This window comes from Neovison vison, chromosome 8 (genome assembly GCF_020171115.1).
Source record: "Neovison vison isolate M4711 chromosome 8, ASM_NN_V1, whole genome shotgun sequence".
Classification (NCBI taxonomy): Eukaryota; Metazoa; Chordata; class Mammalia; order Carnivora; family Mustelidae; genus Neogale; species Neogale vison.
The window spans coordinates 84397078-84465066 of record NC_058098.1 but is presented as its reverse complement, the minus strand read 5'-3'; the positions used below and the strand labels follow the sequence as shown (position 1 = coordinate 84465066).

Below are 67989 nucleotides of genomic sequence, written 5' to 3'. Positions count from 1 at the left end.
TCAAATGTTTTTCCATTTATCAGCTCGGTCAGGTTAGTTAACGGATCTTTAATTTATTCATCTTTAAAATAGGTGCTCAAAGGGCTTTTGTAAGAATTACATGAGATAAACATCATGATAAGCATTCATAAATGGTATATATTCTTATTACAATTTAATATTCTAAATTTCCTGAGCAAATGAACTTCTGCTAATTCTTTCAACTCACTTTGTTGCTTTATAGGACCATAAGCTTTACCCTCAGCCTTCATTAGGCTTTGATTACCTTCCTGTAAACTGATAAAAGACTTGGTGATATTGTATAATAGGAGCTATAACAGGTTTGAGTACCCTAAACACTGGGCACAGGCATAAAGCTTGCCTTTCCTATGGGGGGCCAGGTTCGTTTAGGAGATCAAGTTATAGTTGCAGAGGTTGCTTGGAAAGCCTCAAAAGAAAGGAAATTAGATATTGTTACGAGGATGTAACAAAAAAAAACATTTTTTATTTAAAAAAAATGTTTATTTAAAACATTTTTTATTTTTATTTAGAACACATACAACAAGGCAACAAGGATGTTTTAAACAAGCAAATATATATCTATTAGGAACATTCCACTAGAATAGGTCACATTCCAGCTTTTGGTTGTTGTTTTTCTTTCCCTTTCTCATGAGGCAGTGATGATCTCAAAATTGTAAAAGTCTTTAGGAGTCATTGTTGATGTAGGGAGGGGAGATTAAATCCATTGTCTCAGGAGGACAGCTAATTTCTTTGGTGTTCTCAGTGTGGGCTTAGCAGTTGTATTCTGGGCTTTTCTGTCCAGAAATTCAATTTTAACTAAGAGACTCAGAAGGAGTGACCACACAACTAAACTTATAGAAGACTGATGTATAAACCAGGGTCTATCACTTTATAAGGCAAACTACCACTGCCAGTATATTTCCTTCCTGTAAGAAATCTATTTAAAAAGCCAAATTATAATCAAAGTTGCTTATTAATCACAAAATGGAAGAAATGGATGTTCATATCATCTAACTATGCTAATTTGAGGTACTCACCTCTACTCTAGAGATGTGTCTGCCTAGAAACTAGCTGCTTGAATACATGCTGATCAGGGCTGCACCCCTCCCCTTCCATAGGACTGAGTGTTGGCATAAGCAAAGATATCATGGTGTGTGTAGAGAATTACAAGCAGTGTGTGTAATGCTCAATGTATGGGGAGAGAAGAGAGATACAGATGAGGCTGAAGAGGTAAACAAGACCAGATCATGGGATGTAAAGACTAGTAACAAGGAGTGGCCAGGACCACAAGGATTTAATAAGTGGCTCTGAGAGCTGGGCTGGGCTATGTGCAGCAATTCCAACCTATGTAACTGCATCATTTTCTATAGCTATCTGGGTAATCTTGGACAGAGGTAGATGGTTACACTGATCCAGAGTTAGACATATATAAGGTAAATGCAGTGGGAAAACAACAACACAGAGATTTCCAGGGGTTGCTGAGGGTGGTACAAGGAATGAACCATGGCATCTCTACTAGACAGAAGGGTAAGTGGAATCATGAGGGATAATCAGCAGACAAGGGTAGGGCAGAGTTTTGATGAGTACCTGTCTCAAAAAGCATCTTGGGACAAGAATCAGGTCTTTTTCACGGTATCCCCAAGGTGGGAAACCATGCTTGGCACATTGTAGGCTTTGAATAACACTGACAGAACACACAAATAAATGAATAAACCAAGCATGGTAGAACTCAGAGCTTCTGCCTCCTGGTCTTTATACACAGTAATTTCTTTAATCGGTAAACTCCCTACAAGTTAGAAATGCCACATTTACTCATACTTATTTTGGAGGCATGAAAAATAATTCTAATTTTAAAACCAACAACCACTCTCACACTAAGAATAAACTTGCAAATTTGGCTGGACTCCCAAAACTAATACAAGTAACAGCCATCATTTAATTGAAGGCCTGCTATGTATCAGATGCTATGCGCTAGGGCTTTATCATAATCTCATTTGATTCTCCTCACAACTCCATAAAGCAGGAATTATTCCCATTTTATAGAAGCTGAAAATGGGACTTGGGAGAGGTTAAGGAACTTGTCCCAACTCACACAACAAGCAAACAGAATAAAGGATTTAAACCTAAGCCTGTTGGGCTCTAAAGACCATGCTTTTTCACTAAGCAATTCTTCCTCTCTCCAAACACATGCTCAGAAGATGTATTTCAGTTGATTTAGGCCTGACCAATCTAGAAGCCAAAAACAATGACACTATTTCTTAGCCTTGTACCCCTAGACCTCTAGGGGTCAAGGAAAGTAGTTTAAAAAAAGGTGGGGTCCACAAATTGTCATTTTTTTAAATCGAGTAACATGTTTACCTATAGAAAGGTTGATTGAGCAGGCCAACTAATAATCTGGGTTTTAAAATGTTACTTAGAGGGGCGCCTGGGTGGCTCAGTGGGTTAAGCCGCTGCCTTCGGCTCAGGTCATGATCCCAGGGTCCTGGGATCGAGTCCCGCATCGGGCTCTCCGCTGAGCGGAGAGCCTGCTTTCCTCTTTCTCTCTCTCTCTCTCTCTCTCTCTCTGCCTGCCTCTCTGCCTACTTGTGATCTCTCTCTGTCAAATAAATAAATAAAATCTTTAAAAAAAAAATAAATAAAATGTTACTTAGAATTGCTCTCAGAGTACAGCCTTGATCATTTCAGGACAAAGTTGACTACAGTTACAGAGATGTGTATTTTATTAATTTTTTAAAAATGAGGAACACTTTTCGGTAGATGAATTAAAAGGACTGTCATTTTCTGAAGTAGATCCTTGTGAAAGCACTTTTCATGTGCTATCTTTTTTTTTAAGATTTTATTTTTTTATTTGATAGAGATCACAAGTAGGCAGAGAAGCAGGCAGAAAGAGAAGGGAGAAAGCAGGCTCCCTGCTGAGCAGAGAGCCCGATTTGGGGCTCCATCCCTGGACCCTGAGATCCTGACTTGAGCTGAAGGCAGAGGCTTAACCCACTGAGCCACCCAGGTGCCCCTCATGTGCTCTCTTGTTTACCCCTCTAAGGGATTATAAGAACTGCATTATTGTAGGAGTGTCCTACTCTAATCACTCTCTGAGTCCTGGGATCGAATCCCACATCAGGCTCCTAGCTCTGCAGGGAGTCTGCTTTTCCCTCTCACCTCCCCTTTCATGCTCACTCTCATTCTCAATCTCTCCCTCAAAATAAATAAATAAAATTTTAAAAAAAGAACTACATTATTGTATTGTTACATTATATAGTAATAATACCATTTTCCAAATAAGAAAAATGGAGTATCAGAGAGGTCTCATAAGTGAACCAAGATCACATAGCCTGTAATTAGCACAACTGGGATTCAAATCACGGGACATTTGATTCCAAAGCTTTCTCACACGGTTCTGCAGATCCACTGTGGTCCTGTTGTTGGGCAAGGCACGGAGGGCTCTGAACAGTTAGACACTGTTCAGGATACTTAATGGTCTAGTACTAGCTTTCAACACTTGGAGTGCAGGAAAGTAATCAAGAGGTGCTTGGTGGGGAAAACTCTGGGCCCCACTGGAGTGGATTCTACCCCATTTCAAAGAGCCAAGGGGGTCCAGAGCATGAACCCACTGTTGGAGCCAGAAAGCAGCAGGGCTTTTAAAGCAGCTGATCATGAACATTTGCTTCCTTTTCTCTCTTCCTAGAATAAACCTGAAAGCTACATTTTATAAAGCAAAATTCCTACCAATGCAAATTAATGAAATACAAACTGAGAGCTCACACAGATGCTGACAAAGAAGAAAAATGGTCATATGGGGTCGTCAGAAATGGATTTTGAAAGAGGCAATCTGAATCATTGGTGGTTCTGTGCCAGTCAAGGGACCCACGTACTTTTCTGTTTCTCTGAGTAATGGGTTGATTATTTAAAATTAACTTGAGTCCTACGAATTTATTACTCATAGTGTTTTTAAATTATAATCTTAAAAATATGAGGAGTTGCCAGATCTTACTCAGTGTTTCTACCACAGCATTTATGAGTTTGTTTTTTAAATATCAGAGTTAAATATTTTCTGACAATTTTTGGTCCTACAGAAACAAAAAAGAACTCACCAGTCTTAGATTCCATAGATGTAAACACCATGGAGCTCAAATGCACAAGCTTATCTGAAAACATTTTGAGGGAGAGTTTCTGTTTTGCTTTGATTTTTAAGCTTAAAAAAAAAAATAGAGTTAAGGGTAAGGCATATGTGCACTTGGGGTGTTATCGTGTGGCTCCATATCAAACACGATCCCAATAGCACTTACATCTTGCCCAATTTCTAGTCTTCCAGGTGATAAAACCAGTTCTCAGCAAGCTGCTGCCTTTACTGCATGAAATGGAATGAGCCAAATATTTCTTCCCGTTGCAGACAAGCCCAAATCAGCACACGAATTGAGGAGTGACAAAGACAGAACACAAGTAGAAGAATAATCAAGCCCCTCACAAAAATGCCCACTGCAACTGCAGGGCACAGGCAATCACAAGCCAACTTGAACCTCACTGAAGACAAAAACAATCTGCTCACAGCACAGGCAGCTGCAGTTAATAATGTGACCAATATGAAGAGCAGATCTGAACGCACACATGCTGGTGAAGAGATTTTCATGATTTTGGGAGAGAAAACCCCACCTTCTACCCCATTAGGGCCAAGAGCAAAGTCAGGCAGATGGAAAATATGCTGGAACCTGTGTTGGGGCTCTCCAACAAAAACAGTTCCTCCCTTTGCGTTTTAACTGTTTGAGAGCGCTGTGCTTTGGAGCTAGAAGAAGCGGAAGCCAAGTCACACTGTCCCTGGGGCAAACCCACGCTGGGAGTGTCCTACTCTAATCGCTCTCTGAGATGCTGGCCTGCTCCAGGATACATTTATCGTTTCCAAGCCTCCGGAGGAAGGGTGATATATGCTGCCAACCTCCAATCACCTGGTAAAGGTGTCTGTGAAAGCACACAGTTTAATTCCTGCCTTAGCAGTAGAAGCCTCTGTATTGCTGACTAACAGATAGCCAAATATCCCAATAAGGTGGCCCAGCTCTGTGTGTGTGTGTGGGTGGGTGGGTGGGTGCGCACGCGCGCGTGCATGCGCGCATGCATTGTTCTTAAGTTTGGATCCTAAGCAGAGAAATTGTGTTAAGGTTGGGGAAAGTCTTTAATTTTACTAAAAAAAAAAAAAAAAGGAACAACAAAACAGAGGAACTGTCAGCAAACAGGAACTCAGTGTAAACCTTGTAAATCCTACCTCTTACAGGTTAGGGACTTTGTTTCTTTTGATTTCCCCAGACTCAGGATTCGACTCCTGAACTCCCTAGTCTAAACCGCAAAAGGAATCTAGCGGTTAGGAGAACTGCATAATCAGGTCCCGTGTATTTGAATAGCAGTCATGAAACGGCAGGCAGATCTCCTCTTTGCCAAGTAGGTTTTAGGATCACTCTAAATATCATAAGCTTTTTAATTCTTCTTCATAAGGTTCATTCGTTATTAAAAAAAAAAAATTGCCCATATGTTGATTGTTTGAATAGCCTATTCCTCCTTCATGGAAAATTCAACAAGGTCAGTACCTGGGCCATGGTTTTTATTCTCGGTTCAGCCTCTTTCTCTGACAACCATCTTAATAAATATGCGTAGCTTTGCATTTGGGTCACACGTTTCTAGAGTAGCTATCTGTGTTAAAACGATCATCTTGGTCACTTAACAGGGCATCGCAGAATTGGGACAAGGAAATGACATAGTCAGGTCAAGTTCATGTGAGCCCAAAACTTGAATCTAGGTCTGACAGCTGGTCCTACAATGCCACACTCCCCCCACCTCCCCCACATACCCACACACCTCCTCTTTCCTAAGTACTGTCATCTGGAGTTACAGCCTGGAAATGAACTGAATGCCATCACCTGCATCTTAACGATGTTCCAGTCTCTATTTCAAAGTGAACTCAGGGTGAGATCTTTGCAAGTTGGATTGGTTTACCTTGGTGTTTTGATTCCTACATCAGCTTCCTTACCCATTAAAACACAATCTCACCCACTCATCTATTTTACAGGCATTTTCACGGTCTGTAAATGGCTTGGAGAAAGGTTAGGTTCATTAGTAATATGGGGGACAAGAGTCCCCCAGACATCCATGTCCTAATCCCTGGAACCTGTGAGTAGGTTAGGTTACCTGGCAAAAGAAAATTCAGCTTGCAAATGGAATTAAGGTTGCTAGTTGGCCAAGAAAAAGGTTGCTAGTCAGTTGATTTTAAAAGAGGGAGATTATCCTGGATTATACAGGTAGATCCAAAGTAATCACAAGGGTCCTTAAATGTGGAAGAGGGGAGCAGAAGACTGTCAGAGGAGTGTTGTGAGAAACACTCAACTGGCCCCTCCCGACTTTGAGGATAGAAGAGTGTATAAACCAAGATATATGTGCAGCCTCTAGAAGATGGAAAAAGAATTCTCAGATTCTTTCCCAGAGCCTCCAAAAAAGAACACAACCCTGTCCATACCTTAATCTCAGTCCGGAGAGATCCATTTGTGTTGTTTAAGCCACTAAGTTTATGGTATTGTTATGTATTCACAGGAAACTAATGCAGTTACCAAAATGAGTGAACTTCTAAGAACTGAAACAAATTCTAGATGGATTAAGAGAGCTGAATGAAATACAGTGAGTTGCTGGCACAGTGTCTGCCTTGTAGGTCACCAAAACAAATCTCATAAGAGAGCCAGCAAGACAACAGGGCTAGTGGGAGCATACAGCCAGCCGGGGAGTGTCAGGGGCAGACGGTAGCTGCCTTGAGATGCCCAGAGAGGGGGGCGGGGTGGGATGTGCTAAAAGTGACAAGAGGATAAATAAATAAATAAATAAATAAAACAAATATTTTTAAAAAATAAAGTAAAAATCAGAAGAGATGACAAACCATCTCAACTGTTAAGTTAGAGACCCTGGCTGACACCAAGGCAGGCAGATGATCTTCTCCTTGTCCCCACACCCCATCCCCCAGGCTGCACCCATTTTGTCTCTTTTGGGTCCCCTCCCAGGGCTGCTCTCAACTCACATCCCTGAAGCAGGAGTTGGAGCATGGTTTGTGATCCACCCTAGAGCCAAATCCCTGGGAATACCTCTAGGGGTCAGTTTCCAGATTCAGGCACAGGGCAGAATCACAGAGCAACTTTATCCTTATTCTGTTCTTGCTGGAAGATCATTCTGGTTTCACAGACATCTTATCGGGGGCCTCCAGGGACAGAGGCAGAGCAAATGCCAGATTTTAAAATTATTTCCCTCCAGCTGTGCATTAATATTTTATTTCAATCTTGCCCCAAAGCCTGCTCAAGATGAAAAGCTTGAGGGGCTTCTGAAGGTGGATCAGAGCCAAACTGATTTTTGCCCATGTCTCCAGGCCCCAGCTCTCCCCCACCTACAGCAGCCGTATCATTAAAATGAAAATCCTGCCCTGGAGAGTCCTCTATGCCTGCAGATTTGCACACACCTAGCACCCTAGCCAGGCCTTAGAGCTCCTTCCTGGTCAACTCAGCTGCCACGTGAACATCCATTCTGACCCATGTTCCTGGAACAATTTCTTTTGCAAATCAGCAGGTCTTAAGCAAACAAGGGCACATTCAGGACACTGAACTACACAATTAGCTGAGGGTAAATTTGGCAAAGCATCTGGTCTGCTCACCAAAATGAAAATGCAAAGAAAAGTTCAGCTTTTAAAATTAAACATTAACTGTGTAAGGTTAATTCTGCACAAGTCTGCGTGGGGTGGCACAGAGAGACACAGGCTCTGTACGAGGGGTGGAGGGACTGGGATTCCTGGGGCCGCTGGGGAGAATCATCATCTGATCGGGACAGATGCTGAACACGGAGACAAATATAAGTTAGCAGTGCCAGAAAATGAGAACAAATAGCCAGTCATCTTTTGTTGGCATCTCCTAAAGTCAGCTTTCGGCAGGGTTTAGCATTTTACTAACTGTGAGCATTAGAACTGTGGAAAGGATACACTGGAGTAATCAAATGAAAAATATACTCCCTGATCTTTGGGACCTTAGAACACATATCTTATGTAAAATCCTGTACCCCTCTTACATAACACAAGGTCAGAAACACAGGTCAATGAAACAATGAGAGGGCCACAGAGAGTAGCAAGTGGTGGTGGCAATGTATTCACCATTGGGTCCTTCAAGCCATTTCCAGCACATGAGCATTTGTGTTGAAGTTCTGTAATCTCCCCCTACCCACCCCCTACAACCCCCTCCTCTGGAGAATGAGAAAGATCAGTGTGACAGAATATTTCCAATCACTGGAATAAAATAATAGATATAAATATCAGGAAGATCAGTCAAACTGGTTTTCAGGGAAACAAGAAGTCAATATTATCTTTTCCCCACTTTTGTAGCAATAGGCATCCCCTATAATAGAAATAGTAAGTCAGTTAGGAAAGTCAGGACTACTCTTCTACCTCATTGTGCTCATTGGAGGAATTCTTACATAATTCTCCCCCAGATGACTTTGCAGTATGGACATCCTTTTTGGTCAGACTATTCTGAACAATAGGAGAAAAAGCGGTAGAAAAAAAAGATTTCAGTGGTGATAAATATGAACTTGGAGATATGAAAAAAATATAAAAGTACTCAAACAGAAGCTGGAAACTACACAGAGGTCACCGAGACTAAAATGTCATGGTACACCACAAAATGAGCAAAAGTTAGCAGGCATTTAAAGGACAAGGATAATACTTAGGAGGCCAGAAACAAGATTAGACACATATGTGCTATATACAATTGGGGGAGTTAGCTCCATATGACTATATAAACTAATGAAACAGGGGCGCCTGGGTGGTTCAGTGGGTTAAGCCACTGCCTTCGGCTCAGGTCATGATCTCAGAGTCCTGGGATCGAGCCCCACATCGGGCTCTCTGCTCAGCAGGGAGCCTGTTTCCTCCTCTCTCTCTGCCTGCCTCTCTGCCTACTTGTGATCTCGATCAAATAAATAAATAAAATCTTTAAAAAAAAAAAAGTAATGAAACATAAATGAAATGTCAAATTCAGTTCCTGAGTCACACTAGCCACATTTTAAGTACTCAATGGCCACATGTGGTCAGTGACTACTGTACTGGACAGCAGATAGAGCATGTTTCCATCATTGCAGAAAGTTCTACTGGAAAGCTTGCTACTCCAGAAAAAGAGGAGCCCTGGAAATAATCTGGACAACAGGGTCAATGGAATCACTGAGAGACACAACGAAGACTAAATTAAATTTTTGTTTGTTTTTAAAGATTTTATTTATTTGACAGGGAGAGACACAGCGAGAGAGGGAACACAGGCAGTGGGAGTGAGAGAGGGAGAAGAAGACTTTCCGTGAGCAGGGAGCTGATGTGGGGCTTGATACCAGGACACTGGGAATCAAGTCCTGCATTGGGCTCCCTGCTCGGCGGGGGAGGGGGGGGCCTGCTTCTCCCTCTGAGTTTCCCCCCTCATGCTCACTCTCTCTTATTCTCTCTCTTAAGTAAATAAATAAAACCTTAAAAAATAAAGCTATTATAACTGTTGAGCAAAGACCAGATGTTTTCCACTTGTTTGAAGAGTCAAAGCAGGAAGCTTTTGGATTAATCACAAACCTCTAATTGTGAGGTGACTGGACAATGGAAGAGAATAGGAAGGAACACTCAAATTTGTATCCCGGGAAAGATATAAAAATAGAGTAGTGACCTGGCATCCCAGATTTTGTATTAGGGGATTGACTAGAGTGAACTTTGTCTTGGTCATCAGTTTGCTTTGATCAGTTCCAGTCCAGCACATAGAGTAATCGAATAACCACCACAGATAAGAGCTGCTGCATGAATCCTCAGAAGATTTTGTTTAGGTCTCTCATACCATTGGGGGCTGTAATCCCGAATCACAGCCTTCAATCTTGACCTCAAAGTCTGGCCACTTTTTCTTCCCCCTACAGTCTCCTTGGTTTCCAAAGGGAATTAGAAAAGCTCACCCCGGCCTTTCCTTTGAGCAGCCCCTCCATCTTCTTTGAGAAGCTACAGAGGCAGAGCCTGTGGTAACCTCAGATGCACTGACTAAATTGGCATGGCTATGGTATGACCCAGTGAGTAAGAGCTCAGGCTTTGGAATCCAGCAGCCCCAGATTTGAGTTCCAACACTTCCTCTTACTGGCTGGGCAACCTTGGGTCAGTCATTTAACCTTTTTTTAGACATTCTCTCTTGGTTGCAGGTAACATTTTCTTTTAAAAAATTGAAAATGTATTGGTTTACGTACCTGAGAAATCCAAGGCTCTGCTCCCCCCATATAAGGAACCTACATTTTGGGCACCTGGGTAGCTCAGTCTATTGGGCATTGGCCTTCAGCTCAGGCCACAATCCCAGAGTCCCAGGATTGAGTCCCACAACGGCTCCTTGCTCAGTAGGAAGTCTGCTTCTCCCTCTGACCTTCCCCCCTCTCATGCTTTCTCTCTCTCAAATAAATAAATAAAATCTTTTAAAAATAAAAAGGAGCCTACATTTTAGGATCTCTCACTTAAAATACTCCTATTACCAGTCTTGTTTATTAGTCTCTTTTGGTGGCAACTGGCAAAACTCCAACCCAAACTAGGTAACATAAATAGGGAACTTAGAGGCTCATGTAACCTGGGTAGTTCAAGAGTACAGCCAACTTCAGACACAGTGGAACCTAGAGGTCCAAATGATATCTTTCCATCCTCAGATAAGTATGTTCTATATGAAAAGATGAATACTAGAAGCCAAGACCTATATTTAACTTAAACAGCCCCTTAGGGACAAAGAGCATACCTTTCCTGGTTGACAAGTCCCAGGAAAGTTTATGATTAGCCCAGCCTGGGTCAATGCCCATTTATGGACACTGTGACCAAGAGGATAGAGTGCTCTGATTGGGCAGGTCAGGTCACATAGCTGTTCCATGGCCTAAAAATAGACTGAATAATCAGTACCCAACTGTAAGGAAAGAGTTCCTCATAGGAAAGAGGCATCTTGAGTACTCTCTTATGTTCCATAAGAATATGCTCACTCTTAGTCTTGGTTTCTCCATCTGCAAAACGGGAATAAGCGCTTTTCTCATAGGACTATTAAGAGATTAAATGCAGTAATTCCTGTAAAGCATCTGGGACATTGCTCAAAAGATAGTAGCTTATATTTTTGCCAAACAATAATTTACTATTACTTTGTTTAGGACACTGGGTGGCTTTATAGTCTGTCAACCTGGCTGGGCTGAACTACATTTCCCAGAATTCCCTTTCCTATATGTTTCTGCTTAGACTGAGCTGCAAGAGAGATTCTTCTGTGAGATGTGGAGAGTGAAAGTGAAGCAACAGCCATATTGTAGTTCACACATGTCACTTATCTGCTAGCTCACCTTGTCGGTGTGAGACAGCAGTCTAGCTCGTAATAGTTCCACTTTCCCCTGGAACCTTCCTCCTCTCCTGGGCCAGGTGTGTTTAGTTCTGCTGTGGAGGGCGCCATCTTCTCCTGTAGCATGCTCACACCACCAGTCAGAGGAAGTGTGAACTAGCTTGGGATTCAGCCCTTCTTGAGTCCCACCTCTTGCTTGTGGCTTCCAGCGTGTTTGTTCTCCTCTACTTTATATCCACCTGCCCTTCCCAACTATTTTCCCTGGGGACTTCAAACTTGAGCATTAGACACAAAGACAACAACTTTACAGAGTTTCCTTAACTAGCTCCCATAATTGCATAAGGCCACATCCCTATCACATACACTCCCCTCTAAAGGCTTCTGCCTTCTTCCTTGGACCCTGACTGATGAAACCAGAACTTTTTTTTCTGAACTCCCCCAGTCTCCCTTTTGGGCTTAAAGGAAAGAAGGCTTTGGAAATGGCTTCTTGAGGAACACAAATTAGGCTAAAACTGGAGCTGACAATTAAGATGAACTTCAAAATAATAATTAAAGAAAAAAAAAGAAAGTTGGGGTGGGGTGGGGGGACAACACCATAGCACCAACCGCATTCTAACTTCCACCCCTGAGGCACAGTAGATGAAATAAATAGGATGAGCAGCCTTTATTATTGATATTGGTTATTAGCTCATACTCACACAGGATGAAGCACAAAACCCATGCAAGAGGCAATGAGATGCTTGGGCCAAGGAGAGGAGTTCAGTTACTTAAATCAAGCAGTAATCCTTTTCTGTCTACTTACATATAAGCTTAAGGCCAGTGAGTGAGGGTGTCCATCACAACCATGTATATGCACCATGAGAATTTCTCACCATGTACCTTTCTGCGCTTAAAGACTTGGCTGGGTTCCCAGCGGCAGCTGCCCAGGACGGGGGTTCTCTGGACTTCCTCACTCCCTCCCTTTCTACAGGAAACAACAAAGCAGTACATTCCGCTCCCTTCTCTGCTCTGGAGGGAACTCATAACAGACAATGCTGGCTAAGAAAGGAAGTATTCCCATCCCGTCACATGAACGGAGGTGAGTTTAGGAAAATGTGAGTTCACTTTGGGACTACATCAAGGCACCCTTCAAGTTAGGGAAGCTCAGTGGCTTCTTGACTCCCCACCCCCGCCCTCCCAATTCTGTCCACAAATTTCTCCTCCTTGGCTATCCCTACCTAAAATTTACCACTAGACTAATTTATATTGTGGACTCGAGGCACAAGCATGTAAGATAGCTTGATCATCTTTTTTCCTCATAAAAGTAAGTAGAGATGCTTCCAGCAAAGAGTGGGAAGATTAGTGTGAGGTTTGGGGGGAGGGTGATAGAGAATAGGAGCCAGGCAGTAGGGCAGGGGGACTCTGAAGAGAGGGGACAATGAATGGTAGCTCCATGAGCCACCACTACATGAGTGCCGAGGATTGCTCAGTGGTGTGCATGACTAGAGGTCAGGGGACCCCTCAAGGTAGGAGAGGGCACATAAAGGAATGGAGAAAGGCCCTGAGCTTCCCTCTGCCACAGCTGCAACTAGGCCTACATATCTTTCCTCCACATATCCTTCCTGTCTTCCAATATCTCCATTGTTTCAAGGGTCATATCAGGGGCTTGGCCTATGTTCTCTGTGATAGGTCAGATGCCTCTGGCTTCCCGCCCCCCACACTCGACTTCATCTGATTCTCACCACAGTTCTGCCAGGCTCACCTTCATAGCCGCTTGTCTCCAGAGCTGCCCATGTCCTTTTCTTCCTCTATCTGGGGATTTCTAGGATGCTGTAGACACTAGTGGGAGCCCACTTATGTCTCCCATGTGCACAGCCCTGACATTAGGGGAGTGAATGCCTCTTCTGGCTGATCTTCAGGTAGACAATCCTGACAGATTAGGTTTACACACTCCTCAAATGTCCTGGGTAGGATTAAGCTCCACCTGCAGAGTGATAACCTTGATAACACACCCATACAGGCTTTTCTTCCTTCCTTTTTCTCAGTCCCTCAATTCTACTCCCTAGGATCGCCTCCCAAATAAACTACCTGCACACAATCTCTTATCTCAGGCTCAGCTTTCTAGAGGGGGTACCCAGGATAGCAAAAATAACTTCTCTGTGTAATCCCAATAAATCCCAGGGCCCCATGAGGCCCAGTCTTGGCAGGATTGCTGGCAGTCCAGCAAACAATAGTGGCATCACGAAAAGGAATTTCAATCTTTAGCATGTATAAAGATGCATCAAAGAGAATCTAACATTTTCTACATTCTCCTTATCTGGGCCCCAAACCATTTCACAGCTTCTCCAGACCCTTTGCTTGCCATTATTGCCCTTATTCTTTTCCATCTCTTTTATGGTATGAATGTTTTTAGCTTCCCTAGCTTAAAACAGTCATACACACACACACCCTCTCCATCTCTCTACAGAAGCTATTCCAATTCAGCTCCCCAGAAAAGCAAGCAGCAATCTTCTTTGCTGGTGGTGGTGGAGGAATTAGAGACTCCTACTCGCCTCCCAGTCCTCTCCCCCTTTACTTCTGAGATAAAAGTTAGACTGCAGGCTTCCAGGGCACAAACAAAGGTATAAACACTGGTCTACATTGTGCCTGGATAGAAGCCCACAGCAAACCTGCAGGGAGACAACCTTTCTCCTGTCATGAAACACACGTAAGTGTGCATTCTTATACCATATACTCAGCTAAATGGATAAGACTGCCATCCCAAAGGACAACAGGCTCCCTATTTTGCTTGGCACAGTGTCCCCCATTTGCAGTATGTCAGACCCCCTAGTTGGGGAAAGCTGTGGGGTGTGCAGGCAGTAACCAGGGCCCTCCACACTGTGGTAGGTCCTGAGAACACATGCAGAGCTGGCTGGCTCTCTCTCTCAGCTTCGATCGAACACAAGCACTTGCTTAACATTTTCCTGTACGTTCTTAAATTTTCCAACAGCCTCCCTGCCCCCACATCCACACATTCCACAACAGGGCAATTAATTGTTCTCTGCTGTTCACAGCATTGGTGTGCACAGCCATGACTGTAGGCTTGCTTTGTTCCCAGTTTAATCAGCGGCTGTCCCTGGCCATCCCTCAAAAAACAGACCGAACTAGCCAGCTGCAGACCCAGCTTTCTGCGAGCACCGACACTGGCATTCAAGTGGCCGCAAGAGAGCCCACACAGTGCCCAAAGAGAGCTCATTCTTCTCCTCTCCCCTCCTCACAACTGACAGGCTCTGAGGAAGGAAACCATGAGCTCTGGGCTTGGCAGCGGGGCAGGAGGCTCTTGTTAACAGCTTGCCTTCCTGTTTATATGGGGTCTGGCAAAACTGTTAATTTCTCTCACAGAGGTGACAAATGGGAAAACCAGAAACGCCAAGGAGTAGCAGCTTGGAAAACTGCCTCAGAGAGACTTCTTGAAGCAAGGCAGGGGCTGCAAGTGTGTGCATTTGTGAGGTGGGGGAGGGGCATCTTGGGATCCAGTCCCAAGAAGAAGACATCCCTCCAGAAAGATGCACTGAGACTCACTGTACAGGCCTGCCTCACCTGCTATTCTGCTTTCCACCAAAGCGTCCCTGCAGAGTAAGCATCTGGAATAGGACCTGTAGGGTCTCATGCATCATCCACGAGTGACTCTGATCTGGCCCTGAAGTAGAAACCACTCCCAGAAATACACCAGGATTCATGGCCCTCTTCCTGCTGCCTCTCCCTTAAACCCTGTCATCTTAAACCCTGGACTATTTCTCTGCCTTGCTTGTACATTGAAAGCACTTGGGGGACAGTATGATTCAACTGTCCTGGGGAGGGAGCTGGGCCTTAATCTGTTATAAAAGCTACTCTAGTGATTCTAATGAGCCAGCCTGTGTTGAAAATGTTGGGAAGGAAAAATTTTTCCTCTACTCTCTTAGGTTCAGTAACTGAGGGACTGCAAATTTAACTGTCAAAAGATTAACAGGAGAAAGGCAATACAAGTTTATTCATATTTTACATGCACGGCAACTCACATAAAAGAAGTTAAACTCAAAGAAGCAGTTAGACTCAGAGCTTATATGCCCTTCTTAATAAAGAAAAGAGGGTTTGGGCTTTAAGGGACAATCAGTTATGGGGAAGTGACTAGGAAAGACAGGGGGGAAATGAATGTAAAACGAGTAGTTTTAGTAAGGCTTGTTAATGCAGACTCATCTTAGTGCTGATTCCAGGGATAAGAGTTGTTTTTCTTTCCTGGTATGGGAGAGGAGTACATCTTCAAAAGGGAAATCTATGCCACCTTCACAAAAATAAATTTATGTCCTGCTTTTAGGTGGATAAAATGAGGGCCAAGAATTCTTCCTGCAGCTATTGCTTCTCAGTTGCTTTTAGCTCAAAATAATCCTTATTCCAAAATGGCATATTTTGGGGTGGCATATCCTAACTCCTAATCTACCATGAAGGATAGATTATTATTGTGTTGTTCCATTATTGTAAATTAAATACTATCTCATTTCAGAAAGCTGTTTATCGGGGTAGGGCTGGAGGCAAGGAGTGAAATGAGGAGCAAACTTCCAATATTCCAATAGGCACAGCCCTCTGCTAGAGTGACCACCATCCTGATTTGATGGGTACTGGGGGCACAGGTTTAGGGAAGTGTTCCTTGGATGTGGATCTTTGGGAGCTAAAACTCCCAAAGTCAGTGACCCTACTAGACCCCAGGGGATCCTGGACTTCTTTTAATTATGGGGTTCCTGAGCCTCTTGAAGGTGGGCATGGAGTATTATTCCTGTTTTCATTCATTAGGACCTGCCATTTAGTAGGTACTCATTATCTAGTTCTCAAGTTTGCTGCCTCCTATTTAATACAACAAAGGTCCTTGGCTTTGAGAGTTTATGTGGGAATGTTACCGTGCTTCCCTAGCCAGGAGAAAGACATGGTGTTATTTGTTCTCGAGAGAGAAGCAGCTTCCGAGTGGGTGGGAGAGCAGGTTGTAGGCTGGCTTTGGGAGAGTATTTGCAAGCCTGTGGACACAGAATGCTGTGGCTGCAAACACTGCAGAGAAATGGAGCTATTCTCAGCATTGATATAGAACTCATTTAAATATTCCTATGCACACAATTCCCATCAAAGGGACCGGATTACAAAAATTAACTATTTTGGAACTTTTTGTCTCTTATAGAAGGAAACCCAAGATATAGTCTCCCCCTCTCTCTCTCCTCCAGTATTACATGAAGAGGGTAAAATGAGTATTGGTAGCTTTGTGGAGAACACTGTCGCTTTCTTCTCAGGCATTCTGAGGACTGTCAAAGCCTGATAGGCAGACCTTCCAGAAACTAATAGTGAGGGCCTGCCCATCCCACCACACCGCCCCCTCCAAGCCTTGGTACAGCCACTTTGGCTTCCTGCACAGCCCTGGAGACCTGCCAGGATCCTGCTCATCACCTGTTTAGGAGGCTCCTACCCAGGCCCTCTTACTTCTACTCCTGCAATGGTTGGCTCATGCCTATGCAACTCTGGGAAGTCCTATCTCCTCCTCTCTCTTTTGCACATTTCTAATGCAGACAGTCCATACCACAATGTCCGGCATCCCTCTGTGTTCCCTTCTGGAAGTAACCAGGTAATTTATTCTGCCAACATCTCCCTTGCTGATTTATATGCTCTGCCCCCATACTTCAGTCTTGTACTCCTGGGACTATGTAGAAGGAAACCTGGGTGGCTGTGGTCTGCCCACCTGCTCACCGTGGTGTCTAAGCAATAGGAAAATAGTTGGGGTGATGGGGGGAGCACAGTGTTGGCTCTGCTGCCAGGAGGCCTTGGGTGTGAGTTTTCTCACATGGTCACCTTCCCTGTTTCTGTGTTGTGGGCTTCCCTCCGGAACCTCCAGGACTATAGGTTGTCTACCATCTCAGCTGCAGCCTCCACTGTGTCTTGGGCTCCTAAATCCTGGCCATATCCTCAGCTCAGCCCCACAGAGAGTAGCTGAGCACACCATCAGCGGCCTCACTCTGGAGTCAGTTACCGTGAGTTCTGTCTGTATGGTTAGATCCTCCCCGGATCTTAGTTTTCTCATCCATAAAATGGAGATAAAAAGAGTGATCCACTTTTGTTCAGACAATTAGAACCATACCTGAGACATATCAAATTCTATTATTTAATATTGTTTTAATGGAGGGGAGAGAGGCCCCCGAATAAGGTGAGTCCTATCTCCCAAAGTTCTTCCATCTTTGGGTTAGTTCTTATTGTTAGAGGCAGTTCCAGTCTAAGGACTCTAACCCCAGCCACTCCTGGGTTTCTTTTGTGCTGTCCTATGCCTCCCAAAGAGGCTAGCCAGGGCCAAGTTCTAAAAAAGTTTCCTTTAATTGCCGCGGATATAGTCTATTCTAATTTCTTTGTATGTGCTAGTTTTGATCTCTCAAACCTCTGTGGGCTTGTTGAGGCAAGCAGTTCTGTGTCATGCACTTTCTTTATCGCCCAACTAAGGCTAACATAGTTCTAGGCACTGGTTGAGTGACACATTAGAATCTGGGAGAACCCAAAAGCAATTTTCTACCCATATTGCCTGATGTCCGTAAGACCAAAAACAACCCTAAAGGGAGCCCCCTACCCCCTACTCTGCCTTGTTAATCTTGCACATCTTCATCTGGAACAGGAGAGTTAATACCTGCCTAGGATTTTGGTCAGTTGGCATTGTGGAGGGACAATTAGGAGAACTTCCAGCCCTAGCTTCTGTCTACTCCCGGAGATTTAGAATAAGCCCAGATAGCTATATTGGGAGGCAGACGGGAATCTACCAGCCAAAGTCAGTAAGTAGACATCCTCTCTCCCTCAGTTTTATTTCCTCAGCAGTGCACTGTAATAAAGCTGAGCCTAGAGTCTGCAGTAATAAAACAGACATGAGCCACGAAAAGGCTATAATTCTAGGCTGCTGGGAAAGCCCCAAGGCTCATCCTCCATGGCCACCCTTCTTTTACTGGAAAAGGAGCTGTTTGTGACATCTCTCAGGTCCCTCTGGCATTTTTAGAGCCTTTGTTGGAAAATGCTTTTCTATTAGCATTAAGTCTGTTATCCTTGAAAATACTGTCTGAGTAATAACTGAGCTAACCTATTTTCCATAAGGAACTCTAAATTCCCCCCACTTGTCTGAACAAAATATCTGTATTCTCACCCACACTCGGAGCTACCTGCTATGAAGGCTTATACCCCACCAAATTTTGCTTCAGCACTACTGCTCCTGGGACTGTGGGCTGGTCCCACATGCTAGCCAGGGTCCTCCTTTTTGTGTCTGAGTCCTTGCTCTGCTCTGATATAGATACAGTCATGTTGATGGGGCCAGGAGTCCTTCTGGCAGATGGGAAGAAACACCATAGACTAACTACAGTCAGCAACCCTTGGAGGAGAAGCCAGACCTTAAATGCTTTGCTGTGCAGAAACTGTCAACCAACAGTGAAACAGACCAGCCTTGGCCCACCTTGCACATAATATTCCTGCCTGGGCATCCAGGCTCAGCCTGTTCCTTGCCTGAAAGGCCCTCCCTTCTCCTAGACATATCACAATCCTAGGATCTTTCAACAGTCGGCCCTAGCTCCTCCCTCTCTACTGCCCATTTATTTAGGGTGTCTCTATTGAACACCACTTGAATTCTAGGAAGTAGGCTAGGGATGGGGGTGTGAACATGAAACACACAGGACCTTCCTGCAAGGAGCTCAACCTAGGAAGCCTTCTCTAATGACACCAGCCCCAAGCACATGCCCTTTTTTGTACTCCTGTAAACATCATCTGGTTGGTCCAGCCTTGGCTTTCACTAATATCATCCCCAACTTAGAGATGGATTTAAATGAGTCCCTGGGAGGTTCAGAGCATTGTCCAAGGTCAGAGTCAGTTGGTAGTTCTTAAGGACTCCACCTATCTCTATGTTGGTCTTATTTCTCCCAACTTGCCTCCAAACTTCCAAGGAGGTGGACTAGACACCTTAGCTTTTCTACCCTTCAGCCAACTCCACTGCATACACTGAGAGTCCAATAAAGGCTGATGACTTGGTAATAGCCCTTGGGCCAGTCCAAGGTCACAGGGCTGCTCTGCATGGGACCCCACAGCCCAGACCCTGCATCTTGAGAGGCTATGTTTATTCTCCATTGTTCTGGCCTCATGCTCACATTCCCATGGTGCAGCCTCCTTGTGAGAAGCAGCAGCCTTCAGCTTCCAGAAGTAGACCTGCCTCTCACTGTTTACAAACAGCCTTCTTTTACTTGCTCCAAAGATGCTGTTCTCAAGACAGGCCACAGTGAGAAACCCTCAAGATGGGAGAGGTTTACTTGATTAGGGTAAGAAGAAGACTTGGGTAAGAAGATTAGGGTAAGAAGACTTGCAGTCTTCTTCCTTAGAGTAAAATCATATTACCCTGGTCTCTTTTTTTCCCATGAGCCATTTGTGAGGAATGGGAGGTAATGAAGAAAACTGAATTTTCCTCCCGAGGAAACTTCTGGGACAGCTCCTTAGGAGGGGCTGTGTGTAATCTTGCCAGAAGAGCACAATGTGCAGGAGGGATTAGTGGAACTGTGCAGGAAACTCCAGTGGCCCCGCCCCCCTGATGGCCGGCCAGCCACAGTGAAGTCACTGAGGACCCTGTGGGCTGGGCCTCTGGCCAAGACAGGTTGGCCTGGTTATCACCAGCCAAAGGCTACTGTGCCCAGGAAATGTTCCTCCATAGACACAGCCTCACTTGAGATCCACAGGCTATGGGCCAAAGACTGTCCACAGGAGTTTGTCCCTCTAAGGGCAGCCAGAACAGGTGGGGGAATTTAGGAACCAGGAAATGAGGACTCTGCATGGAACTCTTAGATTTCAGGATTCAGGTCAGAACCTCGTTGAAGATTTGGTTGATGTCTTTGCAGCAATTTAAATGTCCACCTCACCAGAGCCGCCTCTAGAATCTGGGGAGCTCGGAGAGAGGTTTCAGCACCTCAGAATGAAATCCTAGGGGTAGAGAAGCAGGGAGGGAAGTGCTCAGAGTAGAGAGACAAGGTTCCCCCACCCAGAGGTGGTCAGTATGGTGGGAGAATCTGACTAATAAGGTTTACTTGTGCCGAAGGGAAAAAAAAACCACTCTAGAGGCATCTTCCTAGAGCTCAGAGACCAGAGAGAATGAGCCACCCACAGATGACCTTGTTTTAGGGACCAGGGAAAGGAGGGGACACATTCTGGAAGAATCTCTTCAAGGCACTGAGAACATCAGGATACAAAGGTGGAGGTCCTAGGGCTGGGCTAGGGATGGGCTTTTCCAAGGGCAGGGGATGGGAAAGAGAAAGGACACCTTGAGACAGACTTGCAGCCCGTCAGCAGGACCCAGGCTGACAGCCAGGAGACAGCCTGCTTCTAGGGCACCAGACACCGCCTCTTCCCAGAGACCATGAAGTCTCAGCCAACAGAAAATCCACCTGGGCCTCCTTGTGCATTTTCTTGTTCTCGGGAGCCAGAAATGTGCCACTTCCTTCTGTCTCTCTGACCTCAGCTACACTCAGCAGAACAGCTGGAGATTCTCCAAAAGCTATTTGCCTCCCATCATCTGGCAACAGGCAACAGGCAGACTGAATAACCATCACCTTTAATTTTTTTTTTCTTGAAATAAAATTCCTTAGAAAGAGCTCTTAAAATGAGAAGAAATCCTAATTTGGCAATGCCATTGAATGTTTCCATATTTCAGAGCAATTCAATTTCTGGATTTTTAGAGAAAGAAAGAAGGAGAGAAAGAAAGGGGAAAGGAAAGAAGGAAGGGAGGGAGGAAAGTAGGTAGGAAGGAGGGAGAGAGGGAAGGAAGGAATGAACTGAAAAGGACTGAAGCAAGAAGCTAAATTAGGCCCCTGTGGTTTGATAATGAAGATAAAAGCCCTAGCAAAGTTCTCACTTCCCCAGATTACAGGTGGGCCAGGGCCAGTGACCGCCCAGCCTTGCTCACCACATCGCCCAACTCTGGGCCCATTTTGAGGGAAGAAGAGCTTAGCAGTCTCTACAAGCCCAACCATGCTGGGCCTGGCCTGAGGCTGGAATATGCCACTAGCCAATTTAGACAAGTTCACTCTTGTATATTAAAAGTTGCCTGCGGGCGCCTGGGTGGCTCCTTTGGTTAAACAGCTGCCTTCAGCTCAGGTCATGATCTCAGGGTCCTGGGTTGAGACCCTTATCAGGGTCCCTGCTCAGCAGGGAGCCTGCTTCTCACTCCGCCCCTCCCTCCCCATGCTCTCTAATAAAATCTTTAAGAAAAATAAAAGTTGCCTTATAGCATATGCAAATTAAAAATTAAGTGTGTCTGACATAACAAAGTTCATTTGAACATTTTTGAAACAATAAAGGTGTTCTTTGAAGTGGCCTTCCTGTGCTATCTTCACAAAGGTAAAAGAGTTAGCGGTCTCCTCTGGCTGACCCCATGGCCCACATCCAGGCAAGGGTGTGGGGGTCCTAGGTTGCCTCCTCTCCTATTCCAAGGATAACACATCGCTCTGTCAGACTCCCCTGCCCCCCAACCCCAGCTAGTCCCCTTCCACCTCTGATGGCCCTTCTGCTCAGCTCGTTAGCACCATATTCAGGGAGCTCTGTCCCTGAGGTCAGATTTGCTGACACACATGAATAGGAGCATCTTTGGATCTCTTGCCTGTCCCGCCTCATTAACTGGACTAGAAGATTTTACTCTCTAGTTCTCCCCTGTTCACAGGTGGGTCTAGGATGGACAGTCTCCACTCTGACAACCATCTACCCCCAACACCCACATGCACGTACGCACCAGTTCTACCCAGCAAACTAAAGATTAAACATGGTGGTGACAAGCCCGGGAATAGCCTAAATCAGGGCCCCAATTGTAGTTCTACTGGAAGCCCCTGGTTTTTTAAGGTGACATATGACTGTCCTTTGGACTTTCGATTAAATGTCACACGATTCTTTCATTTGAGGGGTTCTTTCATCCCCCCTGGAAACCCTGGCAGCACAAGAGCCAGTGTGAATGTGCTCACACACCCCTCACCTCTACGCCGTGCAGCCTCAGCCCCCACAGCAGCTTCTTTAAGAGCTGGGAGGCGGTGGGGCCGGCTGTCTTCACAGAATCACGTGGAAGAGCACCAGAACTGGGCCCCAGCCCAGCCACGGATGAAGTGGAAAAGAACAGTCATAAAGGCAGGAAAGGAAATAACTGTAGCCCTTACACACTGACCAGACTTCAAGCCCAAGTCTGCCCAACTCTGAGGCTGCCGTTAAACACCAGGGACGCAGAGGCTTCAGAGCCAGACCCAGGTGACCACCAGGGTGCTGAGAACTCGGTTCCTCTCAAAGAGGTCCCAAGTCACAAACACCTGTTTTCACAATGAGCACCTGCTCTCTGATTAGAAAAGATAGCAGACAGGGCATGTGGAAAGCCGAGCAGCAGGCAGACAAGCCTGTCACTGCCGGCAGGCCCAGTAGAAACTCGAACACTGCCTGAGGCCCTGCCACCTGGCCCTTGGGGAGTGGGAGCCTATGGAGCTGGGGTGTGGGGGGGGTCATCACAGTCCCACCTGACCCTGTAGGCAGAAAAGAGAACCACTAAATTTTAGCCACAGGGCTGAGAGCTTGAGAGGCCCTAAGCAGGGCCATTAAGGAGCAGTCTCCCAATAAGACTAAGCAGAGCAAAGTGAGAGAGAACTCTGCCAGCAACCAGAACATAAACCTTTAGTTGGCACCTGGGACGGAGGCCCATTCTGCCTTTGGGAGTCCTTGGCTTGGCACCAGGACTCCAGAAGTCCCTACGATAGGTCCAAGTTCAAGTGTCCATAGAATGCTAAAGTGGGAAGGGACCTTCTGTGGAACTTTTCAGTCTTTTCTCCTCTGTGGGTTACAGTTCAGTCTGCATATCTAGCTATACAATGATGGCCTTGGACTAGGTCCCTGGGTCTCAACTCTGTCTGCACATGGGAACGACCTAGGGATGCCATGACCATGAGCTTGTGATTTCTGCAATTGCTTCCAAGTAATCCGGGGAGACGGGTGTTAGGAGTGTCAGTGGAGGGAACGCTGTCCCAAAACTGGCCAAGACTTGTACATGATGGGCAAATGGAGGGAGAAGACCATTCTGTTTAGTGGACTGTTTCTGAATAAGAAGTTAAGAAAATGAAACTACTAGTGTCCTAAGACTACCTATTCCTGATTCTCACCTGGAATCTATTAAATTGGAATGTCTAGGGGCTGAGGCCCTGGCTTGGGGTTTTAAAAAGGAATCCCCAGGTGATTCTTGTGTGCATCCAGGATCGAGAGCACTAGCTAGATGCTCTCCATGGTTCCCACATGCCGCTGAGCCCAAGCCACCCACACCTTCAATCAGACATAGCAAGTCACATTCAGATCTCATTTGCTTTAACTGCCCACTGCTGGAGCCCCTCCTCTCTGAGGGGACAAGACAGGAGGAGGGCTTGAACAAAGGCCCTCAGTTGGACTTAGAATAGGGAGCCCCGGTTAGGCTATAACCCCAGGTTACAGTTAGCCCTCTCTGCCCCGAATGCTGAACCCTCAAACTGGCTGCTTCCTAAGGCACCAGGGCCACCTGTGTCAGCTCAGGGAGGATGGTGGAGTGCCCCTCCAGGTGCATCGGGAAGTTCTGGACATGACTGATCCCCCTCACCTGTTATAATGAGCTTGAACTGGAGCCTCATTTTCAGTCTCCTCGTGTGGCCGAGCAAGTCACATTCCTATTGCATTTGGTTTGACTTCCCAGCAGACACTGAATGTTCCTGGATGGCTTCCCAGCATCCTTTCTTTCCCTGGTGCATTTCAGCGTCTGGGACCAAGCAGCAGCAAACACGCTCAGTTTGGATTTCCCCTCAGGATGTGCAGCTTCCTGGGGCCCCTGAGCGGTTCCACCTGCTTTCATCACCCCATCATTCCAGAACACCGACTGGAGACCCCTGGACCCCTCACCCTGAGCCACCCGATCCTACAGGCTGGATTTCCCTTCACTCTCCCCATTGGTACAGACCTTTACATTCCAGATTTAGCAAACTCCTCAGAAGGCTCCCCTTCTCTTTTGGACCCTTTGTCCTTTGTTAATGACCCATCACTCTGCAGGGGAGAGCCTGGGCCTTTCTACAATACAAGGACTTCTTAGGTTATATTACTACTTTGTTACACAGGTGCCTCTTACTGCCTCTTCAGTTGCTGAAGCTGGTTCTCCAGTTTTGGCATTTAAGTCCTTTCCTATCTCATTTCCCACTACTTCGCTATTGGAAAAGAAAAAAATTTTTTTAAGCTTTCTGCTTTGGTCTGTCTGGTCTGCTTATGTCGCCCAAATGTTCCTTGTACTTTTAAGTCTCTGCTGAGGCTAATCCTCCTGCTTTGAAAAATGGATTGCCCTTTTCTCTACCTGCCATCCTTAGTACTTGTCAAACCAGGCAACAATAATAGAGGTTAAAACTTTTTGAGCCTGTGCCAACAGTGCTAAGCACCATCTATGCATCATTTTACTTACTCCTGTTACTTTAGAAAAAAACAAAAACAAAAACAAAAACAAGCAAACAAACTTTAGACTTACAGAAAAGTTGCAAAAAATAGTACAGAGAACTCTGTACTCACTTACCTTCCCCTAATGTTTAAGGGGGATGACGGACAATCATCTTATACAACCATAACATCTTATACAATCATAGTACAATTATACTTTTTCCTCCCTAATGCCCTCTTTCTTGTCAAGGATCCCAAATTTGGTTGTTGTGTCTTCTTGTTCTTCAATCTGTAAACCATTCCTTAATCATTCATGTCTTTGTTGACCTTGCCTTACTTGATGGGTGCTGATTAGTTATTTTGTAGAAAGTCTCTTAATCTCGGTTGGTCTGAGGTTTTTCTCATGAGGATCTGTGCTTATGGTAAGAATGCCCCAGAAGCAATGCTGTATCTTCAGAGCACCATACCAGGGGCTTCATGATGCTGATTGGTCAGCTTCCAGTTAACCTTGAGCCCTTGATGAAGGTGGTGTCTGCCAGGTTCCTCCATGGTGAAGTTCCTCTTTTTCTCTTAACAATTCATAAGTACCTTGGGGGAGATACTTCAAGAGTATGCAAACATCCTTTTTCTCCTCTGATTCCTGGCCATAGAGTTCAGACCCACCCATGGATCTTGCTGGCAGCATCTGCTACTGTGATGTGGGTCTAAAGGGGATTTTGTATTTCATGAGGGTCCCTGTTTTACCCCCTTGATAGAGGACAACACGGTGGCTCAGATCTATACAGGAACTTGACCAAGGTCCTAATGCTCCTTAGCACAGGGTCAGAACTCAGGCACCAAAGCCCTGCTTCTGACACTAAGCTCTTTCTTCTCCTCTTTGAGGAGTGGTATTCAGCAAGTACTTGCTAACCCCGTGGTCCTGGAAGATTGAAGAGCTCATGTGTATCAAGAGAAGGAGCTAGAACCAAAAAATGTCTGGCTTCTTTCCTTTTTCCCAGCCTGAAAGGTATTACGGCCACACACACACCTGGATCTATGAACAAGGGTGGGCAGGATCTCCCTGAGAGGCAGAGGGCATAAGCCTGAGGCTCACTGGTCGGACAGGGGTGGGAGAAAGTTTGAGAGAAAAAGGCAGAGAAAGAAGGGCTTATAGTACCAGGTTCATCATTTTACAGATGAAACAGCTAACTCCATGCTCTAGGGTTTTATTTGTTCTTATCAGACCATCAAGAGCAAAGTTATTCAGGAGAATTTACCAAACTCACTGGTAGGAAGTGCAGCCTGGAAGCTCAAGGGCTTCCCCTAATTACTAGCATCTCTGTGCCTCTCAGTTCTCATTTGTCCATAATACAACAAATATTTACTGATCACTTCCATGTGGCACCACAGTGAGAGCTATGGGGAATACAGTTGTGAGCAAAACCAGGGTCCCCTTGGCGCAGTGGGGAGGGGTTGGTTTGTCCGGTCTTTTCTGGGCTGTGGGTGGAGTAACTAAGCCAGAAGCAGCAGCCAGAGCAACAAACATACTAAATGAGGTCTTGTACAGGCTGGAGAGAAGGTCAGGGACTTGCTTAAGTTCACATGGAGCTGCAACTCAGGTCTTACAATGCCAATTTCAGGGGTTTCCCTGTGCCAACATGTTCTTCATTCATCTTTGTTCACTTTTTAAAAGATTTTGTTATTTATTTATTTGAGGTGGTGGGGGCAGTGTGGGAGGGAAGGACAAACAGAGGCTGATGCAGGGCTTGATCTCACCATCCTGAGATTATGACCTGAGCCGAAATCAAGAGTCGATGCTTAACCAACTAAGCCACCCAGGCACCCCCATCTTCATTCACTTTTTGACACAGGGGGCAGAAGGTAGCAGGAGGAGGACCGCGGCCTCACAGTGCAGGTGTTTATGAGGATGGGCATGCACGTAGGGCTGGGGCCAGGGCAGAGGGAAGGAAGCTGGACATGTGGGAGGACTGGGGCTGAATGGCAGAGGGGATTGCTCACAAGGAAACTACAGGCTGAAAACCGTGAGAAAGAGCCTTCAGGAGCCAGATTCAGGCTTCAGTTTCCAACTCCTGTGTTCTCTGCTCTTACAGCAACTGTCAGCCCACTGATCTGGCTACCCAGGCCAAATGCCCAGGACCTGGATCCCAGGTTTTCACAGTGAGAGGACAGGGTAGGTGAAAACCGACAGTGTTGAGTGTGGTGACAAGTCCTGGACTAGGAGTGGTCTTGGAGTCTCTTCCTAGCTCAGCCAGAGTATCTGTTCCAATCCATTCACTTGTCAGACTCCAGTCCACTCACTAGATGCTGAAGGAGGGCAGGCTCAGAGGCTTTCCATCTGAATCACCAGATGGATTATGAAAGTAGATCCCAGGTCCATACCAGAGATGGGATACAGGAGGCCTGGAAGTAGTCTCAGGGACATGCCTTGTAACAAATACCACCAAGGAACTCTGGGTCATTCTCAAGCCTGGGCTCCACTTCAACTAACAGTGTGCTTGGTCACCTCTGGGTTCCCCAGAAGCATTTTCCTGGGCAAGCCAGGTGCCTTGGGCCAAGTAGAGAGGAGGCCACATTTTCCAGAGGCTCCCTGTTAGTGTGGGATACGCCAGCAGAAGGGGCTGTCTTCTCCCACTGACCAGGCAGGGGTGGCCAAGGAGGACACCTGCCTCCAGGGAACCAGAACCCACGGCCAAGCTTCGGGGAGCTCAAGTGGCAGAACCTGAGGATGAGGGCACAAACTGCTGCTCTCTTCAGGTGTTAGCCATCATGCTTACCTTCATCTCCCCCCTTCCCTGGTGACATTAAATCCGGGCCATACCAAACTCATTTGAACATATTTGTTTACCAGAGAGCAGAGTTCAGGACCTGAGACCTGAAGGTTTTCCCCAGACTCAGGAGATCAACAAGTTGAGGAGACCTATGGGTCTACAGGTGTCTGAGGAGCTAGCCAGAGACCCCAGGACCCAGTTCCTTTGTGGGAAATCACATACTCACCAACTGATAGCTCTGAATCTGGTCTGTCCTCAAAGATCCATCTTTCAAGGTTTTCTTCCTCTATAAAACTGTCCCTACACCCCCAGCCATAATTACCTGCTTCCTCTTCTATAAGTTGGCTATCATTCTAGTGCCCATCTCCAACACCAGCTGGAAGTAGGGACTGTCCCATCTCCCCCACCCTTCCCCCCAGAGAGCCTTAGCAGGTGTTTAGCAAATTGAAAATAGAATTGGGATTCCTGGATGGCTCATTTGGTTAAGCATCCGACTCTTGGTTTCAGTTCAGGACATGATCTTATGGGTGGTGAGATTGGGCCCCCCACTCAGCAGGGAAATTTTCTCCCTCTGTTCCTTCCCCAACTCACTCGAGCTCCCTCTCTAAAACAAACCTTTAAAAAGAGAGGAAGGAAGGAAGGAAGGAATGTAGGTGGGTGCACAGTCACACAATTGAACACAGAGCTTATAATTATGTTGGAAGAACGACCTAAGAATAAAAGAGTTCCCTTTGAATCTAAGGACTCATTTCTCCCACAAAAGACAGAGACAGTTAAGAACCGTGATGTAGCAGGGCTGGTGGAAGGCAAAAACCTATTCACATCTGGTTGTGAGGTGGTCCCCAGCAGCGAGGGAGGTTTTGAAACAGAATTCTGCAAGCTAATGGGAATCCTAGAGTCAATGAGACTAGAGAGGGGCAGCTGTAGCCCATACAGAAAAGGCTTAAAAACAAAACCTAGTACTCAAAAATGTTTATGGCAAGATTTTTAAAAATAATGTTATAGTGACATTGGGGCTGACTGTGAACATGCTCTTTTCCCCTCTGGTTAGGAGTTTATGTTGACCACATGAAAATTCGATTAAGCAGTACAGTTTGTTTGGTAAGTTTGTTAGTGTGTAAAGCCATTTTGGCATTGTTTGTGGAAATAAAGCGTTAGCCCTGGTTGACTGCTTACAGAAGTCTCCTGTTGTGACAGGCTGGAAAATGAACTCAGTGAGAATGTTTATGTTCTACATAGTGACTGGTCAGGAGAACTAGTCAAGAAGCAGAAACATAGGCACTGCCTGAATGCCACGTGTCTATGACCCAAGGGCAATCTGTAGGCTTCTAAAATTTAGAAGGCTTCTAAATTCCTAGTAACTTACTTTCAACCTCTGGGGACAATAAGGAAGTTCCCAAAGGCCCTTAATCTCTAGATGAAGCAGATTTCAGTGATATATAATCAGGGACTGCTGAGGGGTCATGCCGAGGCCTTTCCTCTCCACAGATGTAGCTGTCCTAAAGACAGCTGTCCCACAGCTGTAGTGTCCTATCTCCCAACCGCCAACACACAGATAAGCTATTGTTCACAAAAACCCACTGAATCCCAGTGATTCTCCCTACTGTCACATCTGAGACCTCCCTCACAAGGGAAGCAAAGATTCAACTAGCTTACAATTTTCAGTGAGAAATTCCACAGGGCCTCAAAGTTTTATACCCTTAGGTATTCACCTGAGAAGTGAAGTTGTGCAAAGTTGTAGATGAATGTTCATAGCAGCTTTATTCATAACAGGTTGTGCATTTCCTTAAAAGGTATGTTAAGTTTACTTCAAAACCAGAACTTAGTTTCTCCTCAAACTGTCTGCATGATTCCATGCTGGCAATGTCTGAGGACGCCTCTTGAAAGAGACACTTCGGGTCAGCGATCATGCTTACAAATATCGAAGAACCCTAAGTGCAACAACCTGGCCCCGAGTTTGCTGCCGACATAAGTATGTTGACAAGCAGTTGGAAAAACCTCTCCAAAAGGCCCAAATTCTCCTGAGTTTTCTACTCTAAACTCTTCTGGCCTTAGTATCACAACCCAAGTGTTCATCATCTGGGTCATCAGTGCCATGCTGCTGAAGGCCACATGGCTGGCTTAGCACCATCACACACATTACCTCTTGATCTTTATGAGGTGTCAAGATGGGAGGTTATGTTATACCCATTTTGCAGATGAGGAAACCAATCCCCACAGAGGTGAAGTTACCTGCCCAAGGCTGCACAGCTGGTCCATCTTGGGCTGGGATTGAACGCAGATGCTCTGGTTCTTGCAGTTACTGAGGTTGCCCCGTCATGAGCGGGGTGAACTACTGGGAGATAGAGGATTTCTGAGCTGCACCAAAGCATGACGGTCTTAGCCTATGCAGGCTTCCCCTGCCGCATACTGTTCCATCAGCTCGGCCAGGCTCTATTTCCTATCCTGCAGTGTGTGCTCACCAGGCCTTCATAAACACAAGTAAATTCACCGATCAGCCAGCCTGGATGCCCTGCTGGGATGACCAGACGAAGAGATGGGGTTTTAAAAGCCTTGGGTTCTAACCAGAGCATCTTACAAGTACTAACTAATTCCTCACAATAGTCGAATGCAGTAGGTTTGGTTAGCATCCCGTTTCACAAAGAAGACAGAAACATAAACGGGTGAGGAAACTTCTTCATCCTCTCACAGCTAGTAAGCGGCCAAGTCAGATCTAACATCCAGGCCTTTCTCTGACACCACGTCTGGGCTCTAATCGGTCTTCCCAGAGGTTGGAGAAATAAGCCAGAGGGAAAATGCTAATGCAAGAAATGAAGGTCTTAGCTCCTTAGCAGTGGCAAAGCCCTGATCAGCCAGAGGCTACTAGGAAAGCAACCCCTCAGGTAAGGTCACAAGTAAGTGGCAGAGAACAGTAAGATTAAATAAAGCCTTAATCACAAACTTGGCTCAGAGCCTAGGAGCAAAAGCTTACAGCAGCCTTGTCCTGGGCCAGCTCAGCCCTGGGCATCCCGGCAGCCCGTCCACAACCCCACCTATCTCATTAAAACCACAGTGAGATACCACTTCGCCGCCAAGAGGACAGCTACAACAGAAGAGATCGGCAATAAGAGATGGCAGCTCTGCCACCTGGAACCACCGGGACTTGGGAACCGCACTGGTCGGCAATCTGATGTGCTTGCTCCGTGAGCAATCTAACAACCCGTAGCCATCAAGACGTCCTTTCGGAGCTTTCGATGCGTCAAGAAACCGACACCTTGGACCCTCCTGCCTTTGTTCCCCGCCGCACCACCACACCCAGGGGCACACCCTCCCTTCCTCTAGCCTCCAGGCAGGGGCGCCCTTCCTCCGCGCCCAGGTGGGGAGGAAGCCCCCTCGCTCGCAGCCCTGCTGCTGGCCACTCATGGCTGCCACGCCCCAGAATGGTTCTCTGCCTTCTCTAGGGTTAGAAGCCAGGCGGGCCAGCGACACAGAGGGCCGTGCGGCTCAGACGGCGACGCAGCAACGCGACCAGAACCGAAGGCGACCGTTAGAAATGCCGAAGAGCGCAGCGTCCCACCCCTTGGCGGCGGCCGCCTGGCGACCGTTTGCGCGGGGGATGCTGACCCCTGCTGGCCGCACGCGAGGACGCAGCGGGGCTGCCACCCGGACGGCGACAGCGACGGTGACCTCGGAGGGGCCGAGTTCTCGGGCAGCCACAGCCCCACCACCCCGCTTGGAGGTCAGGGGTAGTGGTCATCAGAAGCCCTGAGTGCGGGGGCGCCTGGGTGGCTCAGTGGGTTAAGCCGCTGCCTTCGGCTCAGGTCATGATCTCGGGGTCTTGGGATCGAGTCCCGCATCGGGCTTTCTGCTCAGCAGGGGGCCTGCTTTCCTTCCTCTCTCTCTCTGCCTGCCTCTCTGCCTACTTGTCCTACTTGTGATTTCTCTCTGTCAAATAAATAAATAAAATCTTTAAAAAAAAAAAAAAAAGAAGCCCTGAGTGCGAATTCTGCCCCCACACCCTCATAGTAGCAGTTCTGGCTGCCTCAGCCCTTCTCCACTCTAAAATGCTGTCAACTCTTCAAAAGTTCTAGAAGGAGATGAGTAAGAAGAAAAAAGTAAGAGGTCTGTCGTATAAATAACTCTGGTACCCCTCCAGGGCCTACCTGTGCTTCCAAAGGCTTCCCAGGTCAGGTCTTCCTCAGGAGCCGCCAACTCCAGGGCATGCGCAGGTGAGGCCTGGCGGTTGGTTACTGACAGGGTGGGGGGGAATGAATCCTGGCCCCTGAAGATATCCAGGTCCTAATCCTTGGAACCTGTGAGTGCTACTTTAAATGGCAAAAGGGATTTTGCAAGTGTGATTAAATTAAGGGGGTTGAGATGGGGAGATAATCCTGGATTATTCAGGTGAGTCTTAAAAGTAATCACAAGCGTCCTTACAAGAGGGAGGAGAGGGAGGTTTTACTACAGAAGAAAAAGCAAACGGTATTACAAAGGAACAGGGGGGAAGGGGGATTTAAGAGGCTACTGCTTACTTTGAAGATGGGTAAGGGGCCAGAGGCCAAAGAATGCAGCTCTCAAAACTGGAAAAGACAAGTAAATGGATGTTTCCCCTGGAGGCTCTGTTGATAACTTGAGTTTGACCCGGTGAAAGGGATTTCAGACCTTCTGATTTCCAGAACTGTAAGAGAACAAACGTGCGTTGTTTTAAACCATCAGGTCTGTAATAACTGGTTACAGCAGCCAGCAGAAACTAGCACATGGTCTTCTACTCTCAACTCCTGTATTAGGCAGTTGAGATCAGGCAGTTAAAAAAACATGAAAGCCCCCTACTCTACCCCCAGGGAAATTTATAATCTCCCTCTCTTGGGATTTTCAGAATCAATGGCCAAAGAGGGGAGGTTTCACCACAGAAAATGAATGACTAATAAGCACATGAAAGATGCTCTATCTGTAGCATTAGGAAGGGCAGGAATCATTAAAACCACAATGAGATACCACTTCACCCCCGACTAGGATAGCTATAATAGAAGACACTAACAAGCTTTGGCTAGGATGTGGGAAAACTGGAATCCTCATGCATTGCTGGTGGCATGGCAAAATGGTGTGACCACCTCAGAAAATAATTTGGCAGTTTCTCTAAAAGTTAAGCAAAAATTACCATATGACTCAGCAATTCACTCCCAGGAATCTATCCAAGATAAGTGAACATTTATGGGGTGCCTAGACATCTCCGTCGGTTCCACTCAGCGTCCAACTCTTGATTTCCACTCAGGTCATGATCGCAGAGTGGTGAGATGGAGTCCCACATCGGGCTTATCCTGGGCATGGAGCCTAAGATTTTTCTCTCTCTCCCTCCCTCTGCACCCCTACCCTGCTCCTGTGTGCTCTCCCTCTCTTAAAAAAAAAAAGTAAGTGAACATTAATGTCCAAAGACATGTATGCAAATGTTTATAGCTACATTATTCTTAATAGTCAAAACCTGGAAATAACTCACATGTTCATCAACAGTGAATGAAAATGTGGTAAATACAATGAAATATTATTCATCAGTGAAAAGGCAGATTACTGACCTGCTATAATATGGATGAACTTCAGAAACTTTATACTAAGCAAAAGCAGACACACAAGACCACATACTGTAGAGTTCCGTTTACATGAAATCTCAAGAGGTAAACTCAAAGAACTGGAAAGGTTAGTGGTTGCTGGGACTGAAGGTGGAAAGAGAATGACAACAATACACACAGGGATCTTTCTGAGGTGATGACAGTGTTGTAAAATTGGACTATGATAACAGTTGCACAGCTCAGTTAAAACAGGTGAATTTTAGGGCATGTAAATTATACCTCAGTAAAACTTATTTAAAAAGAAGGTGCAGCTCCAAGTACTAGGTTGATGAGGGCTCAAACTTCTTAGGAGTATTTGCATTTTTTAAAAAAGATTTTATTTACTTACTTGACAGAGAGAGAGAGAGAGATCACAAGTAGGCAGAGAGGCAGGCAGAGAGAGAGAGAGGGAAGGAAGCTACCTGCCAAGCAGAGAGCCGGATATGTGGCTCCATCCCAGGACCCTGAGATCATGACCTGAGCTGAAGGCAGAGGTTTAACCCACTGCGCCACCCAGGCAACCCAGGAGTATTTGCATTTTAAAAGAGGCTCATAAAAAAAGATTTCAAAACCTTGAGTAGGATGGAAGACCACGTGACAATGGCCAGTACTTCTTCAGGTCATCCTGGTCGGCAGTGTCCTACCCCACTAGCAGGTGCCCCAGCTCTACTGGTCCCTCCTTTATACGCTGGGGAAGAATGAGAACAAAGCTGCACACTTTCATCTCCCACGTTGGCTAGGGCCCCATGTGGACACCGGTACCTGCCTTATGTAGCCCCATTCACGCAATAGTACCCCGGCTCCCCTGACTCAACTTTTTACAAGGTGGGCACAGAACCTGCTGCAGCCCAACCCCACAGCCAGGTAAGAGCAGCTAGGAGCAGTATAGACCTTCCACATCTGAGAAGAGCCCTTCACCTCATCCTGCCCAGCTCCTCCTGAACTCCATGCAGCTGATAAGCAAAAACGAGCGTAATGAGAACAGGAAACACATCTAAGACTCCTTGCATCCCACCCAATGTCTCCCCCCACCAAATGCCAAGGGAAGAGAAAAAAGCTAAGGGATGTACAATATAATGACTTGTAAGTAATATGTATTTGGTCATTCAGATGACCAAAATACATCTCAGGTGTGTTTGGTCTTCATCCACAGGTCCTGAAAATGCTTCAGGGACATAAACGTCAGATGGGCATCTTGTTATTAATGAGGTAACTTTCAGATTCCACTCCAGGGCAGGACTTAGTTGCCAGGAGGACCGACCATGTGATTAAGGAGTTGGAACTATCAGTCCTACCTCCTATTCCCACCCCTGGGAAGGAAAAGGGGCTGGAGGTTGACCAGTCCAAAGCCCAATGACCTAGTCAATCATCCAAAGCCCAATGACCTAGTCAATCATGACACTGTAATGGAGCCTCTCTACAAAACCAAGGGGACAGCTTGGTTTTGTCTCCAAAAAGGACAATCCTTTTTGGAGAGCTTCCACACTTGGGAAACATGAATCCTTCCACATGCCACCAAGCCAGGCCCCAAGCCCCCCGCCTTTTTTTTTTTTTTAAGATTTTGTTTATTTTTTTGACAGACAGTCATTACATGTAGGCCAAGAGGCAGGCAGAGAGAGAGGAGGAAGCAGGTTCCCTACTGAGCAGAGAGCCTGATGCGGGGCTTGATCACAGGACCCTGAGATCATGACCTGAGCCAAAGGCAGAGGCTTAACCCACTAAGCCACCCAGGCGCCCCAGGCCCTAAGCCCTTTAAGGGCAGAAGCTCCTTTGTTCAAGGCCTGGCCCTATGCAACTCTTCATCTAACTGTTGATTTGTATTCCCTATCATATCCTTTAATAAACAGGCAAATGTAAATAAGACATTTCCCTGAGTTCTGGGAGCAGTTCTAGCAAATTAATCAAACCTAAGAAGGAGGTCACTGGAACCTCCACTACATAGCCAGCCTGGGGCTTTCGACTGGTGTCTGAAGTGAGAGTGGGGGTAATCTGTAGGACTGAACCCTTAACCTGTGGAATCTCATGGCACCTCCAGGTAGGTAGTGTCAGAACTCATTGAATTCTCGGGGCACCTGGGTGGCTTAGTTGGTTAGCCACTGCCTTCTTCTCAGGTCATGATCTTGGCGTCCCGGGATTGAGTCCCACACTGGGCTCCCTGTTTGGCAGGGAGTCTGCTTTTCCCGCTGACCTCTCTCCTCTCATGCTTCCTCTCCCTCAAATAAATAAAATCTTAAAAAAAGAATTCACTGGATTTCCAATACCCTCAGGGGCCTGCTAATTGATTTGTGTTGTGTATGGGGAACTCCAGCATTAGAATTAAGTCTGGGATACATTTTTTTAATTAAAGATTTGATTTATTTATCTAGAAAAGAGAGCACAAGCAGGGGAGGAGCAGAGGAAGAGGGAGAAGCAGACTCCCCACGGAGCAGGGAGCCTGATGTGAGGCTCTATCCCAGGCCCCTGGGATCACGACCAGAGCTGAAGGCAGATGCTTAACCAACTGAGCCACCCAGGGACTCTATGGTTTGGGAACCTTTAAAACAAATGGTGACTGGCCTCGTTTTTAAAAGATTAAGAGCCAAAGACTACTGGTAGATTTTAAAAAGATGAGCCACAGAGTTGTATTTATTTTAATACACAAAAGTGTTTCTTTTTTACTTAGAGAAAGCTATAGGGCTCTGGTATCAACCAACATGTGGTGGTGGAAATAGAACAGAAGGCAGAATGTCTCCATAACAACAAATTCATAATCCAATAAAATATAACCAAGTATCAAGGGAAAAGAATCCAGAGTTCTCACTCTCTACTTTTAGGGGAGTTTCTTTTTCCCTAAAAAGACAGAGAAGTGCTGAGGTTTCGTTTTCTAGACCATGTTAAACTCTACTGGAAAACTTGTGCAATTTATAAGTTGGTACCATATGCTTCTTCATCTGCTAGACACCTTCTGTGGACCACACTCCTCACCTGGAGTGTCTGGGTCACCAGAAGTCTACCTCAGCCCTTTGCCAGGATTATAGGCTGAGTCCTGAGGCAAGGTCCCCATCACCACCACCACGTACACACACACACACACACACACACACACACACACAGGGCCTTCTCCCCAGGGAGAGTCAGGAACTACAACACAGTGGACTCAGAGAGAACAGAAGTGACAGGCAAGATCAGATTCAAGGCAGTTCTTCCTAGATTAAGAGTGTGTGATTTGATGGCACGGTGAGGTTTTTACCTCCAAAGGACAATTCTCCTCCCACCCTCCTTTCTAGAGGCAGCAGCTATCCCCAGAGCCTCTCTGATTGCTCCTCCCACATCTGCATTTCCCTGTTTCTAGGTATATTCTTGCCTTGAGCACCATCTGGAACCTTGGCATGGGACTAAAGCTGGGAGGGGTTGAAGGGAAGGTGTCTGCAGAAGTCCATCGGATCAAAAGCAGGTGCTATAGGCAGGTGTTTCTGTGGTGCCACATTCTGACTCAGAATTTTCCTTCTTAATGTAGGTTCTTGTCAAGAGCCACGTGGGCCAATAGCCAACATGAGCAAGACTGCAGTGAACACAGCAACTCCAACCAGCAGGTCCAGGTTATTAAAGGATAGCTCAACTCCTGAAATACAAAGAAACATTTTTTTTTTAAGAGAACCAAATGTCAGGCTTATATTTCATTACCTAACAGTTTCTCAAAAGCACCTTCAGAGATTTATAAACTCTTCTCCCCGGTCCCTAGCATATTGCCTGGCACATTCATAGGTACTTATTTTTCAAGAGAATAAACAAATGAACTAACTGCTAATATTTTGTCAAAGCCAAAGCCAGACTTGGAACAAAATGAACCTGGTAATGTAAAGACTTGTTACCAACTTTGGCTATATAGCTCCCTCAAGAACCCTATTCACATACAGAGTTAACTTTGAAAAATGTCCCTCATCCTTTTGCAATGTGGATTCTAAATTTCCTATGAGCTAATGATTAAAAGTCTCCCATCTTAGGCACATCAGAAATTAATTTTGTCTATTTTTAAAAAGACAGAAACTGTTATACATTATATGTTTATAAAAAAATTAAAAATTATTTTTAAAAAGACAGAAACTGTTAAATTTGAGACCATTCACCAAGAGAAGCACAAGAGCCAGTTGTATTCCAAAATGTATTCTATCATCATGTAACTTACTATAGACCCAAAGAACTATAACTAGTTTTGCATACCATCTAGAAACTATCTTTAGAGCAAAATCCACAGATGCCAGATTTCTAAAACTTCAAGAGGGCTGCCTCACAGAACTTATTTCAGCTTAACTCTTGTCACTACAGGCAATGGACTGAATGTCTATGTCTTCTCCAAATTCATATTCTGAAATCCTAACCCTCAAGGTGATGGTATTAGAAGGTGGAAACTTTGGGAGGTGATTAGGTCATGAGGGTTGAGCCCCCATGAATGGGATTAGTATTCTTATAAAAGAGGCCCAAGGGACACCCATGCCCCCTTCCACCATGTGAAGACACGGGAAGAAGATGGCTGTCTAAGAAGCAGGAAGCAGGTTCTCACTAGGCAATGAATTTGTTAGAAACTTGATCTTGGACTTCCAGCCTCCAGAACAGTTTCTGTTGTCTATGAGCCACCCAGTCTATGGTATTCTTTAAGAACAGACCAAACAGACTAAGACATCACCTCATCTGGACACTTGGAGGGCATAGGAAGAGAAAAAATATGGAAAAATTGCATATTGTCAGTCACAAGTAGATTCTTAATCATAAGATATTCAGTTAATACTTACTGAGCCTGTATTTTGTACCAAACGCAACCTTCCTTTGAAATATAAAAACTAAGAGACACACATAAAAACTTGAAGAACAATGAACAGCATTGCAAGGTCACTCACCTGCCCTTAGAGTCCAATAGCATCTTTTCTGGAATTTCAACATCTAATATTCAAAGAGCTGGACAAAACTTTGATGTCTAGTTGAACCCTTCGTTTCATAGGGGTGTTCAAGACATGAGGACCAAGGTCACATAGCAAGTTAGCAAGATGAGAAAGAGGAATTATGTCTATTGATCTGCTGTGGTGGCACCAGGCAGTTTGTATTATTTCAGAGGTAACTGTACCAAGTGAATTACCATCCCCAACAACAACTTTAATAGACTAAGGGCATCGGATAGTTCATTAACAACTGCTCTACGCCGAACCTGCTCAGAAGAAGCTCGCTCAAACCCATGCAAAGAAGACCCTGCCCAATTCCATCTTTGGTAAGAAAACCTCTAAAACCAAGGGCATGACAGAGCCCTGGGGAGACAACCAGATAGATGTTAAAGGTAAATTCTGCACACACCTACTTTCATTAGAGTCAGGAATGGCATTCATATGGAAGTGCTCCAAAATTAAGTTTGCAAAAGAAGAATCAGTACAATGAAGATTCTTACAGCAAATGGTTTGATACCATGTTCCGAGTTCTAGAAGAGTTTCTGGAGTTTGTATCCTTTAGGGAATGTTTGCTTTGGTGTTCATGGCCAGGGATATCAGATTGAGAGCTCAACCCAGCCCTGAGGATGGTACAGATCTCACAGGAGATAGCAGCAGCTCACAAGCGTGCAAGCTCAGAGGGCATCTGAGCATCCAGTGCCTTTGTGAGGAGTGTGCACACACACCCCATGCCAGGCTGCGGGGGGTATGGTCTTTGTACTCCTTCTGGCAGCGATATTAGTAAAGCCAAATCTGTTCACACATTCTGCTCCATTATCACAGAACTCCAGGCCAATTTCACACTCGTTCGCATCTAAAAATAGAAGAATAGACTATGCTGGTTAGTCTCACTATCTGGTCCCTTCTGCCATACTATCCTCCAGACTATTCCAAAGACCCATCATCTGCCTTTTCCCACTCCTGCTGGTCTCATGCTGTTCCTTGAACACATCAGGCACAGCCCTGCCTCAGAGCCTCAACACCATCTGGAGGCCTCCTCACCCTGCTGGCTAGCTGCATGGCCCTCTCTCAGGTGTCTTCTCAACAAGGCTTTCCCTTACCACATTAAACTACTATAATGACCGCATTTCTCAATAGAACATATCAACTTATCAACTAATATACTCTATAGTTTTCTTGCTTGTCCCTGGCTAGACTATAAAGTACAGAGGGATGGAATTAGACTTTCAGGTTCACTATTAAACCCTGAGTACCCAGGACCATACCTGATCCATAATGGGAGTGTAATAAAACAGGACATAAATAGATGAATAGCCAGAACTCAGAGGCAAACATAATTTTTCCATGATGAAGACTGAGAAGGGGTCTGCTACCCATGGGAAAAGACATGCACTAGCACTAGGGGCCTTTTTCTATTTACTCAATCCTGGCTGAATCATGCTTAATCTTCCAAGCATAGTAAATACCAACTGCCACCAGCAGCCAAGAGACCCATGCATACCTTCAAGAAAGAGGCCTCTTTTCTCCACCTCTTTTCTCATGGATTCCTAGAGCAACCTCATTGAGGTTTCTTGGCTAGTAAGACAGAGAACCAGGCACCCTCACTGCCTGAGATCTTAAGTGTAACCAGGAAATGTATATGGTGGTCACAGCATCTTTTCTAGGAATGTCTTGGAAGGGAAGAAAAGAAAACACAATCCAGATACTTCTTGGTAGAGAAATGTTAGTTTTTGAAAAGTGTGCGATTAAATAATATAGTTACAATACTATAACACAGATGGACAAACCCATTAATTTAGTTTTTATCCAGATTCTGGACTTTTCCATCAAGTAACAAGTCTTAGTTCTTGTCTATATAAAATTTTTTCTCTTGAGGTATGTGTATGGCTCTGTTGGTTAAGGATCTGCCTTCAGTTTGGGTCATGATCTCAGGGATTGAGCTCTACATCAGGCTCCCTGCTCAGCTGGGAACCTGTGTATCCCTCTTCATCTGCTTCTCCCTCTCCCTCTGCCACTCCCCCAACTCATGCTTTCTTGTGCTTTCTCTCTAATAAATAAAATCTTAAAAAAAAATTCTCTCTCACGTGAAAATTTAGCCTGAGGAGGTGGTTTTTTATTATATTCTCCCTAGGATGTTAGCTGCTCTAGTTTGCTCTAAGTTACCAAATTGTTCTCCATTTACAAGGCAAGGGAAAGGTATGTCAAGATCTTGTTTAGTTTAGTTTTGTTTTTTTAAGACTTTATTTTTAAGTAATCTCTATACCCAATGTAGAGCTCCCAACTCACAACCCCCAAAATCAAGTCACATGAGTCACAAGTCACATTTTTTTTTTTTTTTTGCTTTAACCCACTGAGCCACCCAGGCACCCATTTCTTTTTTTTTTAAATTTTTTATTTTTTATAAACATATATTTTTATCACCAGGGGTACAGGTCTGTGAATCGCCAGGTTTACACACTTCACAGCACTCACCAAAGCACATACCCTCCCCAATGTCCATAACCCCACCCCCCTTCTCCCAACCCCCCTCCCCCCAGCAACCCTCAGTTTGTTTTGTGAGATTAAGAGTCACTTATGGTTTGTATCCCTCCCAATCCCATCTTGTTTCATTTATTCTTCTCCTACCCCCTTAAGCCCCCATGTTGCATCACCACTTCCTCATATCAGGGAGATCATATGACAGTTGTCTTTCTCCGCTTGACTTATTTCGCTAAGCATGATACGCTCTAGTTCCATCCATGTTGTCGCAAATGGCAAGATTTCATTTCTTTTGACGGCTGCATAGTATTCCATTCTGTATATATACCACATCTTCATTATCCATCCATCTGTTGATGGATATCTAGGTTCTTTCCATAGTTTGGCTATTGTGGACATTGCTGCTATAAACATTCAGGTGCACATGCCCCTTCGGATCACTACCGACTGAGTAGCTAGATAACCCCCTGATACTCTAGATTTAACACTTGATATGATTTCCTCCTTTATTTCAAGTACTTGGACTATATATAAATGAATTAGGCTCCCCCTCCCCCCAAAAATGGAATGACCACATATTAACACATCTTGAATAAACAACCAAACTGCCTGAATATGCACTTTTCCATTCCAGGCAGCCTGCCCTCATCATTTTGGGATGAACAGTACTCCTTTTCTCCTAAGATCTGTAAACAAAATCAGAAATCATATGAGACCACCTTTGCTCTTTACTACAGCTGGTCAACACTCAATGTATTCTTACCAGCTGATTGTGAAGTCTGCCTTCAGCCCCAGAACACAAGAAAATGTTGTTCCACACACACACACACAAAAGATCTGGTGCACCACAGCCCTAGGTAGATAGCTGTTGCTTATCTCTAATGGAGTGTCTTATTCTGAATAAATTTTAAGAACAGAAGTTAAAGAATTAAAACTAATTCCAGAAGAACCGCTGAGAGGGGGCGCCTGGGTGGCTCAGTGGTTAAGCCGCTGCCTTCGGCTTGGGTCATGATCTCAGGGTCCTGGGATTGAGCCCCGTATCGGGCTCTCTGCTCGGCAGGGAGCCTGCTTCCTCCTCTCTCTCTCTGCCTGCCTCTCTGCCTACTTGTGATCTCTGTCTGTCAAATAAATAAATAAAATCTTAAAAAAAAAAAAAGAACCGTTGAGTGACAATTATCATTACGATCAAGTCTTCCTAAAAAGAGGAAAAAGATTTATTATCTTATTTTCCCACTTTTTGTCTATCTGTAGCATTTGCTATAGCTCTCCTTTTTGAAAGAAAAGGAAAATCCTCAATGCTACATAACCCTCACACGTCAGTGAGTGCACTCCATTTTTCACCCGGAATTATGCTGGATGCACAAAGGTTTGTATCTTTTCAGAGATTTGTATTGCTATAGTCTTTTAATGGCTAGAAAAGAGTCAAGTAGAGGGTACCATAATTTATTTGATCTTGTTCACCACTCATATTTCTAACTTTTATTATAATAACCCTGTGATAAATATAATGGGATATGAATTGGCCAAGTTCTATCTTTCTGGGATTTCTAGAAGTGGGATATGTGAGCCTGAGAGCCATTTGTTTTGAGGGTTTTTTTTAAAAAAGATTTTCTTTATTTATTTGACACAGAGAGAGAGATCACAAGCAGCAGAGAGGCAGGCAGAGACAGAGAGGGAAGCAGGCTCCACGCCAAGCAGAGAGCCCGATCCCAGGGCTCTGGGGCTCGATCCCAGGACCCTGAGATCATGACCTTAGCCGAAGGCAGAGGCTTTAACATACTGAGCCATTCAGGCACCCCTGTTTTGAGGTCTTGATATGTCTGTTACCCTGTTTTCCAGAAGGTGCATGATAATTTACAGCCCTCTAAGCAATGCCTCATAACCACCAATACTTGCTAGATTGTACTACATGCCACAAACTGTTCTAAGCTCTCAGTATTAACTCATTTAATCTTCATAACAACCTTACGAAGTATTATTATTCCATTTTATAGAAGAAGAAACTGAGGCATAGAAATTATGCCAGATCTTTCTACAGGAAGAAAATTAGTTTGAGGGAGAATCCTATTGTCAGCCTAGGGTGGACACTGAGGGGAAGCAGGGTTACCACAATTACTGATGCTTGTTAACAGCCAAAGATTATATTCATCTGAACTCTGAGGACACAAGGAGTGTGGGATGGGTCGCTCCTTTGTACCATTTAAGTAGCTACGCTCCTTCCCCTGAACAGCTCAGCAACCAGTTCAGAGATCCAGCAATAATGCAAATAAATAGTAGTAGTATCCCAGTCAATTAGGTCTCAGCAAGTTAGAAACTTTTAGAACTAGAATCCTTGAGGACTTTATAAAGCTAAGAAAACAGATTTGAGGAGGGACCTTGTCCAAAACTCTCTTAGGAAATCAGCTGGGGCTAGAGACTAATCACCTACACCCCAGTCCGACAGCCCTCTCTCATGCCCATTGCCCCTCAGCTGTGTTCCCTGATCCCCACCAGAAGGCAGACCGGCAAGTCATGGTATAGAGGACAGTTTCCACCTGAGTAAGGGCCAAAAGCAAGGAGAGGGAGAAAAGGGAGGAGGGAGAGGGAGGGCAGTGGAGAGGAGAAAGAAGGGTGGAGTGGAGAAGGGAAGAAAGAGAAAACGGAAATGTACAGGGGTAGGGATCCCCACCAGGGACTGCTGACCTCGTCACTAGAACAAGAAGGGTCTGTGGGCACACAGGTACTTAGTCCAGTCCTCAACTTACCTCCTGCTGAGTTTCTCTCACCACAGATTTTAACACTTCGAAAGAGCCCCACCCCACCCCCCGCCCACACCCTGCTCAGAGACTCTTTGAGGTGCTCTGACTTAACTGTTAACCTTTTTAAAATTTTATTTATTTATTTTTAAATTTTTTTATTTTTTTTCCCCGCGGGGCTCGATCCCAGAAACCTGGGATCATGACCTGAGCCAAAGGCAGCCACTTAACCGTCTGAGCCACCCAGGCACCCCTTAACCGTAACTTTAAGTAAGACATCTGCCAAGAGACAGGAGAGAAGAAACCCTTCTCAACAAAGTGCACTGATAAGGCTTTAGTCTCACAAGCATCTTTGGGACTTTTACCCCAACCTGACCTGAAATGCATTCTTGTTGCTTGCATTTATGTTTGTGTTTACACTAGACTGGGTAATGGGTTCTTAGACAACGGCCCCAGGGCCATGCTGCTATTCAGGTGAAGCCTGGAAAATCCAAAACCTTTGACACAATATATTATAAAGGTATTGAGTTTGAGTATTTGTAAAGTTAGAGAGGCACAAAGCTTGAAATCTGGATCAGAAAGGCTAATTTCTGATCCATTTCCTGATGGGATCAAGGTAAACAGTAATTTGTGAATATGCCCAAATATACAGCCTCTCTTCGGCTATTGGCTCACAAGATGGCTTCAGAGGACTCAGGTCTGTAAACATGATTAGTGGGTTTAGAATATATCTAGTGCTCTCTGTTTATGAACTCTCAACTCTTGGGTTATACTGAAATGCTAGAAAAGAGCCATTTCCAGAAAAGTGGGTAAAATATTGTTGTATCTTCATGAGTCACAAGAGAAAGTAAAAGAAAAATTAGTTTTGCTTTCCTACTTCTATGAATCAAATTCCTAGTGTTTCAAACTTAATGCAGACATTGATAATGATTTAAGTCATAGATGAAACCTAGTCAGCTCGTATTCTGTGTCAGGCTACTGATGTTCAATATGTCCTACTGACGTTCAATATGTCCTATGGCTCAGTCAGTTGAGAATCCGACTCTTGGTTTCAGTTCAGGTCGTGATCTCAGGGTCATGAGGCTCCCAGCACCATGTCAAGCTCCTAGCTCTTCCTCTCTCTCTGCCACTCCCCTTTTCCTACACACCCACACCCACACACACACACACTCTCTCTCTCTCTCAAATAAAATCTTTTTTTAAAAAAATCAGTTAATCCTCACAACCCTATGAGGTACTATCATTTCCATTTTACTGAGTATAAAACAGAGAAGTTAGATGACTTACCCAAGGTCACACAGCTAGAAAGCTGCAGAGCCAGAATTTAAAACCAAGCTGTCTGCAGCTTGTGAGATTTTATGTGTGTTTGGCTTCCTTCTCAGTTGCCTCACCTGTTAAATGGAGATCCTATCACCAGTGTCAAGATGCCTGGGGGATTCTCAGCATTTTATAGAGTGAAGTCTCAACTGGCATTCACCCTTTCTCCCCTGGCCAAAGACTTATTTTTATTTCTGAGAAAAAACTGAGTCAGAGAAATCATCAAGATAAACTTGGAAGGGACCCAACAAGCTGCCTCCGACAACCACCCTTCCTCTCTTGTTTGGAAGGTCACACTCCCTTCTCTGCTTTCTTTGGTCACTTAGAGCAATGAGTATGCTGCTCACAGGACAGTCTAATCCATCTCAAAATAGGGAGGTAGCTTTCTCAATAGCAACAGAAAAACTTCAGACAGCTTTTCAAATATAGCAGCTGCCAAGTTATCCCTTTCAATAATCTTCAAGACTCCCCTCACCTCTGATAACTCATACTGCGTCCCAACTTGACAAAGCTTGTCCAACTTGTCTTCAAAGTATGATATTCACAATAGAGCTCTGTCAGGCAGGGTATAAGTACAGCAAAATAAAGGACGCTTATCACCTCCCTTGATTTACATCTTCTACTTCTATTATAATGGCCTGTTTGTGTTCTCCAAACAGTGCTAAAATAGCCATGCCTGTGACACCAAATCTCAACTCCTAATCCCAATTACCCTCCATCCTCTAACACTGCCTCTTGATACTGACTGACCAAAAAGCAGCTTTAGAGAAAATAAATACAGTGATAACTCTCTAGGCCAGAGCAGAACATGGCCATGAAACCAAGGTTTTGTGACTCTCATACCCAATAAATGATGAAAACAATCCCAAGTCAAAGTGCCCAAGCTTCAAGGTTTGACCTGTTTATGGAGCCCTAAAGTCTAACTTAGTCAACTCCTGTTGCTAACTTTGAGGCTGCTCTGAGTTTCCAGCTCTTCCCACCTGTAGACCCTCTAGGAACATATGTTCTAAGCCTTTTGTGTTTGGGTGTGCTTGCTTGTCACTTCTGGACGGTAGCATTTAAGTGCTACACGAAGACAGAGCCTCCAGAACTCTCCCTCTCTAGTAAGGCAACCTACGGCCATCATCAGGCTGGGTACCTACCTGAGGGCCTACGATGAGCAGAACCCACCTGCCAATGTGACATACTACAGCCTGTGTCAGAAATACATCTTCATTTTTAAGCCACTGAGAGGAGATGTTGTTGGTATTTGTTACCACTGTATAACTTCATGGGTTCTGACTCCATTATTAAATTCCTGAAAGGAATGGAGTTGCCCCCCAACATTTCCTAGATCCTTCTTGAGCTAACACCCACCCAATCCTTTTCCTTCTTTTTCCTGATTAGACTTAATAACTTTCTTTGAAGTGAAAGTGTTTAGGATTATAGAATCCCAACTACTACTGATAAATTGCAAAGAAAACCTCTTCCTGCTGAGACAACAGCTCTCTCCAGAAGCTAGGCAGCAACAGGGGCTATTCCCACCCTCCGTGACCACCACCCCCCAACCCCTGCCACCCTCCAGCTTCAGAGATGAAGGGGCCACCAACCCATGAGCCCAGAGCATAGAAAGGGTAGTTGAAGAAAGGGAGAGAGAGATTGTCAAGGATGAACTAAGACTCTGTGAGGCCCTGCCATTAGGTTCAAGCTCTCCCTAGGAGCAGCTCTCCGCTGGGTGAAACAACTTCACTGCAGAGTCAACCCAGAAAATGAGAAATTTTGTGGATGGGCTCCCAGCAGAAGCACCTCTAGCTACAGATGCACAGTCACTGTTCTGACATAGGCCATGACAGAAAGGAATAATGCCAACTTATTTGAAAAGTTATCAAGTTGCTCTCATTTTGTTTTCTGCCCTCCAGAGTCCCCAGTATGCCCAAGCCCCAAGCCTGTGTGGGGCTTGCCAGCCTTCCTGTCCATTGGTTCCTCTCCACACCCCTATGCTTGGGGGCCCCAGGGTCCTCAGCACTTACATATCTAGAGTAGAATAAGCTGCTTGGGCTCCCCCTTGCCCCTCTAACTCCCCAACTTTGAGGAAGACAAGTTTAAGTTCAACCTGATAGGATTCTAAAAACTAGTATTTTGGCAGAGTAGGGTAGGGGGTAGTCAGTAGAAAGATGGAGGGAAAAAGTATTTATTTTCCTGTAAGGTATTTAGGATGGAATGACTGGTACTTGTGAACTCATTGGATCTCTTTGATGGAAATAAGGTATCCAGAATTGAGAAAATGTCTTTAGAGCCCTTTTTAAAGTCACTTCTCCTCACTCCAAGCCCTTCCTCACCAGGATCCCACAAAGTCTAGTCATAAACTCTTATTCAGTTGGATTTATCACTGTATTACCTGAAATGTATGAAGTTCCTAAAAAGATACTTCAAGGAGAGGTGACATTCATCTGACAGAAGCTGGGTGCCAAGAACTTTCTGGGCTCTAGCAATAGATACACTAGGGAACACATCAGGTGACCTGTACTTGTGACACTCACATTCCAGTGAGACACACAGTAAACAAGAAAACTGCTGATAGCAATGAGTGTCCTGAGAGAATTCAGCAGGGTGATGTGACATGAGCATTTGGTTGCCTCTGAGCTGAGACCTAGCAGGACGAAAAGGAGTCAGGCAGGTCAAGGGCTACAGCCACTGCAGAAGTCAGGAAGTTAGGCTCAGTGAGGGATACAGCACAGCAGAGTATCTATGAAGGGAAGGGAAGGCAAACCTCAGACCTCATCCTCTAGGCCTGCCTCATTGCAAAGCAGCGATTAACACAACCCAACCTGAGGTTTCAGTACTCGAGTAACCCTTCCACAATCCTGCACAACAGGATGGCAGCCTCCTGTGGTCAGTCCTTCCTACATGCTGCTGTCCGTAACCAAGGTTGAAATGAAAAGGGCCATCAGTGGTAGAACTCTTCACCACTCAGCAGGGGAAGGAAGCCCTGGGGTACTCTCACCCTTCCAACCTGAAGTTGTAGCCTGGCAAGGGCCAGCTGGTGGAGGGTCTGGATGGTCTGAGGCTCAATCCCGACTTCCTCAGCACTTCCCTGATCCAGGTGCTTTTCTGGGAGAGATCCCCTCCACCAGGGGGGCTGTCTCCCACGGTTACAACATCTGAGCCATTTCTCTAGCTTTCTTTTCAAGGGCAGCTGCAGACCCCAGTGCTGTCTTCTCCTTGCTTGGAAAGAACCACTAGGATCTGGAGGGCTGTTCTGAAGGGGCGGAGCAGTAGACAATTCACCAAACCATCCAATCCAGGTTTACTCTGCAATCTGGGCTTCCAGAAAGCAGTAGTGAGTTAGGGCTTTGGTTAGACCCTTTCCTCCATTCCATGGCTTATTTAGCTGTAGCCTTGGGGCTATGAAGGTTTTATCTACAAACAAAGGCTCTTCTCCCCCATCAGGTATAAGGGAAGGGTGGGGGGGACAGATGCCCTCTAGCCCTTATGGCTTCCTCATCCCTCATCCCAACAGTCTCCTCAACCTCTTCAGCTTTCCAGACCCATGTGGGTGATGGTTGGGTCTGAGATGGTTTCTAGCTGCCATTTTGGGGCCAGGCCAGAGTGAGGCTGCTTACTAAACGGGATTCTTTGCTTACAGGGGATTCTCTCCTGGGCTCAGCAAAGACAGAGTGCTGGCCTTGGAATGCACTGCTGGTGGGCCTGGAGGTCAGTCTCATGGAAAATAGCACCACACGGACAGCCAGTGCCGATGTTCCAAACTTCAGACTCCCGAAGCATCTGTACCCTTGAGAGACTTTCATCTCCTTAGTGGAGGAGACTCCCTGGGCCACGACTTGTCCTGGCTCTTGGCAGTCCTCACAGCCACAGTCCAGGGGTGTAAACAACAATGTTCCTGTTGGGCCTGGGCCAGATGGCCTAGCTGCCCCGGATGTTTGGCAGCTGACTGGACAGTTTCTGTGGCAAACAAAACTCCCCCAAATGGGCCTCTCCAAACCACATGGCACCTTCAGACTGAAACATATACTGCGATGCTGTGTTGTCTCAACTCTGCGAAGAAGGGAAGGAGGGGAAAGGAAGGAGGAAGGACGAAGAAGAGACCAGGTTGTAGAAGACACAGCTAAAAAGTCAGACAGAAAAGCACTACAAATACAACTCTAGTCCCCATCTAAGAAAGAAGACCCATCTTGGGTGGCTCTCAGCTCCTGTGTCACCACGTCGGGGAAACTTCCACCTACATCCCCATAACTCTTCCCTTCTCTGGTTGACCACAGGGTCCTGTGAGTCCTTGCACTCCAATAGGAGTCATACCTGGCCTTTGTCTCCTTGCATCTGGCCATCAGCGGTGTGTCTCTAACACCCTATTCTAGAAACCATGAGCACCTATTCTAGAAACCAGCCGCCTCCCGGTGGCTGCTGCCCCACAGCACACTCAGGCACCTGCTGGAAGCAGTGTGGTCTGTGGAGTCGTGAAATGCTCATGTCTCTGCTCTGGGAGAGAGAGGCAGAGATCACAGGGGCTGAACACACACTCGATCCCCACCCTGCCCCAGACCTAGGAAGGTAATGAAGGAAGCCAACTAGCCGTGCATAGTTTATCAGCAAGTAAGGCCATGCTGACACTTGGACTACCCGGCCAGGTCTCTGAGAGGCTCTTAAGGAGTCTTCCATCAGCCTGAGGCAGCCTCACACCACCTGGGTTGCATGTGAGCCAACAAAGACGCCCCTTGGGCACCCGGGTGTCTCAGTCAGTTGAGTGTCTACCTTCAGCTCTGGTCATGATGGTCCTGGGATGGAGCCCCATGTCAGGCTCCCTTGGAGCCTGCTTCTCCCTCTCCCTCTGCCCACCACTCCTGCTTGCTCTCACTCTCTAGTGCTCTCTCTCTCTCTCTCAAATAAATAAAATCTCTTTAAAAAACAGACAAAGACTCCCCTTATTCATCTGCCACTGGCCTTTTCCTTTCTGCTGCCCCTGTCACGTTTCCCTGGAGCCTCCCACCACGGCCTCAGTTCTCACAGACCAGTGCCGCTAACCCTGACACCGAACAGCTGGGAGTGAATAGGCAAGGCCCACCATCTAGATTCTGTGAGAGCCCCTCTCTACCCTCCAGCAAACCAGGGTTCCAGGACGGAAGCCCCAGACAGCCAGAGAATGCTGAAGCAGAGCACCCTAAAGAAAGTTGGCTATTTAACTCCTTAGAGAGATGGGGAGTTTCATTCACTTCTGCAAAAAGTTAGAACTGCCAGGTTTAAGCAGACATGGCAAGAAAATACTGTGAGCCAATACCTGCTTCTGGCACCCTGGGGGACTGGGAGCTCAAAAGGTCTCCCTCCTACAAAACTGGACCATGGGTCGTGCATACACCAAATTTCTCCTTCGCGAGGAGGAGGGCTCTATGCGCCCCTTCCCTGCCTGACTCCTGAAGACAACCAGGAGGGGGTTCGAACAGCAAGAATTTGCTTGAGACATGTTGACCTAAGAGTGGCTATGGACACGAAGGCCTGGAACAGCAGCAAGAGGGGAATAGGAGTCTGGGACTCCTGCCATGAGGAGAGCCTTGGGGTAGCTGGTGCCTATCAGCCTACAGACCAAAGCAAGTCTTCTTTGAAAGGAAGCATTCCAGTTTAGGCCTCGAGCGGGGGCCCACAAACTAGCCATGTTCCTTCAGGGTCTCCCCAGAGGAGGCCACTGCCCCGTTGGTTTGCTGCTCTGAGACTGACTAAGCAGTTAGAGTAGCAAATGCCTTTGGTCCTGAGGGAGCTTCACTTCCAGGTCATGGAAGAACCAGAGAGCATGAAAGCCAGAACCTGGGAATAATTCAGAAGCAAAAAGGGTGCAAGGGACCGTCCAGTCTTCTTCCCTCAAGCAGGTTTGTTACTTCTGTGCTCTCTCTGCCATCGGAGGAGGTTGAAAATAAGTTCCCACTTCACCTTACATAGTGTGGACCAGGCATTGCCACACTAGAAACTGTGTCCTTGGGCTCAGGTCAGGAAGTACTCACTAAACTTCCAGAAGCTAGCTTTGTTCCAGGCCAGGTTTGGAAAGCAGCGACAAGCCAGCGAACTCTCCGAAGTTTGGACGGCAGCTCCAGGGAATTCATCAGAGAGACCAGCAGCCACTCTGCTCTTTCCATGGCTGGCTAAACCCTGAGAGCAAGGCCCCATGTGGGACCGGACAGGAAACCGGACTGTGGATGTAAACCCTGGGGAACTTCATTCCAGCCATCAGGCCAGAGAGGGAAAACAAGGGGAATAAGGGTGGGGTGGGGGTCGGGGCCCTATTCTGACCAGAGCTGCCCTCCCTCTCCAAGCAGCAGGGGCCTGAGGCCAGACCCAGCCTCCTTGGCCCTTGGCCTGAGGGGTGGCTAACGAGGCATCTGGCATTCGTTCTGCATCACACAGTAAAGGGCAGGGCGCTGCACAACAACTGGATGTAATCAGTACCTGGGGGGAGGGGGGTGCCAAAGCTGGTAGAGTCCCTTCTTCCCACTCCCACCCTGCCAGCCCTCACCAGAGCCTGAGGGCAGAGGAGACCAGCCTCCAGACTCCTCCTCACTGACTTCTCAGCAATTTCACCACCCGGACTGGGCAGGGCTAAGGCTGGGGATTCCTCTGGAGTGACAACGAGAGGGATCTACGGATTGACCAGAGAGGCACTTGCGCCCCTTCCTCCCTGCCCAGGGCCCACGAGCTCTCCTCCAGAGACATCTGGATACTCTCCTTTCCCTCAGGAACCTGCTCACAGGAAACCAGGGGCATCAGTTGTTGGCACCTTGGTGTGATTTCAGCCCTTAGGTCACTTCTCCCACAATAATGGTCTGGGCCTCTTGTTGGGACAGCATGACCTGAGCTGACTGAGCCCCCCAGGCGTCCCCCATGGTCACACTTTTCCCGAGTTGAAGAGCTCCAGGCACGGGGAAACTCTAAAGGAGATATAGGGATGGGAATGGGGTGTGGGATGCAAAGGCATCCAAAGGCACTGAAACTGTATCATCTAACAGGATCTTGTCAGCTCAGGCTCTGACCCCCTGGAAGGATAGGTACTCCTCAGAGCCCTGTCCTTGGTCAAGGTTGCTCCTCCCCCCCACGCTTCTCTCAGGGTTACCTCTACAGCATACAGTGCTTCTATCACCATCCATGTTCTATATTCTCAAATCCTTAGCTCCCCACTGAGGTCCCTGAATGCCGTGCCTGAGTAGCAGGCTGGTTTCTACCTGAAACGTAGCTTCCAGTCCCCATGGCTCTGCTCCTTCTTCCAGAGCTTGATCAATAGTATCCCCATCCTCCTCGGTTTTACCACACCTAATGCCACGAGCCATCCTGGCCTCCTGGGACTCTCCCTTGCTTCCTACAGCTGCGCTCCTGCTTGAAATGTGCTGTCTATACCCTCCTCCTCTCCATCCATTCTGCCATTGCCTTAGTAAGAGCCCTGGAACACTCACTTGTCTATGGTAATATTGAATGTTCCTATTGACTTTGGGGAGCCCTTGTGCATGGTTTCCCTGCTTAGAAAAGATTATTCCAAATAAGTTTAGTTTTGGTTTTTATTTGTTTTTTTTTTTAAGATTTTATTTATTTATTTGATGGACAGAAATCACAAGTAGGTTGGAGGCAGTCAGAGAGAGAGGGGGAAGCAGGGAGCCCGACGCAGGGGCCTGATCCCAGGACCCTGAGACCGCGACTCAAGCTGAAGGCAGAGGCTCAACCCACTGAGACACCCAGGTGCCCCAGTTTTTAGCTTTTTAAACATGAATTTAATATAAAGAGTCAGTAACAAGGCCTCAATTTGTTGACTGTCACCAAAAATTATCACGCAGAGAAACTCTATTGGGCAACATTTTCAGCAAGGAGAGCTTTTAACGTCCCTGAACTCCCGGGTGCCATTTTCATATATGTCCTATCTTAACCATGCTTAAGTGGCACATTGTTCATTCAGGAGCATGAAGTGCTTCACGTTGTTGAGCAATCACCACCACACCCACCCACAGAATTCTTTTCATCTTGCAAAGCTGAAACTCTGTACTCATGAAACCCTAACTCCCCATTTCCTCCATGTCTCTGCCTTGGGCGACCTTCCTTCTATGCTCTGTCTCTAGGAGTTTGACTGATTTAGGTACTTCCCATAAGTGGAATCACCTGAAGCCTGCTTAAACATCTCGAGCTTTGACCTTGACCTCTCCTTTGTCTGCAATGCCCAGTCCTGACTTTCGAGCTCCCACTCATCTTTTAAGACCCAGTGTGTTTCCTCCTTTGAAGCATTCCTTAACTATCAAAGTCAAGTCCATAACCTCCCTCCCACCCATTGGCATTCCCACTGACCTAGCAAATACTTTAGTTTGCACATACCTGCAATGGTTTACTTACTGAGACAGAGCTCCATGAGGCCAGGGACCCCCTGTGCCTTTTGTTCCTCACCAAAGCCTTCACACCCCACAGAGCTGGGCTAATTAACTGAATGATGTCCCCATCTCTCCTTCAGCCCCACCAGTCAAAGTTCCACAGATGTCCTGGGATCCCCCTGACCACTTAGAACCTCTCTAGGCCCTGGGATCAAAACCTTTTTCATTTGGTTACATTGGGAAAGAACAGTTTAGCTGCCTCCCAGGGATCCCTGAGATGTCCCCAAGTGGCCTACATGGCTTCTCCTCCGGCAAGCACGACTGGTGACTTAGGTGTGGCCACTGGCCAAGATCTGTGTTCTGTAGGGGAAGCGCAGACAGGATGCCCACAATCTACTGATGCTGCCAAAGACGGGCGGTGCTCATGGCGTCTCCCCGCCTGGCCGAGATGGAGAGCAGGCAAATGTCTGAGTGAGGCCTAGAGCGGCTCAGGCCAGCCCGTACCTGCTGGCTCTGGGGTGGCCTGTGGGCTCCGCTCATACCCTGCTGTTGTTACCACTGTCCAGGTGGTGACCCAGCCCCGTGGATTCCTGGTGTCAGGCCAGTGGCTGAGGCATCTCACGCGTGAGCAGCAAACCTCGACCACGTCTTCCAGCTTTCCAGTTGGAAATGCAGCAATGGGACACTGAACATTGGACAGAGGCAGCGAGTTTCCTATTACCAGTTCTGGAGCCTGACCTTTCTCTCGGAGGGAACAGTCCTTGCCAGAACTTCAAGCCTCAGTGAAGATTTCTACTCAGGCCCCGTATTGAAAGCCCAGGCGACCGGCCTTCACTGACTGTCTGATTAAGAAAAATGCTCAGAGGGGCGCCTGGGTGGCTCAGTGGGTTAAAGCCTCTGCCTTTGGCTCAGGTCATGATTTCAGGGTCCTGGGATCGAGCCCCACATCGGGCTCTCTGCTTGGCAGGGAGTCTGCTTCCCTCTCTCTGTCTCTCTCTGCCTGCCTCTCTGCCTGCTTATGATCTCTCTCTCTGTGTCAAATAAATAAAATCTTAAAAAAAAAAATGCTCAGATGTTGATGGTATTTCAAGCCAAGTGCTCCTGATTCTGGCTGGGGCAGAGGTTCCTCCTTGTGAAGAGTAGTCAAAGACAGTCAGCTTCACACTTGCTGGGCAGAGAGGGGCTTGTTTGCTGACACACAGATTCCCGGGCCCCATTGGATAATCCCATCATATGGTTCTCAATGTCTGGAGAATGGGGGCCCATAAATCCCCCTAATTAACAAGCTCCCATCCAGCCCCGCAGGTAATTCTTGTGCTCACTAAAGTTGGCAAAGCATTGCCTGCTCAGTCCAATAGCAGTAAATTCAACATGCTTCCCTTTCCTAGAACAGGAAGAGAAAACTCATTTCTGTCCCACAGTTCATATTTCAGCACAAGTGTCACAATCATTAAACCACCTTCCCACGACAACAATGGTCATGTATTTGTCTCCAGAAATCCTATGCAGGGGTGCGTGGGTGGGTGCAGTGGAGGGTGGTCTTTGCCCTTGAAGGGGGTTATGAAGGAAGAGGCAAAGGAGAACACAAGAGGAAGGTAATGAGAAAAGAAAGGAGTTTGTCTTTCAGGCAAACCGAGAGCCCAAGACCCATTAGCCTGTGGGGTCACAGGAAAGATGAAGACTGACAAGGGGCCTGACGGCAATATAAAATCTCATGCCACAGCAGGGCTGGATCTCAAAACATTATACTGAGTGAAAGAAAGCATCACAGAAAAAACACACAGTAAGTTCCACTTATATGTGAATTTTTGAAAACTAGCAGAAGCAAATAACATATTGCATAGGAAGGTATACATAGGCCATGACACTGTAAAAAGCAATAAAAGAATGATGGCCCTGGAATCCAGGTGGGTCCCCTAAGCTACCTCAGTTGAGACCGGGGACGACAAGGAACCTAAAGGTAATGATCCATTTCCAGTTCTTAAGCAGGTGGTGGGTGGGCACTTAGATGTGGTGACAGGTACCTAATGCAGATGGTTTTACATAGATGACATACGAAGGTTTTTAAACATACATATGAAATAATGAGCAACATGAATATGAACATGACTTGTTCATCAAATTCTGAAATACTAGGAAAAGGAAGCCCCTTGTGGAATTTGTGGCTGGTACTGCTTGAGTGAATAAAAGGAAGTCCCTTTCACCAAGGGGACTGTGGGTGTCCTGCACTTGCTACTGACTAATCTTGCCTCTGGGACAGGGATGTGTAGGTAAATGAGGTCTTGGGCACCTGATCAGGAGAGGAAATACAGTGTCCAGGACCGCAGGGTTTGGGCTGAGAGCCAGGTAGCAGAGCCAGGTCTTGGAGGGAGAGGGGACAAGCCAGGGTCAGTAAATCCAAAGAAGCCAAAATGGGACAGAGGAACTCAGACTAGAAACCAAGCAAGTGGACCAGAGGAGTGGGAGTGAAGGGGATAATCCAGCCTGTAAGGGGCCAGCCTGTAAGAATTCTCTGAGCTGGATATGGGCTCCCTCTGGGACTAAGGGCGACCTGGTCTGTGGCAACCTTCTGGAAGCAGACCTGACACGAAGGTGGGTGTCTGCCCCAAAGGTGACATTAGTAGACAGAGCCACAGACGGCCAAGAGCAGTCCCCCAGGGCAGAACCTGAGCTGGTCCCATTAATCACACCCCCCACGCCCTTCAGAGACAGAAGCAGCCTTAGAAGCAACCTGTCCACTTTGTGGCTCAGTGTAGAAATCCCTTCTCCAACCTGTCACATACTTCCCAGCTCTGACTATTTCAGAGGTGCAGGACCTCTAGAGGGTTCTGTCCCATTGCAAATATTCATGCTCTCTTATCTAATCCTTTGTTCAGAGCTGAATTTCAGCCTCCTTGGCATATTTCCCCACTTGAGTCATCTCTGCTTTCAGGAGCTATGCAAAATTAGCCAAGTCCCTTCTGGACCCACCAGGTTAGCAGGGCTATGGGTTCCTGCCAATAAGTAAAACAAGGTCTGATAGGGGGATGGTTCGGTTGAACCAAAGATGTGCCAACCTGATGGCATCTCAAAGAAGGACTTCCTGCTGTCAACACACAGCCTCCAGCTGGTCAGGGCTGGCCAAGAGCTGCCTCACGGAAACCAGTGACCACGGGCAGGGTGTCTAAATGCCGGCCACAGTATCCCCCCACCAGCCACTCTAATGGACCACATCTGCCCGTTTGTCAGGCCTGCATCTCAGCATCACCACCCTCTGTGGCCAGTCCTGCTTCGGCTCCCTGACCTTCACAGGTGTTTATCGCTAATGAATGTCCCGCTCACCAAGCCCCAGCTCAGCACCTGCTTCCAGAGAGCCCTGTCTGCTACAGAAAGGGAGTCTCTACTACAGATTAAATGAAAGAAGAGGTGGTTTTGGACCCTGTAGCAAAGAAAAAAAAAATAGTGTTTCCATTTTTGGATACTTTATTCTCTGTAGCCTTTGCTAAGAATCTGGGGTTTCCCTAGCTCTTTCAAAGCAAACAGGCAAGGATTTTATTTAAGAAAGAATCCTCTGCAACTCTCCAACCTGAGCAGGTGGTTCCAGTGAACAGTTCAGAATGGGCCAGATTGCACACACACTCAGCTCCCTGCCCCGGGGAGGGGCGGGGGCGCAGGTTGGAAAAGCCATCACCCTCTTCTATTTATTGATGCCAGTATGGGATTTGCTAGCACAAACCAGCAGAACAACCTGGCAGTTTCCACTTACTTGGAAAGGGTTTCCTTTCAAGTTCAATTCCATTCCCAGTCCCAGAATTCTCAAAAGCCACAGCTCCCCGGTTCTCTCTCCTCTAGACCCATAGTACTGATCGTTCTTGCCTCCTTTTATGTAATTAATTATATACCACTATAGGACAATTTCTCAGGCTACGAGCTAGTCAGCTCATTTACTTTTCCCTTGATTATTATTTTCTACTAATAACGAAACAGCAACCAGCTAGGATCCTGGAATTTTTAAAAATTTTTATTTATTATTTATTTATTTATTTTTTGGTAGGAAGAAGACTGTACCAGTCTTCCTCCTAGCATGGCTGTTGGCTTAAATTACAAGGAATGATTTCTTTGATTTCTAATCCTTTTCTTTTTTTTTTTCTTAAGATTTTTAAAATTAATTAATTCATTCATTTATTTGACAGAGAGGGAGAGAGAAAGAGAGAGTACAAGCAGGGGGAGCATACAAGCAGGGGGAGAAGCAGGCTCCCTGAGGAGCAGGGAGCCCAAAGTGGGGCTCAATCCCAGGACCCTGGGATCACGCCCCAAGCGGAAAGCAGATGCCCAACCAACTGAGCCGCCTATGTGGACTTCTAACCCTTTCTTTTTAAGTGACTTTTGTTATCACCATCTCTTTATTATTACTTAAAAAGAAGTTCATTATATTAGTTTCCTATTGCTACTGTAACAAATTACCACGACCTCAGTGGGTTAAAACAAACCCAAATTTATCATCTTCTAGTTCTGTAGGTCAGAAGTCCAAAGTGGCTCTCACTGGCCTAAAACCAAGGTGTCAGGAAGGCCCCATTCCTTTTTTGGAGGCTCTAGGAGAGAACTCATTTTCTTACCTTTTCCAGCATTTCTGGGCTCCTGGCTCCCTTCCATCTTCAATGTCTGGTGGAGTCTTTCTCCGAGGCATCAATCTTCTGTGCCTGCCCCACCCCCCTCCACATTTAAAGATCGCTGTGACTACATTGGGTCCACCTGGATAATCTCCCTTTCTCCAGGTCAGTTGTTTAACAACATCAATTTCAGCTCAATTCCTTTTTGTCATGTAAGCTTACATATTCACAGGATTCAGAGGCAGACATCTTTGGGAGGTCATTATTCTGCCTACAACATACATGTTCACTGTAGGAAATTTTAGAAATAAGAAAAGGTATAAAGGAGAATATATAAACCACTTCCAATCCAACTGCCCAGAGATAACCAAAAGTTAAGTGGATATTCATCCAGTCCTTTGTTCCGTGTGTGGCTTATTTTTTCCTTTCTGAACTAGATTTGGATAATACTATGGTATTTAATAGTTTTCCTTAATAATATACATATATTTCCATGCTATTTAATATTTTGCTACATTCCATTTCTTAATGGCTATCTAGGGTTCCACTGCGTGGATGTCCTCTAATTTAACTTAGTGAATCTTCTGTTGCAAGACACATAATTTATCTCTAACTTTTCCTTATGCCTAATAGCCCTGTGGCAAACACCCCTAGAGCTACATCTTTAAACACATTCTTAGGATCCATTCCCTAAAGGCTGGGTACCAGTCCTATCATTTGTCCTGCAAAGTGGGATGTTTTTGAGAATGGAAAGGGGTGATCTTAAAAATTAACAGTCATTAATAATTAACAATAAGCCAGGACTGAGGGGGGCACAATACGTATTCCCCACCTGGCCTCCTGAAATGTTGCAAGGATTCGTCTTCCCACCAGCAGCCCCCAAGTATCCTTGCTCTGAACCCTAACCAAAACTGACTGTCCTCCTCCTGCCCCCAGTTGCATCTTCCTAAAACTGAGAACCACACAGGGGCGAATGCCACTGTAACTCTCACTGGAGCGGTGGCAGTCACAGGCCTGTTGCTTGCGGCAGGGAGAGGACAGCCAAGTCATTCTTGGCCCTCATTCCCATTGATTTTACTTAAGGTGAGTCTATCCTGGCTCCTGATGGAGCATAGGCTGGATCAGCTTCAGGGCAGTGGTGACCGGCCCCCCCTCCCTACACAAAGGTGCAGGTATGGGCTCAGCTAGAAGAGACACCTTCCCACAAAGCTCTCCCAGGCCCGGGACGGAGCCCTACAACAGGACAGTATTCTCTGAGCAAATTCAACTGACAAACTTGCCTAAGAAACACGGACCCTGAACAGCTAGGAGCAAGAGCCTGAAGCTGCCGTCTGTTTCCTACATGGAGAGTGTTTCAAGGACCAAGTTACACTTTCTCATCAGAGGACTTCCTTTCAGACAGAACTCTCGGAAACCATCAACTGTCTAGAACACACTCAAATAAGGCGGCTGCTGAAACCACAAAAACTAAAAGCCTAAATTCATTGTGAAGATGTTTCCTAACATTCATATGGGGACTTTTTTCCTTCTTTTTTGCATTTGCTTGGTTTTTTGTTTGTTTGTTTGTTTTGTTTTTTTAATTGTAGTAGAGGTTCTTTGAATCAGGCCGCCAAGATGACCAAATGCTCTCTGGGCAAAGACCCAGGCTGATGCACCAGCGTGCCTCGCTCGGCTTCTAGAGACTGAAAAACGGGCATTGTGAATGCAGACACGGAGACGAGAGAGCAAGTCCTCAGACTTCTCGCCACAGACATTTCTAACCCTCTGAGTCCAGTAACCCAGAGGCCACGCAGGTGACATTTGACTCATTCTTGTTGACTCATGGGCTGGAAAAGAAACCCAGGTGGGCCCTGGTAGCAATCTAGTTCTGGAGCAGTTTCACTTGCAAGCAACTGGCTGGCTGCCTAGAGAGAATGTAAGCCTTTGGCAACAAAGGAAAACGTTCCCGATGACGTTTTGTAAGCATACCTGCAAACTGGGCTCTGTTTGTCAAGCTGGAAAATGGCAAACTGGGTTCTGTTTGTGAAATGAGCAAGAGGCAGAGCTGGCTAGCCTGGAGCACGGACTGGCCAGTCCCCAAATGTCTAAAGCTGGGGCATTACCTCTGAAATAACTGTTCTGCTTAAATTTCCACTTTGATGTCTTAGCGCAGATGTTCTTTTGGAGATCTAGTAGGCTGTTTGATACAAGCAAAGGCAGAATTGGGGGATCACCACCAGCCTCAAAAGAGAGCCCCAGCAATTTGGAAGAAGAAAACACTGACCTGGAAGGTGAAGTGTGTTGGAATCCTTGCAACAAAAATCAGCTTCTGGGGGCACCTGGGTGGCTCCGTGGGTTAAGCCTCTGCCTTCGGCTCAGGTCATGATCCCAGGGTCCTGGGATCGAGCCCCGTATTGGGTTCTCTGCTCAGTGGGGAGCCTGCTTCCCTTCCTCTCTCTCTGCCTGCCTCTCTGCCTACTTGTGATCTCTGTCTGTCAAATAAATAAATAAAATCTTTAAAAAAAAAAAATCAGCTTCTGTATTCGGAAGGATGGGAGCCAGAAGGTCCTGAATCCAGACCTACAGCATGGCCTCCTACATGCTCTGTGGGCCTTGGGCAGGTGGATTTCTTGTTTTCTCTCTCTCTCTCTCTCTTTTTTTTTTTTAAGATTTTTATTTATTTATTTGACAGACAGAGATGACAGCAGGCAGGCAGAGAGAGAAGGAGGGGAAGCAAGCTCCCCACTTAGCAGAAAGCCCAATGTGGGGCTCAATCCCGGGACCCTTAGATCATGACCTGAGCTGAAGGCAGAGACTTAGCCTACTGAGCCAGCCAGGCACCCCTTGTTTTTCTTTTTTAAAAAAACTGATTTATTAAAACAACAACAACAAAAACTTTATGTAAAAATAAGACCCAAATAAACGAAGAGAACAACAACAAAATTATTTATTTATTATTTTAGAGAGACAGTGCTCACCCATGTGCACGCATAAATGCCAGCACCGGGAGGGAGAGGGAGAGAGAGGATCCCAAGCAGACCCTGCACTGAGAGTGGAGCCTGACTCAGGGCTAGATCCTAAGACCTTGAGATCATGACCTGAGCCGAAATCAAGAGTTGGTCACCTGACAGAGTTACACAGGTGCCCCTTCCAGTGAATTTCTATAAAGATATCTTTGGATGCTAAAGACAGGGTTAGGTAGAGAAGGGATAAATGTTCAATCTATACTTATCTCCTAGGCCCTAGACCCCTAAATTCCCAAATGTGTGTCATCTGTTATAGGTCCTGACCCTGGTGAGAAGACCGACACAGCTGGCTTCAGGCCTTTGCATCCTTTGCGTTTGCAATTCCTTCCCCCTCACATATCCACGACCTACTCCCTCTCCTCACTCAGGTCTCTGCACGAATATTACCTGCTTATAAAATTTTGCCTGATGAATTACCTTATCAGAAGTAGCCCTACCATCCCCCTGCCTGACTTCCCTTTGTCACACTTAATTAGTACTCTCCTTTATGTGATATATTTAAGTGCCTAATACCTCGTCTCCCCAGTTGAAATATAAGGTGCAGAATGGAGACATTTGTATTTACAGCCAGGTCCCCAAGTCTAAGGACAGTGCCTGGCACCTAATAAGAGTGCAATAAATACTTGTTGAATGAGTGAATGGATCTTAAAGTTCAGGTTGAGGCAAACACCAAACAGCCGGCCTTTCACCAGACAGATAGGGACTCACCTGAGATGTATGCAGGAGAGGAGCAGGGTTTGAAGTGGCTTTGGGGATAAGATGGGGTGGGGAGAGCGCCAAGATCCATGGCTAGTGGCCCCACAGTTGTAGACAGCAGAGGTGGACACAGCCCAGGGGCTGTGTTTGGCAGCAGCTCTGGTCAAACCCTGGCAGAGAACAGCCTGGTTAGAACTAGAAAAGTCTAGAGGAATTATTTGACTACTGGGCAAACTGATGTCCAGAGAGGCTTACGTGGCAGAGCTGGGATTCACGCTCAGGTCTATCGGACACCAAGTCAACTCTTCTCTCTAAAATGCAACACGAGGGGCGCCTGGGTGGCTCAGTGGTTTAAGCCTCTGCCTTCAGCTCAGGTCATGATCTCAGGGTCCTGGGATCGAGCCCCATGTCGGGCTCTCTGCTCAGCAGGGAGCCTGCTTCCCCCTTCTCTCTGCCTGCCTCTCTGCCTACTTGTGATCTCTCTCTATCAAATAAATAATCTATAAAAAATCATTTAAAATGCAACACGGCTACTCCAACAGTGGGAGGAGAGAATCTCAGGAAAACTGCTTTGTAAACCTTTAACCAGGGGCTACTCTAAAGGTAGAAAGCAGCCTCGAAACAATATTTCCTCTGAATTTTTACAATTCTCTATCACACAACAACTCTGAACTTTTCTATAACAGCATTGTTCAACAGAACTTTCTACAACAATAGAAATATTCTATTTCTGTGCTGTCCAGTACAGAAACCCTGCGTCACATGGAGCTAGTGAGCATGTGTGACTGAGGAAGTGAATTTTAAATTTTAAATTGGAGAGCGAGGGGGCAAGAGGGAGAGGGAGAGAGAAAGAGAGGGAGAGAGAGGGAGGGAGACAGTGTGTTTGGGTGTGTCCTGGTTGTAATGTCTCCTCAGAGCCACAAGATGGCACCATTGCTCAGACTCTGCTCTGAAAAGCCAATCCAGGGGTTTGGGATTCCCAGCTCTGCTCCCTCTCTTCCTGTCTCTGCCCATCTGTCTGCTTTAGGTCTTTCTTCTTCCCCACCTCCTCTCCCCCACAACGCTCTTCTTCAGTCCTGCTTCATGACTCTCTGGTGGCCCAATATGACAGCAGAGTACCTTGTGCAAAGCTAGGAGCAATATGGGTCCCTGAGATTGGTATTTGGCTACAGGAAGCACAGTGCTTGGCTCACTGGCTATGGCTGGGAAGGCCCTCCGGATCCTGCTGTGACTGCCCTGGAACCCGTCTGTGCCTTGGGAGGCCTTCAGGGACAATCTTGTTCACTCACTCTTCCCCTTACTGCATTCTCCCCATCAAGACCCCCCCGCCCCAATAAAACGTCTCCCACTTAATGCCACCACGCACACACACATATCTTGGAAGCTCCGGCCCTGGGATCCTGTCCCAGAGGTCATCACCAGAATGTCTCCGGAGAAACTATAAACGCAGAGAGAATGTCCCCTGGCGAGGGTTCTGTGGTCTCCTTTGTTATTTTAGCCTAAGGACAAAGCCGCCAGCTTGGGGATGGTGGGTGGAGCTTGCAATATTTTTCTAAGATTTTTGCAGTTGGGGAATCAATCCCCAGGGACAGGGCAGGGCTGCAGGCTAATTCCAGTATAGTAGGATCAGGACTCTGAAAACACAGAGGAAACTTCAAAGCTCTTCCGGGAATCTGAATGGGAAGGGGCCCTGCGGAAGGTGGCTGTCAGCTTTGCAGGAACCGCCTTCTTGCTTTGAGCTGGGCCTGCCGCTCTTCAAACACATCCAGACGGTCCCTGCTCAGCTCAGCGGACTCGGGATTCACCAAGGCCCTGAAGGCAAACACAGGGAGGGCAGGGCCCCCTAGAGCTGGGGTCTGGTTCTAAAAGTTCTCCGGCCTTAAGAGTTGAGGCCGGTTGGATCTCTGCAGAGTAAGCCTGTCGCCACAGAAACTCACCCACACCTGTCCTGCCTCCTTCCCAAACCTGGTCAAACTCCGACACAGCTGCTTTGCAGGGAGTGATCAGAATTACGAATGCCAGAAGGTCATTTGAGGTAATAATTGGGACAGTCATTAATTTCTAAGGCCTAAGTGGCTCATTTATCACTGATATGCACAGAAATTAAAGGAGGGTATTTATAGCTTAGAAACAAATCTCCCATTCTTTCCCTTGTTATAATAAAAAATAAAAGGCTCCAGGGCCTTCTTCCTTACCCATCTCTTTCCTGCTGGTCCTGTCTTAACTGTCCTCGTACAAAAACCAGCCCACCTCTTCCTTCTCTCTACTCTTGTTCTTTCCTCTTGAACAACCACGCCAGGTCCAGTTGCTGTCTGCCCGGCTCTGAGGGTCTTGGCGTTGGAGTCAATGAGGCTGATGCTTCTGTCCCCTGGGGGGCATCAGGTAGGCTCTCCTTGGAAACTTACCTCATCTTTACTTTGCCTCGGTATATAGATCAGTGCTAGTGTCAGACTGCCTGGGCAGGTTACAAACCTGGCCCTGTCACTTATTAGCTGTGTGACCTTGGGCAACTTACTTAAATTCAGTTTCCCAATCTGTGAAATAGGGATGGTAATTGCATCTAAGACTGGCTTATGAGAATGACAGATGACAAAATATGTAAAATGCTTAGTGCAGAGCCTGGGACAAAATAATTTGTCCGTATTTCAAAATCCTTATTTTGTTTTCAAGAACTTGTAGCAGCTGTGCAAACTATATCTTTCCTGTTCTGTTGTGGCCTCTAGGAGATGACGTAGGATGCATGGAGCCCCATGGGGGACCCCGTACTGCCCAATTGTGATAGGAAGCAGACCATCATATGTCTGTATGCTGGGGTTAGGGTGGAGGGGTGGGGTCTTCAGCCTTAAGGAGGCTGTGAGATGGGCCCAGGTGAGTTTCTCAACCTCTGCACCATTTTGGTCCAGGTAATCCTCTGTGGGGAGGTGTCATCCTAGGCATTTCAGAATGTTTAGCAGCATCTCGGGCCTCTTCTCACTAGGTGCCAGTAGCAGTCTTCTAGTCGTGACAATTGGGAATGACTCTAGACATCACCACAGGTCCCCTGGGAGGCAAAATTGCCTTTGGTTGAGAACCACTGGTCTAGGCAGGTGGGCAAGTGTGGACGCCTCCCCCAGGTGCTCAGTGGAGCTAAAGTGAGGGGGCAGGAAGGCGCGCCATCAGAAAAGAGACTCTCCTGCCCAAGGCAGTGCACAGGCAGACTTCAGAGTTGAGGACAAAGATTAGCCTTGGAAGATGAACAGCCCCATGGTTTTCTCTATTCAGAACGGGCCCAGTTATTCGGGACACAGTGCCCTGCTTCGATGCGTACCTCTGGGTGGCGCATAGCCAGAGCTCAGACACATAATCCTGTCCAGCCGCAGCAGCCCTGGCCAAGGACCCCAGAGGCCCAGAATGCTCGCTGACCTTGGGCAAACTGCTCGACATCTCTGGGCCTTAGGAGCGGTATCTGTAAAATGACGACAACAAGAGCATTTACCTCATAGGCTCATTAGGAGGCTTCAACAATGTGTTATTTGTAAAGTACTTAGAACAGAGTTGGGCACATGGCAAGTACTCAGGGTCCGTTAAATAAGTCCGAGCCCAAAAGGGAACCGCTACAGACCAGGAGACACAGGCTTCTCTGTAAGTCAGAATTTGCCCCTGCTGTGACGTCAGGCCCAGCAGTTGCATTTCCTGTGGGCCCCTGGCCATCTGCTCCATGGCTGAAGGGGTCATGAACCCCTGGGGGACACCCCGCAACAAAGGTGGTTGCTCTTAAAATTAAGTTCCTTTGACCAGACGGAAAACTCAGTGTGGACGGCTTCACAACTTCTCATTTGACAGCCCCTGGGGATTTCTTTGATTTGAGAGTGTTGGGAGGACAACCTTTCGCTCTGCCAACTTAGGTGGGAGGGGTGGGGGTCCGGAGCAGATTAATAGGAGAAAAGACGGCATGTGTGCACACACTGAGTGCGGGAGCACCGAGGAATGGGTAACTTACTGAAAAACCAGAGGTAAGGGTGTACATACCAATTTAACAAGGCGTGGAGGGGCTTAGAACTTCAAAGGACAGATGGTTCTGATGAGGCTGGCTTACACAATTTCTCTGGGAATGTCCCTGTGCCCATCAGTGCCTCCCTGACTGAGGCCCCCCTGGAGGGGTGGGGGCGAGGGTTGTTGGGGTGGCAGTTGGTGCTAGTCAGATAAGGGCAGTCCAGGTGAGGCTTCTGTGCATCTGCTGTCGCGTTGTTGGTCCCTTCAACAACAGAAGAACCTGGGGAGGAAGAAGAAGTGAGGGGAGGAATCAGGATAAGTGGATGTGGCCTTTTGGAAGCCCTAACACTTCTGCCGATCAGAGGAAGCAAAACCGTAGTCAGGAAGCCTCCCAAAACCCAATCAGGAAAAGCCACTCAGAGTTGCCAACTGCACTGCGTTAGTTGTCCATCACTAGGTAACAAATCACCTTAAAACATCACAGCTTACACAATAAATGTTTATCGTCTCCAACAGTATCCAAGAGTTAGGAACTTGGAAGTAGCTTAGCTGGATGGTCTTGGCTCAAGGTCTCTCGGGAGGTTGTAATCAGTATGTCAAATGGGGCTGCTGTCATTTGAAGGCTTGGCTGGGGCTATAGGATCCGCATCTAAGATGCCTCCTATCACTGCTATTGGCAAGAGACCTCAGTTACTCACTACATGAACCTGTGATATGGCTGCGTGTGTGTCTTTAGGGCATGGCACTAGCTTCCTCCGGAGTGAGCAGCCCCAGACAGGAAGGAACGCAGAAGTCATAATGTCTTTATTGAGCTGGGCTTAAAGGCATGTACTGTCACTTTCCTTGTTCTGTTGATCATCCAGATCAACCCTGGTACAAGGTGGGACACTATACCAGGCCACAAAAACCAGGAGATGGGGATTGCTGGACACTGTCTTAGAAGGTATCTACCCCACCGCCCCAAAAGAATGTTCACCTTGCCACTGGTCCAGATGTCAGCCCAGCTTAGGTACAGCCTTACAGAAGCCTCTCAGATGAAAATCCAGGGCACTAGGGTGGAATTTGGTGCTGCTGACCCCTGCCTTAGTCTGCTTCCTCACTGAAAAGCATACCCACTCAGAATTGGCTCGTGAATCATCCCTGTGTGGAGTAAAGACTACATGCAAGGCACTGGGTGGAAGAAGCACAGGAGGAGGGGGGAGGGGAGGGGGGGAAGAGAGGATAGGAGGAGGAGGGGGAAGTGGAGGGGAGGAGGAAGAGGAGGAAGAGGAGAAGGAGGAGGAGGAGGGTGAAAACCATGCAGTTTTTTAATTATAAGATGTTGGCCCAAGATCATAGAGGAGGGGACATGATGGGACTGAGGCAGTTCTGCAGGCTTCAGGGAGGAGATAGGACATGAATTAAGTCCTAACACCCAAGACCCTTCCTGAGTCCCAAGTCCAGATATGGGGAACTATGGACAGATTCCCACCGCTTCCTGCTGTTTCATGCCTCCCAGCCATTGCATATGCTCCTCCCTTCAGCAGCAATCCCTTTCCCCCATTCTTCCCCTTCTTGTTCACTCCATTTCTCCTTTCAGACCAGCTCAAGGAGCACTGCCTCCAATAAGCCATCCCTGATACCCTCTCATCTGATGTAGCTGCCCTCCACTATGGTCCCAAAGCATGCTTACCTCCCACAGATCTCTACCATACTTGACTCCACTCACCACCTGCTCACCATTAGACTTGAATCTTCTTGAGGGGAGGCAACAATGTCAGATTCATACCATATGGTGCCTAGCACAGTGCCTGGTGCATACCCACACTGAATATAGGTTTATAAAAGAAAAGGAGAATGCACAAGAGGAAGAGAGAGAAGGAGGATAGGCAAAGATGATAGCAATAATGCATCATCTTTCCTCCTCCCCTTCATTCCCAAGAGTAGGGCTTCAAGCAATATCAGAGCCATTGGCCAGAACAACTCTCCTCTATCCCTCCACTGCCCAACCAAAGTAAGCTGGACTGTTCTAGTCTAGCCATCCAACACATTGTTTGAGATATTTCTATCTCAAGCATATTATCTCAAGCATCTATCTCAAGCATATTAGCATATCTCTATTCCATCCAACACATTGTTTGAGATAGCATGCAGAAAAGAGAGGAGCTGCAGCAGTATTTGTTCTTGACTTTACTGGAGGAGCTTGAGACTATCCACAGGTGGAAAGCACCCCATGATGACCCACGAGGTTCCCTGAAAGCAGCCAACAGTGCTGACTGGTGAATGTCTATGATTAAGTGACTGAAGGGCATAACAGGGTGACCCCAGAATGAGCTCAACTGTTGGAGGGAATCACAGGGGGCTGAAGGTGTGGGGACACCTGATGTCCCCTGGAGTAGCCCAAGGCCACTCTCTGGCTCCACTCTGCTTAGACCCCTAAGTGATAGTTCTCTCTGCCAGCCCTGGGCACATGTTAGCCTTCTGGTTATTCATAGCCACTCACTCACATGCTCTTTCCACGTGCATCAGGTTAATAGTCTAACTATTAACTGGTGGCGTGTTTTGGTTTGCTTTGGTTTTCTGTTTGTTGAAACCTTGTGTGCTGAGAGTGAATTAGCTATACTCCTTAGTTCAAGGCACACCATCTTCATTAGCATATGTGGGGCTCTTTTTATTTCACTTTTTTTTCCTTCCCTTTGTCCCATCCCCAGCCTCATTTTTTCCTTTTACCATTGCTGTGATTCTGTGTCCTGCCAATCCATATTCCTATTTACATCCAGACCCAGTATTGGTATTATTGGTATTGTTTTGTGTGTACTTTTTTAAAGATTTATTTA

General features: G+C 46.5%; 1 long non-coding RNA gene across 1 annotated transcript; it reads right to left on the bottom strand.

Annotated features, from left to right (window-relative positions):
• Positions 1-35683: 35683 nt before the first annotated feature.
• LOC122915709 lies at positions 35684-65436 on the bottom strand. The gene is made up of 4 exons (XR_006386082.1): positions 65210-65436; positions 64509-64646; positions 61214-61371; positions 35684-36745 (listed from the first exon to the last, which is right to left on the bottom strand). It is a non-coding gene; the product is annotated as an uncharacterized LOC122915709 (long non-coding RNA).
• Positions 65437-67989: the final 2553 nt, after the last annotated feature.